The following is a 72,089-nucleotide window of genomic DNA, read 5'->3' on the forward strand; positions in this document are numbered from 1 at the left end:
TTTCCTGCAAATGACTAAAACCCAGTTAAAACCCAGTTAAAATTTGAATTTCTGCTCTTTCTCTGAAACAGTAATCTTGCCAAATGTGATATTGAGCTTTTAGAGTAAAGAAAATTTAGTATTTCAACACCCTGCTATATTGCAAGTTCTCCCACTGTGAAATCATGGAGGGGTCTGAAATTTTCATCGTAAGTGCATGTCTACTGTGAGAGAGATAATCTAAAAAGAAAAATCCAGAAATCACAATGTATGATTTTTTTTTAAACAATTTGTATGGTACAGCTGCAAATAAGTATTTGAACACCTGTCTATCAGCTCTTACCCTCAAAGACCCTTTAGTCCGCCTTTAAAAGTCCACCTCCACTCCATGTATTATCCTGAATCAGATGCACCTATGTGAGGTCGTTGGCTGCATAAAGACACCTGTCCACCCCATACAATCACTAAGACTAAAACTTGGAACGTGCCCAAGACCAAAGAGCTGTCCAAAGACACCAGAGACAAATTCTACAATTCCACATGGCTGGAAAGGGCTACTGAGAAATTGCCAAGCAGCTTGGTGAAAAAAGGTCTACTGTTGTAGCAATCATTGCGAGATGCAAGATATCATTTCGTGGGGTCTTAATGATCCTTAGAAAGGTGAGGAATCAGCCCAGGACTACACGACAGGACTTGGTCAATGACCTGAAAAGAGCTGGGACCACCGTTTCCAAGGTGACTGTTGGTAATACACTAAGACATCATGGCTTGAAACCAGGCATGGCAAGGAAGGTTCCCCTGCTTAAACCAGCACATGTCAAGGGCCATCTTGAGTTTGCCAATGACCACTTGGATGATACAGAGCAGTCATGGGAGAAGGTTTTGTGGTCAGATGAGACCAACATGGAACTTTTTGGTCATAATTCCACTAACTGTGTTTGGAAGAAGACAAATGATGAGTTCCATCCCAAGAACACCATCCCTACTGTGAAGCATGGCGGTGGTAGTATCATGCTTTCGGGGTGTTTTTCTGCACATGGAACAGAACGACTGCACTGTATTAAGGAGAGGATGACCCCATCCAGGTATTGTGAGATTTTGGGGAACAACCTCTTTCCCTCAGTCAGAGCATTGAAGATGGATCGTGTGGCTTGGTCTTTCAACATGACAATGACCTGAAGCACACAGCCAGGAAAACCAAGGAGTGGCTTCATAAGAAGCATATCAAGGTTCTGGTGTGGCCTAGCCAGTCTCCAGACCTAAACCTGATAGAAAATCTTTGGAGGGAGCTGACACTCCGTGTTCCTCAGCGACAGCCCAGAAACGTGTCTGATCAAGAGAAGATGTGTGTGGAGGAGTGGGCCAAATTCCCTCCTGCATTGTGTGCAAACCTGGTGAACAACTAGAGGAAATGTTTGACCTCTGCAATTGCAAACAAGGCGACTGTACCAAATATTAACATTGGTTTTCTGAAGTTCAGGGTGCTCAGGCAGGAGCTGCGTATTCTGTGAGTGATCTGATGGGCGCAATGTAGATCATCCGCATGTCCTGTGGCCGCCACACCCAAGACGTACCCATCAGCTGTCGCAGGAGGTTGGAGCGCTGGTTCATGACTTGGCTCAACTGCTGGACATGTTCGTTGAGCACGTGCTGGCGATCATATCGAGCCCCCAGAAAGGTGGGAGTGGGATGCGTCTTGAGTCTGGAACCCCCAACGGTGATGTTTGGGCAACATGAGAATTTGGCAATTTAACCATCGTGAAGAACAACTTCTGACTTTGATGTGTTGAGAGTGAGATGGCTTTCTGCGGACCATTGGTGAACTTTGAAGCCCCTGACTCCAGTCTTACCCCCACTTCTTCCTTATTACAGCTGCTACAGATCAGCGCCAAGTCATCAGCATAGGCAGAGACAAGGGTCGAGGACTAGAAGGAATCTAACAGATCGTTGATGTAAATTGTAAAAAGGAGTGGAGACAAAACTGAGCCTTGAGGGAGTCCTTTTTTGAAGGTTCGGCAGCGCCCTCTAGTAGCATTAACCCTCACCCGCGCCGTACGATTGGTCAACCACTCCTTGATCCACTCGACAAATCAAAGAGGCACACCAATCTCCAGCATCTTCTGGAGGAGTCTGCCACGCAACACATGAACATATTCCTTGCTGAAACTGAAGAAAGCAGTAATGGAGCGCAGACGTTGTTTGGACTGGAACCTATCCATGATGAATTGGGACAGCTGTAGGCATTGATCAGCGGTGCAGCAGCCCTTGCGGAAACCTGCCTGCCAAGGACTGAGAATCAAGTGATCCTCAAGTCACTGGGACAAGCGGTTGATGATGAGTCTCTCCAGCATTTTCTAATGGTGGAAGTCAGGGTGATTAGGCAATAGCTCCCGATGCTGTCGTTGGACTATAATGCACTGTTTAGTCGCAAAATGCTCACCCAACGAGATGACACATTCTTCCTACGTCAGCGTTGGCCCAAGAACATGAGAATAAGGTTGTTGTCGGATGAAAATCGCAGTTAGCAACGCAAGCTTCAACTATTCCAATTACAGCTAGTCTTATCAGCGGGACCGTGGGACTGGTGCGGTGAACAAGGGCAGTGGCCTAAAATAAAGCTCTAACAAAGTCGCAAAAATGCGATGTCCAGACAACACTTGTGTGCTAATGAGAGCTGTATTCTTCATAGAAAAAATGTGACACAACCCACCAATATCACTGCTAGACATCCTATACAGCTAGCATAAGCTACAAGACTGAGTTTACCACCATCACTTGAGAAAATGGGCAAGTCTCTCCCCAAATACAGTATAATCACATGGGAAATACAATCACTGAAGAAGAAATCCTTACTTTTATCCACCTTGGCAACAATATCCCATCTTGCAACACATTATAAAAGTGAACACAAGATGATACGGATGGCTGGTTGGAAAAAAATGTGCAAGGCTCCCTGCAATTACAACAACTCCACTCTACTTAAAAGTTGGTTGTATTTTTAATTGTTTTTGTTTCTGTGCTGGTCCGTTGAAAAAAAAGTCTTTCGACTACGTCAAACTGGAGCTTGACATAAATAAGTTTGGAGACCACAGTATATACAATAAATAAATATTGATGACTTTTAATAAATTTTCATCACATTAATGTTGACGACAAATCTTTCTCAACCCTATTTAATCAAACACATCACTCTTGCCAAGTCAGAAACGATCAAACAGATCCATTAGTAGAACCAAAAACGACTAGGCCAAGCAACATCCTTTCAGTGATACAGCCAACAAAGCTCAAGATCCCCTGAGTACGTAGCTAGAAAAAGCAACAGTTAATCTGTACAGGACAACTTTTCTTCTGTGAAAACAGGAACGCCGGGTTGTCAAGATTCCTTTAGACTACTTACTACTTACTACAAGACTACTTTTTGATCTAATCTAATCTGAAGTTCAATATTTTTCCCCTCTTAGCAGAATGTTTGCAGAACATTTGCTCCAACTAGCAAGGGAACTTTCTTCCTTTGAAAAGGTGAAGAAATCTCACAAGTTCCAACGAAGCCACATTTACTGTGTGCTCCCTCTCAGCTCAATGCACATTCACGATGGGCGGTATTAATAGAAATGAGTGCTTGATTCATTCACCGAGACATACAGACAGTAAAGTATCTTACTTCACCGGATTTCTATTTTCATTCTTATTTTTATATGTATCAATATAACATCACAATTCTTCAAATTAACCCGATAATTATCCTTCTGATAATTATCGTGGCTCTCTCATACCATAGTACAATAAGTGTTTTATATATATATATATATATATATATATATATATATATATATATATATATACACACGCACACACACAAACTGCAGGGTGCACATACTAGACTCTTTGAAAGTACTGCAGTCTGATCATTCAATAATCCATTAAAGTATTTCAGACATTACTAAAGATGTCCTGTCAAGGTACACAGGCATATAATATAAACGACATACTATAAATCCTGTATACAGTCTATGGGACAGAACAAAAAGCTAAGCTTTAGTGCGTTCATCCGAGCTGTCTGCTACCAAGCCGCAATGAGCTGAGAGAGAGACTGAGAAAGAAAAGCCATAAAACAAAAATATGGGGAGTGGTCCCAACAAAGAAAGAGAAGGGAGTGGGAGGATAAATAGAGAAACAGAGAGCGGTGGAAAAAGGAAGAAGAAAAGAGAGCAGTAGAGAGCAGGAGCTCAAGCGAGTTCTGCATGTGTGTAAGTTCCCACCCCTGTCAGGACCCTGTCAGCCTGTGATTTATGGCACCGAGACTGGGAGCAGTCTTCGCTGCCAGCTCAGTATTGTTACAACTGACAGCTAATGAGGCCAGACTGGCTTTCAAGCACAGCACTTAACAGAGGCCTCCATCTTCCCCACTCACCAGTATTCTCTACACTCTATTTCGCTATTCCATTTATTCCTTCTTCCAGGGTGGCGGCACGCAGCGTGCAGAGCTGCAACAATGCTTCCGGGGGTCTGAGCAGAAACTTGTCAGGCAGACTTAGATATATGAGCGGCACTGTGTAATTACCATATTTTCTCTTTCTTTCCCTCTCTTTTCTGTTGGCTATTAGGCTCAATACAACAATAAATGAGGGAGAGATCGTGACGCAAATGAAGCTTTGTGACGGACAAATCTTCTCTTCTCTTTGACCTCTCACCTTTGCAAGGTTTGCCTGAATAGTCCAGCATTGGTCCGGATTGCACGAGCCCCTTGCAGACCCTGCAAAATAATCACAAACAGTCTCTGCCAGAGCTGGCCTCCCTTCCACCATCCTCCCTCAGCCCCAAGTTTCATGTCAGTCGTGATTAATGGCACCCGGGCCCCAGCACGGCTTACGCTGCCAGTTCCAGCGATGTTCCCTTGATACTTAATGAACTCTGACAAACTTCTTTTCCCTTGCTCTGTTGTTCGCCTTCCCTTGCAACCTGTTTAAAATGCAAAGCACGGCGCTGCCACGGGCGCACCTTGGGGTTAGTTCTGCTCCTCTGTGAATTTCTCGGGAGAATGGCTAAAAATAAGGTGCCACAGGGACATGAAGTCAAGACCCTTAATTAGGATTGTAGATGATAAATACACAAAATCCACTTTTATCTCATATTGATTAGAGAAAGAAAACATTGCATTTTCTTTTAAATAAGTCATTATTTCCCACTTGTTGTTGATCAAACCCGGGCTTTTGTGCAAACACTGGGTGCAAGTGGAAGTTTATAATTAAAACGCAGTCAAAAAGCACTTTGCAGTGAATTCTTCCTCTTGAGGCTCGTGCAAATGTGGCCACATGACATAATGTTGTTCGGTCTTTGTTGCCACCTGCTGTTATTCTTAGGTAAAGCATTTGCAGCGAATTTTTGCGGTTGCTCGTTTCTTTTAGTCATCGATGGTGTCGGGGTGCATGCGCCTGTCTTTGGTTCGGCAGCAGGAAGCGTGGGTTCAATTCCCATTCAGTCACGGTGTGAATGTGAGTGCGAATTCGGGGTGGAGTCGGAATAGGCTCCAAAGCAAGTCGACCCTGAACCGTATAAGCGCTACTGAGAACAGATGGACGGGCTGTTTCTTTACTATATAAATGTCAGTGTATATTTGCAAATATTGCTGCTGACTGTAAATTTCCTCGCGTGATAAACAAGGCCCATCTCGCTATTGAACTGGCATTGTCACTGTTTGTCCGCTAGAGGCCAGTAGTGCTCCTATTCGCCAGATTGAGTCTTTGTGAGGAAGAAATATCCGCAGGTGTTTGCGAGCTTTTGAAGTGTTTAGCATCGATTTGTACCAAGTTGAAGGTAAGACCCTCGTAAGCAGGACCAGGCGTGTTGAAATAAACTTACCGCAACAATGTGGGAATGGTTACCAACTCAATGTCGACCTATTCGAAAGACGTTGCTTGGTATTGTTCGCTGTCTGTAGGAATAGCAAAGCTCAATGACCATTTGCCCACATTAAGTGTCGCAATGGTGACGAAAAGACACCGTGGTAACTTGCAGTATATGCCTATCAACCTTTATTTTATTTAATATATATATATATATATATATATATATATATATATATACACACACACACACACACACACTGTTTTAGTTACAAAAAATAAAATAGAAAACAGTAAAACTTAATTCCCTGCAACCCCCGCTGTATAATCCCTGAGACGACCTGAGAGACCATTAATTGTTTTCGAGAGTTCGAGTTGTGTTAGTTAACTAATGGAAAGTCTGTTTAGTAGTTTTAATGTTCAGCGGGAGTAAGTGTTTAACATTATTGGCATCATTCGGCATAAATTTTATTTTAGTCAAGTAAATGTTGGGGTATTTTATACGCAAACTAGTTCAGTGGAGATGGTGTGCACAATTGCCACAGCGTAAGTACATGTTGGTAAACCATAGATGGAACTTGCAATGTATGCCGTTGTTTTTTGTTTTTAACAATTGGTTAATGAGACCAGTCAGCAACAGATTGATCGTTTTATGTCTCCGTGTCCTGATTAAGGGGTAAAGCAACACATCCACAAGCACCAAAGTTAGAACTCTGTCCAGAGGGATTTCCCATATGAAATTTCTGAAATAGATTTCATAGCCAAAGATAAGAGCGCAATCCTCTTTAACGGTGACAAGGTTATTGAGTCCCAGCTAATGTCACGATAAGCCTGAGCTGAGTGGAGATAAACAAACAGTGCATGAAGCCAACATACGTGTACGTGTTATTGTGTGTTGCTGAGTGAATGCAGGTCAGAAAGACCACTTTGGGGGGAGAGTTTCTGGTTATTTCACTTTTTTTCATTTGGACAACACAGTTGAATTGGCCACTCATTGTCACATGGTGTCTAATTTGCTTTCTAGGATGGCACAGTGGGGTGCCATATTCTCAATAACTGTGGCTCTTGCTGGAGCAGCGCTTTTGGCTTCGATGCACAAGATCGATGAAGGTCACATTGGAGTTTACTACAGGTGAGTGTTCACTCCAGCCCGCTTTCCTGTTCTCTGTGTGTGCAAAGCAGTTAACCTACTTAGCTGGAGAAGAGCCATCTGGTTTAAATCTTTTTGTAAAAACATCTTAATCAAAATAAGCCCTTTGAAAATTTGTAGTACTGATTAGAAATGTTGTAATCAATATGATATGGGTGTGAGACTGTTCAAGATGGGCTTTTGATGAAATTGGTTTCACATTTAGTTTTAATTTAGTTTGCCAAGCACCCATCATAGGGTAGGGCGTAGGACACTGCTAGTATGAAGAAGGCACACTGTAAATGTGCCCATTTTTGGTGCTGATTCCAATGCAACTAAAGAAACTTAGCTAAAACCGAACTCATTAGTCATTTCACGGCGTACCGTTAACTCAATGCAAAAACCATCATCCTCAAGAGAGAGAGAGAGAGAGAGACAAACAAACAAACGGGAAGTGTTTTTGCTGGCAGGTGGCTTTTCTTGCTTGTTTGAATGTGAATTAAGGAGTCCACAATGTTTATTTTTCACTTTTACACCAGAATGCCATGGTGTTTCTTATAATAATCTGAACAAGGTGACGGAGGAAAGGAGCAGAAGCTAAAAGAAAGGTCTGGGTCCATATCATCTTGTCACAGCTAGGTCTGTGGGAGTTTACTCATTTGTAACCATGAGCCCATGAAGAAGTGTACTTAATACTGAGCAGGGAGCAATTTGACAGCCTCTGTGTAATGGTATATTTTATTTTAAGATAATGTAAAAAATGGTTGGGACATTGCTAAATGTAAAGTAAAAGAGAATCCAATAATTTGCAAATCATGTTCAACCTATTTTATCACTCTATCAATTTTCTGAGCTGCCTATCCTCACAAGGGTCACGGGAGTGCTGGTGCCTATCCCAGCTGTCATCAAGCAGGAGGCAGGGTAGACCCTGAACTGGTTGCCAGGCAATCCCAGGACACATGGAGACAAACAGTCACACTCAGAATCCCACCTAATGGCAATTTAGAGTGCCCAATTAATGCACGTTTTTTGGATGTGGGAGGAAACTGGGCCCACAATCCCAATTTATATTTAATTGAACGTACATTAAAGACATCTAATGTTCAAATTAATCATCTTTATTTTTAGCAAATAATCAACCATCCATCTTCTATCACTTACCTGAGCTCTGGTCACTGGGACAGTAGCTTTAGCAGGGACGCCCGGAGTTCTCTTTTCCCAGCCACGTCATCAAGCTCAGCCGAGAGACATAGTCTCTCCAGCGTGTCCTGGGTCATCCCTGAGGTCTCTTTCTGGTAGGACGTGATGCAACACCTCAATGGGGAGGCATCAGGGAGACTTCCAAATAAGATGCCCAAGCCATCTCCTTTCGCTCCTCTCAATGCGGAGGAGCAGGTATTCTACTCTGAGCCCCTCCTTGATGACAGAGCTATCTCTAAGGGAGAGCCCTGTGGAGGAAACTCATTTCTGCCGCTTTTATCCAATATCTTGTTCTTTCAGTCATGACCCACAGCTCGTGATGATAGGTGAGTGTAGGAACACAGATCGACCAGTAAATTAAGAGCTTCACCTTAGCTCCTGCTTTACCACAACGGACCAGGACAAGGTCCACCAAGTATCCCACATGTGTACCTATGATAGAAATTACAGCCCTCATCTTTTTAAGTGTGACAACTCACACAATCTTTGCTTTTCCCAATACTCTACAGACTTATTTAAATCCATACAAAACTTTTACAGTACTTTTTTTTTTCCAATATTTCATTTTCATAATTACATTTGACTTCAAGGTGACTGCTGAGCTGGAGGGTGATGTGCAAGCGCCCTCAGTTCACCAACTGCTACAGGAAGTGTAAGTTAAGTTCTAAATTATAAGTAAGAACTGTAGTTCAGCTATCAAATGCATTTGACCTCGTTAAGAAAATGAAAACATTTTAGTAGGTCTCCACCAGAGGTCACCAACCTTTTTGAAATCAGAATCAGTTTTTTCGGCCAATTATGTAAACAACTCACAGGAATTTGTCTAAGGTAGTTGGAGCTGCCAGAATATGACATGCATGCTCAATATGAAAAAAACAGTCAATTGAACATTGTTTTTTTTAAACTCGTTTGTGCTAAGAATGCAGGAACTTCTAGCATTTAGAGCAGTTGGAATGCCAACTAGCGCCATAGTCCAGTGCAATGACCATTGTGTAAAGAGTGTCAAGCTTGGTCAGTTTTGGTGAATAGTTGTGATATTCTATCGTATATAATACTGATACGTACTAATTGGCCCAGCAGGATTTGTCAAGAACAACTCGAGGCACAAAATTGGCAGCATGTTGCAGTGGGATTCAGTTAGCTGCTCAAGAATTTGATTGCAAGATGGAAGAAGCTGTTGGAATGCCTGCTAGTTTTGGTTTGCATTGATCGGTATCACAGTCACATTTGGCGGGCACGATCACGCATGTCCGTAGAATTTGTTACAAGTAGAAAAAAATTCTTCTTTTTAGATTCTCTCTCACAGTGGACATGTACCTACAGTGAAGAAAATAACTATTTGAACACCCTGCTATATTGCAAGTTCTCCCACTTAGAAATCATGGAGGGGTCTGAAATTTTCATTGTAGGTGCATGTCCACTGTGAGAGAGAGAATCTAAAAAGAAAAATCCAGAAAGCACATTGTATGATTTTTTAAAAAAAATGGAAAATTTCCGATTCATTTGCACAATACAGCTGCAAATAAGTATTTGAACACCTGTGTATCAGCTAGAATTGTGACTCTCAAAGACCTGTTAGTCCGCCTTTAAAAGTCCACCTCTACTCCATGTATTATCCTGAATCAGATGCACCTGTGCAAGGTCTTTAGCTGCATAAAGACACCGGTCCACCCCATACAATCAGTAAGACTCAAAATTGTACCATGGCCAAGACCAAAGAGCTGTCCAAAGACACCAGAGACAAAATTGTACAACTCCACACAACTAGAAAGGGGTACAGAGAACTTTGCCAAGCATCTTTGTGAAAAAAGGTCCACAGTTGGAGCAATCATTAGAAAATGGAAGAAGCTAAACATGACGCTCAATCTCAATTGAAGTGGAGACCCATGCAAGATCTCGTGGGGTCTCAATGATCCTTAGAAAGGTGAGGAATCAGGGCATGACTGGTGGACCACACCTGTAACTTCATACATTATCTGTGGGCATGACTGACCACACCTGTACATTTTTCAAATGTGAGTGACTGGTATCACCTACCTGATTGAGGTAGCTGGAAGTGCTGCTTGCCAGGATGTGGAGCTACCAGCTCTTGTCCTTGTTCGGTTGGTGTGCAAGTCCTCAAGGTTGGGGAGGATGGTGCAGACAATCTGCTCAGTAGTTTTGATTGTCGGTTGCAAACAAAGTTTCTCCTTTTTCGGAGCAGCCCCAAACCAGACTGTGGTGGATATACACTGGACTGATTCAATGGCCACTGTCTAGAACTATCTCAGCAGGTCTTGTGGCAGGCCTTTTTTGTCTCCCACTTCAGGTCCTGTGGGACTCAAATTCCCAGGAACTTGAAAGTTTTGACGGTTGACACAAGACAGTTGTACAGTTTGAGGGGAGCTGTGGTGAAGGATGCTTCCTGAAGTCCACAATAATCTCTACAGTCTTTAGTGTGTTCAGCTCTAGGTTGTGTTAGCCACATCAAAGCTTCAGCCTCTCCACTTCCTGTCGATACACAGGCTTGTCGCTGTTTTGATGAGCCCGATGGCTCTTGTCATCTGTGAACTTCAAGAGTTTTGAGAGCCGGGTACCTTGCAGTGCATGTAGTGCAAGAAGAGCAGCATAGATAGGACACAACCTTGGGGTACCCCAATGCTGATTGTGTGTGTGGATGAGGTCTTGTCCCCCATCCTCACCGACTGTGTCCTGCCCGTCAGGAAATTGTAGATCCATTGGCAGGTGACAAGCAAGACACTGAGCTGGAAGAGATTGGAGGCGAGGCGTTCGGTGATGGTGTTGAATGCAGAGCTAGAGTCCATGAACAGAATCCTTAGATAGGTTCCCACTCTGTCGAGTTGTTTAAGGATGAAATGCAAACCCATGTTGACTGCATCATCCCCAGACCTTTTGGGCCAGTAGACAAACGGCAGTGGGTCCATCTGGGCACCTGGAATGCTCTTGAGGTGGTCTAGCACGAGCCGTTCAAGGGTCTTAATGACCTCAGGTGTCAAGGCAACAGGCCTGTACTCATTTAGACCTGAGATTGCAGGTTTCCTGGGGACCAGGATGATGATGGAGAGTTTGAAGCAGGTTGGTCCTTTGCACAGTTATAGAGACCTGGTGAAGATCTTTGTAAAGACTGGAACAAGTTCAGGTAATCGGCAAGCCCACGATTATCATCTACGAGTGGGTGATCGTCGCTTGTAATTTGTAATGTGTGCCAGACTGATTTGGCGTCGTTAGTGCCAAATGGTTTTTCCATCTTTTCTGCATAATCCCGCTTGGCTATGTTAATTTCTTTAATAAGCGGGTTTCTAGTGCGATTGTACATGGCGCTATCCCCGCTATGCAATGCAACTTCTTTAATCTCGCAGAGTTGTCAAAGTCTGGCTGTAAACCATGGCTTGTTATTAAACGTCTGAAAAGTTTTTGTTGGTACACACGCCTCCTCACAGACACTGACATAAGATGGAACAGCATCCATGTATTTGTCTAGCCTGCTCTCTGAAATTTTAAAGATGCTGCAGCAATGCTCAAAACATACAAAATGACTTGAATTTTGAACTGAGGTGTAGTAAATTTTCCTCATTCCTTATTGATCATTGAGACATACTTTTACTTGTAAATTTGGTTCAGGCTGAAATCATTCAGCTTTTAAGGGATTGGGTTTTAATGGTTCCACTGTTTTGATCCATCATTACTGAAAAATGCCTTGTTTCGTATAATCTATCACAAAACTCATTGATTGCTCATGTTTGTGAAACAGGGGAGGAGCTCTCTTGACCACCACAAGTGGACCTGGTTTCCATCTTATGCTTCCATTTATCACCTCTTACAAGTCTGTCCAGGTGATTCAAGTTTATTTATATTTCTAAGATAATGTATTGCATCTTTAGGAAAAAATTACAAACTGTTAGCCTCTATTTTCTGTGCAATACTTGTCATTGGCACTACAACGCCAATATGTGATTCTTAGAGGACTATTGCTTGGTTATATGAAAAAAAATCCATCACAATATAGGCTATTTTACATCACAATAACAAAATACGACAATGTAGTTAGCCGTGTCATTATAAACTGTTAATTGTGATATATTTTTCAAAAAAACTTTCACAGCAACCATATTATTTTTTTATGCCCCTGATATAATGACATTAGAGAAAGTAACCCAAGTAAAATAATTCAAGATAAATACAAAGAAACACACTCAGACTCTGTTCACCAAAAAATTCTGGAACAATTAAATATTTGGCACACAGGTATAGAGACTCAATACCTTAAAAGACAATATACTGCCAATCAACTTCCCATTTGGATAAAAAGAACTGCAAAGTAACATTAAGAGCTCAACAAGTGCAGACTCTTTGCCTTGATTTGTACTGTCTGCAACATTTCTTTAAAGAAACACTGCTTTCCCAAGATGTTGAGTGAAGGAAATGTAGATGTGGGGTGTCTCTGTCATCATAGACTGTTTGGTACTCCTTGAGCGCTGGCAGCTAGCTTTCACACATACCCACATACTTGATTTCTGAATATTCCTCCATGGCAAAGTAATATGCAAGCTCATCAGCCTGAGGTTTCGCCTCTGCGTTGTGCGCTCAGGAACTACTATGGATACAGGATACACAGGAGTTAACCAGACCATAAAAAACACGTCAGTCCTTCTGCTATTAAGTAACAGTTCTTTTTCTGTTACAATAATGTAAATGTCGCCCAGTTCTTTTCTATAGTAATTACTTATTTAGCAACTATTTATTGCAAGAGATTATGACTTCCCCCATTGGGTACTGTTTGCTCCAATTCCATTTTAGTGGCAAGAACATTTGTATAGTTCACCAATCAAAGAAAGTCACATGATCTTACATGTCTTTTGTTGGGCTTACCTGCCATAGGTATAAACACAAATTAAGCCCGCTTTGCTGTCATGTTGGGAAGGTCATCATTACCATGACAACAACAGCGTACTACTCGTTTAGTTTACATTTAAACCAGGGGTGCTCAATGTGTGGATCGATCGCAAGGCAGTCTTTGTCGATCGCGGGACGGCTTGCCAAAAAAAAAAAAAGTCAGGCATTGGTCCCTCTAAATTGCGCACCGCTGATGTAGTCTTTTTGCAGATATTCTGCATTGCGCGCAAAAAAAAAGTCCAATGCAAATTCAATGTATAACATCCAGCTATTCAGTTTGTGGCATTTTGCAATGTGATTCAGTGAGTGAGGGATGATTGGCTGTTACATCCAACAGCACAATTCACATATATAATTTAAAAAAGAAGAACCCACTGGTTTCTTTTAGGCAGCACACGGAACTTTCTCCAACAATGACTGCTGCTCCGCCAAACTTTCTTTTTCCTAGTTTACTTTACACCCACCCCCCATTCCCGCACTGAAAGACGTGCACTCATAATTAAAAATGTTATGGTACTTACGCAGCCCATCAATGTGTTTTATAATGACAGCGTCCACCACCGCTGCTTTAGGTAGCAACACAGTCTGGGCAACGTAGTGCAAAGACAAGCTAGACATGCTGCTTATGTTTACTTTCGATATTAATGGAAAAAATATTAATGGAAAAAAAAGAAATGCTGTTGTTTTAAGATGCAATGACTGTCGGAGTATGTGAATAATCAAAGAAAACGTGGTTAAACTGGATGAGATTTTCTCTTTTCGAGTGGGAAAGGTCTGGTCTGAAGCCAAAGTAGAAACTGCAGGATGAGATGGTGTGTAATGTTAAAATTCCACCTTGGCACAGCCTGATCCAGGATGAAAGCACAGACAATACCGTGCACAAAAAGCTAATTCTGTATTTTAAATATACATATGTATTTCTATATAGTATAATATATCACATAACACTAATAACATAACATTGGGAGCAACACAACCCCAAACCCCCACCCGCCCCCCTCACCCCCGGCTCGTTGCATTGCTGGACATTGCTTGAACACTCGAGAGAATGGATTTACCCTTCATAAGTTTGCTAGAGACCCGGTTCGTCGTGAAAAATTGATTGTACGGGTGCAGAGGACCAGAGGTTCGTGGGTTCCAAATGACAGGTAGGTGTGTATACAGCTACTAAAAAAAATAATAGTTTGGGGCGGACCACGTAATCGGTCTCTCATAATGTAACAAAAGATCAGCGTACATATGACAGGCATGCAAAATTTGTCGATGTGCACGTCGTACGGCGTCGGGCTGCTGCGTCACTTCGCCAGCAAAGGCTGCGCGTCGGGCTCGCGGACGGCGGCGCCTCTGAAGAATGCTGCCACAATGCCGCACTCAGCCGCGTGTAACGACAACGCTGTAAAGCGCCCCGCCTCAACGGTGTTGGTCATCGCGTACTCCGGCGGCTATGAACAACCCCCTAAAGCAGCACGGGTCAGCTCCGTGATAAACCACCTCAGTGCAGAAAATGAGCCACACCGGTTGAGGCACTGCATTTGCCGGTCACGGCTTCGGCGAAGGCTGGACATCGGGCTTGCGGACAGCAGTGGCTGTGAAGAACGCAACCGACAATGCCTCACTCAGCTCCGTGCAACGACAATGCAGTAAAGCGCCCCTGCTCGACGGTGTTGTTCATCGCCTACTGCGGCGGCTATTACGTCACCCGGACATTCGCCAATGAAAAGATGCGGTGCACCCTACTATGGGAGACGAACGCGCCCCTTCTGACAAGGAAGCTCTTTTCGAAGAAAACCTCTCACAACAGTGAATTGTCCGGGGTAATATTACCCTATTGTTTTGAACCATATTTAGATGACATGCAGATCACGGGCCAAACCACCTCCCCACCCTATCCACCTCCGCACGGCGGTGAGAAACGCCCACTTCCGTGGCGGACAAGAGCCACCGCGGCAATCTCGGCCTTGTCAACAAGGTTGCGGCTGGCTCGGCCTTTTTGACAAGGCCGGGTAGCGATCCACAAGGCCTGGGGAAGCCATCCTTCAGCGGCTGGTGCATGGAAGCCTTCCGATGCACACATTGACACATTTAGCAACCCTGATTTATGGATTACGCCGCCCCCCACCCCCCCACCCCCCCGTGAAATCCATTTTTCATGAAGAACCGGGTCTTTTGCAAACTTATGAAGGGTAAATCCATTCTCTCGAGTGTTCAAGCAATGTCCAGCAATGCAACGAGCCGGCATTTTGGCTAACACGAAGGAACAATGAGCTACCTTCCCGGAGGTAAAACTAATAGAAACAAACGAGTCCACTTGAGGTCGGTCCTGTCACTTCCTGCTTCTTCTCGAAAACAAATCCCTCGAGAGGATTTTCATGACAGAGAGCTGTATACTCATGTTTTGTGGTGAAAAAACATATGGGTGCATGCTGCCTGCTGTTTTTTCATTAATAACATACTAAAAATCATGCATTTCATGACAGTGGCACTTTAAGGAGGAAGGCAGCACCTGTTGAACATGCATGTATTTAAAAGCCTGAGCAAGATGGGTCATTAAACGCATTGTTCAGAAGAACGGCGTACTTTGATTAAAAGTTTAATTGGAGAGGGAAAACCTTATAAAGAGGTGTAAAAAGGTATAGGCTGTACAGCTAAAATGATCTCTACTGCCTTAAAATGGAGAGCAAAACCAGAGACAACGTGGCAGAAAACGGAAGACAAAAATGGATTGCAGAATAACAAGACTGGCAAAGGCTTAACCAATGATCCGCTCCAGGATTATCAAAGACAGTCTGGAGTTACCTGTAAGTACTGTGACAGTGAAGAGATGTCTTGTTGAAGCTAAACTATTTAAAAGAATCCCTGCAAAGTCCCGCTGTTAAAAAAAAAAAAAAAAAAAAGACGTGTAAAAGAGGCTATACAGGGATTCCTCAGGTTTCAACGTCCTCAACTGACATTTTGACTTTACGGCGCCCCTGTGTCGTATGCTATTTTGTCCCCAGCACCATAGTGTTTCTGCTTAGCTAATGCATATTGCTTTTCTGTGTTTGTGCACCGGCAGTGTATTTGCCTTTTTCGCACACCTTTTTACACATGATGGCCCAAAAGAAGAAATCTGTTTTTTTTTTTTTTCTTTAACCAATGCTGGACCAGCCGAAAGAAAACCAATGACCATGAAAACGAAAACTGGAAAGGGGGGCGTAATGAACACTAGCTGAAGTAAAACAGAATATATGTGCGGGAATGAGAGGGGAGGAGGGGAAAGAGTGACGGTACTTGGAGAAGAGATAGCGAAGGTGGACGACTTCAAATACTTGGGGTCAACAATCAAGAGCAATGGAGAGTGTGGTAAGGAAGTGAAGAAACGGGTCCAAGCAGGTTGGAACAGCTGGCGGAAGGCATCTGGTGTGTTATGTGACAGAAGAGTCTCTGCTAGGATCAAGGGCAGAGTTTATAAAACAGCGAGGCCGGCCATGATGTACGGATTGGAGACGGTGGCACTGAAGAAACAACAGGAAGCAGAACTGGAGGTGGCAGAAATGAAGATGTTGAGGTTCTCGCTCGGAGTGTGCAGGTTGGATAGGATTAGAAATGAGCTAATTAGAGAGACAGCCAAAGTCTGATGTTTTGGAGACAAAGTGAGAGAGACCAGACTACGATGGTTTGGGCATATTCAGAGGTGACTGAGTGAGGATATTGGTAAAGGGTGCTGAGAATGGAGCTGCCAGGCAAAAGAGCGAGACGAAGACTTAAAGAAAAGGTTGATGGATGTTGTGAGGGAAGACATGAAGACAGTGGGTGTTAGAGGAGATGCACAAGATAGGCTTAGATGGAAAAAGATGGCACGCTGTGGTGACCCCTAATGAGACAAGCTGAAAGGAAAAGATGATGATGGAAATGACGCTTAATATCATAAAAAGATCGGAGAAAGGAGTAACACGGCGTATTGTCCTAACTTTGAATGAGCAGAAAGGCAAGGATGCTGAGGAGGAATTTAATGCTAGCAAGTGCTAGCTGCACATGCTTCCTTAGCAATAGCTAAGCACGGCCTCCCCTCATGCTTCGTCATCCACCTCTCACAGTAATGGTAAGTACAGCATCTTTTTTTTTTTTTTTATTTATTTTGTTTTATAATAAGTACCCACACCCACCCATTTTCTGAGCTGCTTATCCTCACGAATGTCGCAAAAGTGCTGGAGCCAATCCGAGCTGTTATTGTAGATTTTGACATTAACAGTGAAATCTAATTTGGGCAGAAATTCGGGTTATGTCGCCAGCGTAGGAATGGATCTTGTTCATAGACCGAGGTCTCCCTGTAATTTGCCGAAGAACACTTCAACTGGCCTAAAGACGAATGGAGGAACATTTTTTGGACTAATGAGAGTAAAATTGTTCTTTTCGGGTCCAGGGAAATAGACTGTTTGTGCGATAAACCTCCAAACTCTGAATTCAGTCCATAGTACACAGTGGAGACATTGAAGAATGGTGGTGAAAACTTCATGAGATGGGCATTCTGTTGGGCTTATTGCATACCAGGGATCGTGGATGGGTTTGCAATTGAGAACTTGTGGAGTGCCATCAAAAATGGTGTTTCTGAAGCAAAACCAAGAAATGTAAATGAATTGTAGAATGCTGTTTAGGGTTAGATCTAGAATAACAACTGAAAGGTGCCCCAAGTTGGCTGACTCCATGCCACACTGATGTGAAGTAGATGGGGGGGGGGTGTTCATATATATATATATATATATATATATATATAATATATATATATATATATAAAAGTGTGTGTGTGTATGTATGTATGTATGTGATTCAAAGGATTTGTAAATCCTACAAACAATCTTTTTGTACAAAATAGTTTGTAGTCAACGCAGACTTTTTTTTTTTTAAACACCCTTTTCAACAAATTGCCCAATTGCACAGCCTTAAGAGTGTGTACTATATTTTATGAATGCTGGGTCTTGTTGGCTTTCGGAGAATTTACTGCACCGACTGGTAACTTTTTTGACATGTATCAATAAAAAATATACTGAAAACGTGAATTAATCTCATTAGTCATACTGGACTGATAGTGGACTCCTATTATTCTGAACACAACTTTTCAGTATAACTTAAACACCGTGCTTGTTTTTTTAGTTGTGCATACACATATATACATGCGCGCAGACAGTGACATCAGAATTTGCACTTTTTTATGTTCATGTTGTGGTTAAAAAAAATTAGAAGTTACTCAGTACTTGAGTAATTATTTCAGTTTATTTTTTACTCGAGTAATTCTTTGGAGGGCTACTTTTTAGCTTTACTTGAGTCACACTATTATTAAGTAACAATACTCTACCTTGTACAATAATTGGCTCCTCTAACCACCCCTGGACTGGGCATCTTCTCTTGCGACGCTTACATTTTTCAACATTTCTTACATTATTCAACATTTTTACCTACAGGTATCACATGACCAGCTAGTATTTGTTGTTTGGACATTTGTAGTTTCGCGTTGACGTATGGTGGTTTGTGGGTCTGGTTGTGGTCGCAGCGGAACTGCGAAGCACCTGTAACATCGGCAACAAGAGCTGATACATATTGTATTACTTCTAAAATGTGCGGACAAATATCAAATTATGGATCTTAATGTAAAATGTATAAAGCGACAGCAATGTTAGGGATTATGTCACAACACATAGTGAGCGAATTACAAATTCAGATATGGCCAAAAAAAATACTATACTTAATCTTTTATTGTGGAGGATGCATTTTTGATTAGCATTTGAAGTTGGTAAAAGTGGAGAATGAAGTGAAACGGTCAGTTGTTTTCCAGAATGAGAGTGCTCAAAGTGCTACTGACACCTAAATATACATTTTTAAATCGGTATTGCTATCAAAACTACACTGAGATGACACGCTGTGGTGACCCTGAAAGGAAAAAGCCGAAAGAATTTTTATGATAATACGAGTTGGAAAAAGTGAACTGGGAGCATTTTATAAAAGTGGAGACAACGCTGGCCGGTGGGTGGGGGGGGAGCTCTGGTGCGACCACGAGCCTGCCCGCTTCACCGCCCAACCCACCTCTGTGTCTGGGGAAATGGCGGCCCGCGCGGATCGACACATTGTGCAATCCTGACCGACTATATATTACTATACATACTTTATATGTAAGTTATTATGACGCAGATCTTTTGTTACGTTCTGAGAGAGGGACTCAGTGACATCATCAGACGTGTATTTCTGGAATGTTCCTTTTAGGACAAGGATGGCTGTCGACGGAGCTTTTTTATTAATACTGCTGCTTTTGGACATGTACACGGAGGCCACACTGCCTTCTGTCTTTTTGACATTTCCGGAATATTTGCTGGAAATAACATTTGCCCATTTGGAACATTGGATTCGACTATGGTGACTATACGTCATTTGGCTAGTTAGTGCGTGTAACATGCTACTAAACTCTCTTTGTACTTCTATTTTATTGTTTTGTGTTGTTTTGTATTGTGTGATTAAATTGGCTTGGACATAATGCAAGTGTTTTTTTATATTTTGCTGGTTTGACCAGGGGGATTTTTACGAAATTCACACGTAACATATGCTATAAACTGAGACACAAATAATTCCCCCAACTATTTTTTTCAATAGCTCTATACACACTTACCTGTCATTTGTGCAAGTGCCATCCATTTTTCACGACGAATCGGGTCTTTTTGAAACGTGTGAAGAGTGAATCCACCCTCCCAAGTGTTCAAGCAAAATCCAGCAACACAATGAGCTGGCATTTTGGCTAACATGCAGAAAAAACTGATAATTTCTTGCCGGTACAAAAGGTAAAGCAGAGTTTACACATGGCCCTTAAAGTCCCTAAAAACCCCTAAATTTCTGAGGGTCCATTTAGGGGCCCCTAAAAGTCCTTGAAATTCACAGAAAACCTGTCAAGCCGTTAAAAAGGCCTTAAATTTAAAAAAATCAAAGGGAGGACCTCTACCGCCAAAATTCTCCCTAAAAAAAAATTAATCTTTTATTTAAAAAAAAAAAAAAAAACAGAGATCCGTCTGGTGTCCAAAACAGCCGGAAATTGCCAAGGGAAGTCACTCTGTGTTCACAACTTTTTTTCTTATAGTCTCCATCTTGTCGTTGATATTCCATTGTTTGTTTTTGTGAGTAGGCATTTCACTTCGTCTTTGTTGCATAGTTCTTTGATCAATCCAATAAGAATACTTGTATCATTGGGAAGTGCAATTTTCAAGATGCTTGGGTTGAAAGTAAAGAGTTTGTGAGCTGGGTTCGTCGAGATCCAAAAGATCGGCCCATGTTCTACTGCCATCTGTGCAAGCAGAGCTACCAGCTAGGAAAGATGGGCGTCAAAGCACTGGAGTCACACCAGAAAAACAGGAGACACGCTGATTTGGCGAAGACTGTATCATCTTGTGTTAGTATGAATCTGTTTCTGTCAAAATATCAAGATAGTGAATCATCTACTTCAGGCAGTAGTAGGGATCAACCAAGCACCAGTACTGGCAGTGCATGCGCACCTACAGTTGTCCAGTCATCGACTTGAACCAGCCAGAAGTCAGGCTCTATGAACGTACTTCAATACACGAAAACGGACTCGTTAAAGGCAGAGATCGTGTGGACTTTAAAAGTGATCTGCAGCCATAATTCTAAAGTGTTTGCAGTCATGTTTCCAGAGAGTGACATTGCTAAAAACTACCACTGTAGGGAAAGGAAGGCTTCGTACCTGGCTACATTTGGCATCGCTGCCCACTTTTGATCTCTACTGAGGCAGAAAGTGAAGACTGAATCAATGTCCTCCTCTTTGATGAGTCTCTAAATCATGAGATGCAAGAGAAGCAGCTGGACATTCATGTGCGATTGTGGATGGATGACCGGGTCCGCTACCTCACCTCTGAATTCCTGGGACATTCAGCAGTAACTGATCTTCAGGACCGTCTGGACCCTATCGTGTCTGACTTCGGTCACCAAAAGCTGCTCCAGCTGTTGACGGATAGCCTCAATTTTAATTGGAAGCTGTACAAATCTATTCAAGAAGAAATAGAAAAGGTGACCACCCGCTGCATGCTGCAAACTGGAAGCTGCGGTCTACACATCCTCCATAATGCATTTCGAATCGGTTGCAAGGCAGCTGGATGGGGGTGGAAATTTTTTAAATATTTATACAATTACGTCATTAAATAATTATTATTCTTATCTTATTATCATTATTTATATTTTTTTCCTTAAAATGTATGCTTTAGCAGTAGAGTTTGCGAGGCTGGGAGTTCATTGCCGTATCTGTAGCGACTCGGCCCCCAGCCTTGTAAACCTTTTTTAATGAACAAAAGTGCAGAATAACTTCAAACAAGCAATAATGAGTGGGGGAAAAAAAAAAATATTTGCACAGAAAGTACGTAACGTACAAAAATTTAACTTGCAACTAGAGGTAGGGTTAATGGAACAAAAGAAAAAAGCAATGCAATACAACTGCTTCAAATGTGTGTGAAGTGGGGGTGACTCGCCCCTTTTTAACAAAGACTAATGTAGAGTGTTTCTGCCGTCTTTTAAGCACCTTCCTGAAGTGGCTCATAACATTAAAATTTTGCAGTGCTTTGCAACATTTTGCTTTGTTAGGATGATGGAGTTCTACAAAATTGTGAGTGCCGTTCCATTTAGCGCAGATAGCTTTTATATCGGCACTTGAGACATCCTTCCTGCCTTCAGCCTCATCAGACAACAGGGAGGAGCCCTTCTTCGCCGACACTATCCCCAGCTAACTGCTGCTCTGTTACGAAAATAAGAAGCAACTTTTCGACTTCCTCCAAGGTCTGTGGCCTCTGCGTGGTCAACACAGTTGCTGCTTTGGCAACATCACTTGCTTTGAGGGCATCCTTGTGTTTCAGAATGGTGCTGATCGTCGATTTCGCCATGCCATACGTCTTCGATTTCACAGAAACACGCACACCAGATTCGTATTCGGCGATCAAATCCTTCTTGAAGTCGACACTTTTACACACCACTTTCCCTTTTTTCAGCACCAGCAGTTCCTTTTGCCTTCATTGGAGCCATGATCGGGGGTTCATATTGCTCAAATGGAAGAAAAAAATTGTCACTACCTCGACACGTCCACAAGCAGAGGAGTGTGTGAGTCAATTGGTTGCGTTGTGCGCGGTAGCGTGCGTTACATCATTTCCGTTTTTTCGGGGGTGCGTTTGAAAGCACAATAACAAAGCATCATAGGTCAGATGGTCAGGCGATTTTCGTTCAAAAACCAAAATAAAAAAGATCTTGAAATTTTCGTTCACGACCTTCAAAAACCGAGGCACAACTGTAATTTGGACAACCTTTATTTAAGCCATGCAAATCTTTTTGATCGAGTCCCCCTAAAAGAATCTGAATTCAGAATCGTTTGGAACAGAGAGCAAAATAGGAACCGGAATCTGTCAAATTCAGACGATGTGTAGCGAAGATGCTCCCTGCAACCAGCTTGATAAACTGCATTCTTCCCTGCAACCCTGCTATTTGACAACCACTGGAAGACAGGCTCTGGAAACTAAATTAATTAGCAGGCTCCCCTTGAAATCTTGGTTTACAGTCATCAAAATGTCCTTTTGTTCGTTTGAATTGATAGCAGCCAAAAGGTGGGATCCTCTATGACAGATCAATGGAATGCAAATGCAGCAGTGAACTATTGGCTTAATATTCAAATATGCATGCAAGGTGTCACCCAATGAGGATGGATAGTACAGTAGCCTGTGAATTTCCATTTTTTTGGTGTTTGACTAAAGACAAAAAACATTTTTTTCGTTTTTTTACGAACACTGAATTATTCCAAATCAATTCCTAGGCTTTATCAATTCCACTTTACAACCGCACGTGCTGATGTAGCCGTAATATAGTCCTAGCAGTATGAAATTGAACCATAAGCGGTTGAATTGCCAAGAACAAAGATTAAACAGTCATTCTCGATGCTTGACCTTTGAGTACAAACTTGGGAGTATTTTGTATCAATATAGGATTTCAATCCATTTAATGGTTTAGGGTTAGGTCAAAATTGGGGACTAGATTCAAGGTGATAAGTGTGGTCTTACTAATACCAATCTTACCATGCTATGACACCTGTCAGAAAAACAAGGAATTTTTCTTACCTTATAGACGACGCTGCAGACTGATGAGGTGAAAAACGTTCCCTGCGGCACTAGGTAAGTTTGAATTGTTTTAAGTGGTTTCGTATGTGACCTTGTGATGTCTTATACTAATTTTTCGTGACACAACATATTCAAGATGCTTCATACTGTAAAGAAAATGCATTTGCATCGTTTTCACTTTCACTCAAAAGTAATAAAAACTTTCAGTGGAGGAGTGATGATCTACTTTGATCGCATTGAGGTTGTGAACTACCTTGTTCCCTCAGCAGGTAAACAATGAAAAGTTTTTGTTCCTTCAGAAAATTGGCATTTTGTATGTTTGATGTCATGTCTCTCTTCTTCTACAGTGTTTGACATTGTGAGGAATTTCACTGCGGATTACGACAAAGCTTTAATATTCAACAAGGTTCACCATGAACTCAACCAGTTCTGCAGTGTTCACTCTCTGCAGGAGGTCTACATTGGTCTGTTTGGTACGTTAAAAAAGGGGACAAGCTAATAACTAATGCTTTAATGTAACACATCCCACCACATGCAGCACGACTCCACCAAAACTTTTGCACAGACACACAAAAAATGAATACATGGGTGGGCGCAGTGCCACACTTTATTCCACATACATTGCTGCTACTACACCTGTTTTTGTTGATGCTGCTGTTCCGTGGTGTTGGTTTAAGTTGTATTCTCTTATGCACAACCACACTCTCCTCTTCAGACCAAATCGACGAAAACCTGAAACTAACATTGCAAGAAGATCTAACAAGCATGGCACCTGGTCTCATCATCCAGGTACAGTGAAAATAGTCACTACGAATACATGCTAACCCCAAAACACAGTCATATATTGTGTGTATCATGTATGTCATGTATTAGTTTATCCGTTTTGTAACAATCTATGCTGAACATCAAAATCTATTGCTGAATTTACTGTAATTTCTCAAAAATAATGCGCAAATTTTTCCCAAAATATTTTCAAAAAGTTAATAGAGCGCATTATATTTAGGTATGGATTAAAAATAACATTGTATAGTTGTATACAGGTACAAAAAAAAGTTATACATGTACATTTCGACATAATATTCAATGTCTTATCTTACACATTTTATATTTATTACGGTAATGTGCACCCCCAACCTGAACTCTATGACCTCCTCGGGGAGCTACAAACGACTGCCTGTGAGTTTGTTTTAACTTAAACCACAACAAAAAATGTCGACTACAACGGCTAGTTGTGCAGCTCCTTTTAAAAGAAATGTGCTGATGACGCCGCCAACCCGGAAGTAGCGCCGCAGTCCGAAACAACGATAGCTTGCCCCAGTGGCTTCAGGTGGGTGTCAAAATAACATGATTTCAAACTCCCTAATACGAGCATGATGGGATGATGACACATTTAAAAAAAAAAAAATGGGAGAGCGCACACAATTGAAATGGTCACTTTTTTTTTTAATGTGCCCATTACCCTCCTTTCTACATGGTTTGAGCTCACGTTGTTTTGATAGCCACCTGACGCCATAGGAAAGCTTTGGTGTCAGGTGGGCGAGAGGGTGCACTCCGGAACCAAAACTCTTGGGATTCAAAAAATGTTTCCCCACAAACGCCATGGATGGCACAGAGGATGGCATGCTGTGGGAGCAAAATAGAATCACTGTTCATGAATTCAGGAGGCACCAGAACTGGACCAAGTCACCAAAGGTAGCTACGATGGATATTTTTCAGATTGGAGATAAACCAGATTTTGCTTTTGAAGTCTTGGCCAAGGATGTGTAATGTAGAGGATATACTGCACTATGCAGAAACGTTTTATGCACAAATGTTTAATGCAAAAAATGTTTACGTCAAACAGTGTTAAATATCTATTTAAGACTGTAATATGTGTTATCAACAGTATTATAATAAAATGTTATGTCATCATTGAGCATTTATTTTAGTTGGTTGAGGGATTCTGTTCTAACAATTGCATGGATCAGGACAAGCATATCCTTTGGCCTGTCCCGCAATTATATTACGGCTACATCAGCACGTGCACAATGATTATTATTGATTGTTGTATAGACAGTTTTTTGAAAAACAATACAAGTACAAACCTAAAAAAATATAAATCCAACTAATTCCCAATATTTTGATCCAAACCAAATTGGTGCTGCGCGTTAAATATTGGTAGAAGGGTTTTCCTGATATATATTTTTTTCTTTTTTAAGTCAACTTTGGGGGTGCGCATTATACTCAAGAAATTACGGTACCTTAATGTAGATTACCAGTTTGAGTAATGGGTTTTTCCAGCCTATCTTTTCAGTTTTCTTAAATACAGTATCACAAATTTTGGGGAAAGTAAAACTGTCATTGAGAGATTTGTTTTCGAGCAGAAGCAGGAAGTGACGTAAAGGACAGCAGTGGACTTGTTTCCATTAGTTTTACCTCCGGGAAGGTAGCTCGTTGTTCCTTCGTGTTGGCCAAAATGCCGGCTCATTGCATTGCTAGATATTGCTTGAACACTCGGGAGAATGGATTTAGCCTTCATAAGTTTGCAAGAGACCCTGTTCGTTGTGAAAAGTGGATTCCACGGGTGCAGAGGACGAGAGCTTCGTTGGTTCCAAATAACAGGTAGGCAGTAATGTGCCCCGGTTCGACGGTGTTCAACAAGTACTGCGGCGGCTTTGAAGATCCCAAATCAGCCACACCGGCTGAGGCGCCGCGTTCGGCGGTCACTGCTTCTGCGAAGGCTGCGCGTCGGGCTTTGGGGACGGAGGCGGCTCTGAAGAATCCAGCCTAGAATACCTCAATGCGTGCGTGCGCCCATAAAGCGCCCCGGCTCGACTGTGTTGCTCAGTACTGCGGCATCTGTGAACACCCCCCTAAAGCAGGACGGCTCGGCTCTTTCATAAGCCACACCGGCCGGCTTATCTGGGATGCCTCATCTCCGCCGCGGAAGTGGATCGGACGGGGATGCGGTTTGGCCGTGATCGGATATCATCTGAATATGGCTCGAAACAATAGTGTAATTTTGCCCCGAGGGCTCGAAACATTAGTGTAATATTGCCCCGGTAACTTCACTCAGTTGTGTGTTGTTCTCCTTTTCGAAAAGACTTTCTTCCGTGTCAGAAGGGGCGCACCGCGTGTTTTCATTGGCGAATGTCCAGGTGACGTCACGGACGGAGGACACAGCCAATATGGCGACCACTTGGATATCGTAGAATGACACTTCTCCAACTTTGCGCATGGATGGCGCGCTCTCCGCTCACATTTATTTTTGGTATTGAAGTGAATAATGTTATGTATTTTTCATTACAATATCTACTTTAGAATGTTTATAGGGATGACACTTGGGCTTTAACAAACTTGTGTAGTCCAAGAATCTGAACAACACACTCGGCTGCATCGTTATGTGGTTATCTTCTCTCCGCTTACTCTTCATGTTGAATTCATCCATCACTGAGGGTTGCAATATTAATGTGAAAATCTTTGAGATATCATGAGTGATAAAAAGGATCAAAGAGGTTATGAACAAAAGTTAAGACAGCTGAAGTTTATCCTCCCTCTTGGCAGGTTTAGTAACTTCAACTTTTCCTGGAAAGTATTGTGTGCCTGTGTTAGAGGTAGCCGGTATAACCTCAAAATTATACCACAGGAAAGCAATTTTTTTTTTATATGGTGCATTTTATACACTAGGTAACTCAATGTCCTTTACATGATTAAAAGGATTTGAACACAGAAATGAAAAATTAAAACGGGGTAAAAATGACATTAAAAAAATGAAAAAAAAAGTACAATTTTAAAACTGCCTTCAGTGCAAGAAATATTAAACGTGCAAATACTCTAAAAAGCATGACGTTAGTGAGCATTAGTGTTTAATAGACCAGTAGCAAAACTTTAAAATCTATTCTCAAGATGACTAGAAGCTAGTGTAAGGTTTTAAGAATTGGTGTTATATGCTCTGACCTCTTTGTTCTGGTCAGAACCTGAGCTGCAGCTGTTTCATGCTCTTTTTGGGGAATCCAGTTAGAAACCATTACAATAGTCAAGTTTACTTGAGATAAAGTGATGGATGAGCTTATCCTGGCCGCTTGATACTGTACATGCAAGCCTTCACTAGATATTTCTTTCAGATGGTAAAAGGCAGTTTTTGTGATTGATTAGATATGACTGTTGAAACTCCCGTTGGAATCTATCAGAACACCAAGGTTTCAGACTTGTTTCTTTGCTTTTTAAAAATAGTGAGTCCAGTTATTTACTAACAGCAATTCTCTTCCTTATTGCCAAAAATAGTCTGTTTTGTTGTAGTTTATTTCAAGAAAATTTTGGCTCATCCAGTTAACTGCTTCAGACTATGGCACACCTCAATTGAACTGTAGTCATCTGGAGACACTGCTAAATATAACTGTCATATCTACATAGCTGTGATAGTCAAAATTAAAGTTTTGAAACATTTAAACCTGAACCATTTAAGGACTGTTCTACTTAGTCCTACCCACATTTCCAATCTGTTCAGCAGTATATCATGATCTATTGTATCAAAAGCCACACTGAGTTCCAACAAGACCTTGACACCTTTCCACTTCCAGTCAGTATTCAACCTTATACCATTTAGCACTTTGATAAGAGCAGATTATGTACTGTGTTGCGTTCTGAAACCTGAATGAAATTTGTCAAGTCACTTTAAAGTAAAGAAAATGCTTAGTTGATTAAAAAATAACTTGGTCAAGAATCTTGGCTATGAAAGGGAGATTTAGATGTGTCTTTAGATGGGCTAACACAGAATTCTCCAGTGCTCTGCTTTTTTAGAAAAGGTTTAACAGCAGCTACTTTAAGACCTTTAGAAAACATGCCAAACTGAAGTGAGCAGTTTTCTGTAAGCAATCTGCTTTCCTACAGGAAGGGAGGACATGAGGACAGTGGGTGTTAAATAGGGGGATGCACGAGATGGAAAAAGATGACATGCTCACGTACATTGTGATTTCTGGATTTTTTTTTTTTTTAGATTATCTCTGTCACAGTGGACATCAGTGTGTTTCTCTAGTGTTCTAGGTCGCCTCTCAGGATGGTCATGGTTTGAACAGAAGCGACTGTATTTAAAGGTTTGCCATGATGATATGGGGGGGGGGGGGGATTTGAACAGTTTATTGCTTCCTCAGAAGAACAGCATGTTTATTGTACACAATATTTAAACCACCACTAATGCTAGGGCTGTACAATATTGAATGTGATTTCTTTAACCCTGTGATATGGATTCAAAGTCAAAGAAAAGATAACATTCACCTACTATGAAAACCAGCATTTCTTTTCCCCTCTAGAAAAATTGTTCATTAAAGCCCAAAAGTATACAGTCATTTATATCTAGTCTACCTGTTTTTAAATGTATTGTAGCATTGAGCAATAGTCCAGCCAGACATTTCTCTTCATGCCTCGTCATACTGTACTCTCTCTTTGTGGTCTTTTTCAACTGCTGTTTAGAATTTTGTTTTGGGCTAGCTAGTGAGTCACCCTGCTACAGCCATACTGCTACAGCCAGATGACAGTGCTTTTCACTCCCTTTGAGTATAAATACATCTGTTTGGACTCATAACCTATGTGATCATGTGGGTACATCATGCAAAATACACCGATATCCTGACTCACCCACGTGACCAACAGGCTCTGGCTGGTAGAGATACAAAAAACAACTCAGTGGCCCGAGTCTCTCATAGCATAGCCACTATGCCAGTGTGAGCGGTGCATCGCAATTGATTGGGCGTGAAGTGGGTTGTTGGTTGTGGACCTCCGCCTCCATAAACCACATCCCAGCCAACGGCATCCACAAGGAAGCCTCCATGCTGGGTCTTCCCGGCCCACCGCTCCCCCTTAAAAAGACAATCTGCCGAATTATTGGGTAACGCAATTTTTTTTTTGTGTGTGGGGTCTGACTACTGCTGTTAACAATGTTCCAAAGGTGATCTGTTTTTCTCTGTAAATTTTTTCCCCTGTTTTCGTAAAAAAATGTGAAAAATACTGTATTAAATGTCCTTGTTTAATAAAACATTCCTAATACCGACATACTATGAAATATGAGAGAAATGGGCATGACTGTAATGTTTCTTTAACATTGTTTTACAAAGAATATGGCACAAACCCTCTTAATACCTACTCTGCGAGCTTTCTGTTTGGAAGTATTGATACTGCTGAACTGTTGGGAGCCGCACACGCCTTTTACCAGTCTCAATTGTATTGTATTACACAATTAATTTTTCAGGGTGTAGGGGTGAATCCCAAACTCCTTTCATACAACAACTCATACAAACACATTTCATTGTTTTACACTGTCCCATGTGGTTTATTACTCAGGCCTATTTTACATTTCCTGCAAATAACTAAAACCCAGTTAAAATTTGAATTTCTGCTCTTTCTCTGAAACAGTAATCTTGCCAAATGTGATATTGAGCTTTTAGAGTTAAGAAAATTTAGTATTTCAACACCCTGCTATATTGCAAGTTCTCCCACTGTGAAATCATGGAGGGGTCTGAAATTTTCATCGTAAGTGCATGTCTACTGTGAGAGAGATAATCTAAAAAGAAAAATCCAGAAATCACAATGTATGATTTTTTTTTTTTAAACAATTTGTATGGTACAGCTGCAAATAAGTATTTGAACACCTATCAGCTCTTACCCTCAAAGACCTGTTAGTCCGCCTTTAAAAGTCCACCTCCACTCCATGTATTATCCTGAATCAGATGCACCTATGTGAGGTCATTGGCTGCATAAAGACACCTGTCCACCCCATACAATCACTAAGACTAAAACTTGGAATGTGCCCAAGACCAAAGAGCTGTCCAAAGACACCAGAGACAAAATTCTACAATTCCACATGGCTGGAAAGGGCTACTGAGAAATTGCCAAGCAGCTTGGTGAAAAAAGGTTCACTGTTGTAGCAATCATTGCGAGATGCAAGATATCATTTCGTGGGGTCTTAATGATCCTTAGAAAGGTGAGGAATCAGCCCAGGACTACACGACAGGACTTGGTCAATGACCTGAAAAGAGCTGGGATCACCGTTTCCAAGGTGACTGTTGGTAATACACTAAGATGTCATGGTTTTAAATCATGCATGACACGGAAGGTTCACCTGCTTAAACCAGCACATATCAAGGCCCATTTTAAGTCAGTCAGTGCTGAAGAAATATTAAAGGGAGATATTAAGGCAACATCTCAAGACATCAACCAGGAAGCGAAAACCTGGGTGCAAATTTGTCTTCCGAATTGACATTGATTCTAAGTATACTGCCAAAATGGTTAAAAAGTGGCTTGAGGATTAAAAAAAAAAAGAAAGTCAGTGTTCTTAAGCGGCTATCACAAAGCCTTGATCTGAATCCCATTGAAAGTCGGTGGGCAGATCTGAAAACGTCTGTGTGAGCAAGGCAACTGACAAACCTGACTCACTTTCACCAGTTCTATCAGGAGGAATGGGCCAGGATTCCAGAAGAGTACTGTCAGAGGCTTGCGGTAGGTCACCCGAAACGTTTGACCCAAGTCATGGAGTTCAAAGGAAATACTACTCAATACTAAGGAAACATGGAAACGTTTGACCTCAAAGAAAATAATATATAACTCTCATTACTGTCATTTAACAAAATTAAGTTTTGGTGATCATGTCTGACTTGAAACAGGCTCGGTTTAGTCTTATTTGACTTCAGACAGTAAGACAAAAAAAAACGTTTTTGCACAGTACACGTAAACCTCTGGCTTCAACTCTACGTGTGACGATCACTTTCTTTCCTTCTAACCTTTCTGGGGTTTGTCTTAGTACAGTGTATTATCATGTCACAGCAACACCAGAAGGCATTAGTTACCCGTCACAAACTCTCCAAAGCCCTTCACAATCTCCACAAGATCAGTCATCGGGATTTCTTTTTTTGGAGGGGGTGTCAAACTCATTTCAAGCTCATACAAACACATTTCATTGTTTTACACTGTCCCTAGAGGTTTATTAATCAGGCCTGATATTTGACATTTCCTGTAAATGACTAAAACCCCATTGAAATTTGAATTTGTGCTCTTTCTCCAAAACCAGTAATCTTGCCAAATTTGATATTGAGCTTTTACAGTGAAGAAAATGAGTATTTGAACACCCTGCTATATTGCATGTTCTCCCACTTGGAAATCTGGGAGGGGTCTGAAGTTTTCATCGTCAGTACATGTCCACTGTGAGAGCGATGATAATTTAAAAAAAAATCCAGAAATCACAATGTATGATTTTTTTTTTCTTTTTAATGATTTGTGTGATACAACTGCAAATAAATATTTGAACACCTGTTGATCAGCTAGAATTCTGACCCACAAAGACCTGTTAGTCCATCATTTAAAAGTCCACCTCCACTCCATGTATTATCCTGAATTAGATGCACTTGTGTGAGGTCGTTAACTGCATAAAGACACCTGTCCACCCCATACAATCAGTAAGACTCAAACTTGTAACATGGCTCAGACCAAAGAAGAAAGAATTGTACAACTCCACACAACTGGAAGGGGTTATGGAGAAATTGCCAAACAGCTTGGTGATAAAAGGTCTACTGTTGGAGCAATCATTAGAAAATGGAAGGAGCTAAAGAATGACGGTCAATCTCAATCGGAGTGGTGCCCCATGCAAGATATCACCTCATGGGGTCTCAATGATCCTTAGAAAGGTGATGAATCAGCCCAAGACTACACGACAGGACTTGGTCAATGACCTGAAAAGAGCTGGGACCACCGTTTCCAAGGTGGGTGTTGGTAATACACTAAGACGTCATGGTTTGAAATCATGCATGGCATGGAAGGTTCCCCTGTTTAAAGCAGCACATGTCAAGGCCTGTCTTAAGTTTGCCAATGACCATTTGGATGATGCAGAGGAGTTATGGGGGAAAGATTTGTGGTCAGATGAGATCAAAATTGAACATTTTGGTCATAATTCCACTAACCATGTTTGGAGGAAGACTAATAATGAGGTCCATCCCAAAAACACCATCCCTACTGTGAAGCATGGGGGTGGTAGCATCATGCTTTGGGGGTGTTTTTCTGCACATGGGACAGGACGACTGCACTGTATTAAGGAGAGGATGACCGCGGTCATGTATTGTGAGATTTGGGGGAAACACCTCTTTCCCTCATTCAGAGCATTGAAGATGGGTCATGGCTGGGTCTTTCAACATCACAATGACCCAAAGCACACAGCCAGGAAAACCAAGGAGTGTGCAAACCTGGTGAACAAATAAAGGAAACATTTGACCTCTGTAATTATACTTATTTGCAGCTGTATCACACAAATAAATTGTTAAAAAATCATACATTGTGATTTCTGGATTATTTTTTTTTTACATTATCTCTGTCACAGAGGACATGCACCTAAAATCAAAATTTCAGGACCCACCCACCCCCACCCCCGAGATTTCTAAGTGGGAGAATTTGCAATACAGCAGGGTGTTCAAATACTTTTCTTCACAGTACGATGAAAATTTCTGACCCCTGCATGATTTCTAAGGGGGAGAACTTGCAATATAGCGGGGTGTTCAAATACTCATTTTCTTCACTGTACATCTGGGCTCCTCTGCATCTGCATTTCTTTATTATACCTCTGTGGTGAACACTTATTGGGCAACATTTTACTTTAAGTCTTTAAGACCTGTCTGGTGTTGTATTTCTGCTTTACAGGCAGTACGTGTCACAAAGCCCAACATCCCAGAGACCATCCGCAGAAACTACGAGCTTATGTGAGTTTTTCATTTCTTTTGTGAACATAGAATGTTCCCTGGGGCCAGACATTTTGTGTGTTTTTTTTCCTGAATATTCAGGTAGCAAACACTACCAAATCTTTTGAACCACGGCTTATCTACATCTTTTAAGATCTTACTTTGACTTGAGTCAACATAATGTCCTTTGTCACAGTACCTCTAAAACTGTTCACCCAAACCCTCGAACAGCCTTCCACTCTGAGTCCAGCATCAGTGCCAATTTAGTGACTTGGTATGGTATATTTAGTTGGTATTCAGATTCCTCTCATATTGCCCTTCCATAAAATGAAAGCAACTTTCACTGGGACAGACGTGATGCCTGGATTAGACTACAAGACAAATTTAGGCTTTCATGATTCCACTGTCCAACTACTGCAAAAAAATGTTGTATTCTGATACCATCACATCCCGTCTTTTACAATCACCATGCTTTATCTTAAGTCAAACACAGATACACTAGTCACCATGGCAATGACAACTGATCACGACATGTGTATTATAAGAACAAAATGGGGAAAAACGTGGTGGTGGTGGTCACCAATGTCCAGGAGAAGACTTTCAACGATTCCTCGAGGTATTTTCACATACTTTTAATACTATATGGCTCTCTTGCAGGCAACAAATCGTTGTGTACTCTAGCAAGCTAGTGCAAAAACCTGCTCCTATTCTGTCATAATCATACTCTAAAGTTTTGTTGTTTGTGAAGAAATTTAATGACAAAATAATTTAATTACATTAAGTTAGTGCCCATTGATTCTGATCTAAACTTGATCTGACCTGACCGATTCCAATACATGACCTGACTATAGAATACTTTTGAAGTCAGAGACGCATTGCTCTGACACATTGACACATTGCATATTGTGATCAGATCGGTTGGTTTTTTTGGGTTTTTTTTTTTTTATCATTTAAAACCCAATTATTATCTCAGCAAAGCCCACAGTTTGTGATCAAAAGGTTTGTTCTATTCAAATTCCTGAATGTGACAAGAAATTGTTTAGTTTGTAAGAAAAGGCTTTTGGATTCCCAGCCTTGCCCGGACATATGGAAAATATGGCAGTCATCACGTGAGGTATGACCTGCCGAATTTCCTAGAGCTCATTTAATGTTTCTGTAGGCTTTTTCACACTTACTGACCCGTTTTAATCAAATGTGATAATCATTCTGGAGGAATGTCTTGTTCTCAGTTATGTCAATTACATATTTCCAACTGTGTTCCATGGTGTATTTAATGCATTGGAAATTTTTTCTTAACATTCTCTCAACTGATATCTTTTAATAAGGTAATTCAGCTCTGGAATCTCAAAGAACAGTTTTTGCTGCAAGATTCAAATGAAAAAAATGTTGAGCAGTAATTGGAGTCCACATTTAATGTGGAATAAGTTCTGAAATTATCCATTTCTCATTTCAGAAAAAACATGGCGTTTTGACAGTGAAAGGATCTATAGCATCCAGATAGCCTTTATTTCATTAAGTTCTATATATACTTTTTGTTCAAGAAAAAAAAACTGGGAGTCATTTTGATTCACCCCAGTTCGTATGTTTTGTAGCAGTCTGTAAATAACTAATTTGCATTGGGAATGCCACTTTTTGTCATCACCAAAATCGATACATTTCCATGACTTTGTCGGTAATGGAAGTGATCGCATTTACATCATGCAGCTGTGTGTCTTTTTCAACCGAGGATTACAGCAATTTGAATTTAACAAAACAAGCCTACTTAAATGTCAAACTTTATCTTAAAAAAAAAAAAAAAATCGACTTTCAAAGTAGGTGATAATTACAACACAGCACATACTCGTTTAATCAGGAAGTGTGCTCATCTTCCCTCCCTGCTGTCACTAGTCTCATGCAGGTTTGTATCTAAATGTGGGTGGGACAAAATTGGCTGAAAATCAAATAAGACCGAAATTACTGACTACTGAGTCGGATTTTTATAGATGAGAATTTTCCGCGTCTTCGCGGAATTCCGAGTTTTTTCAGCTGAAAATGTCATTGTTGTGAAACGTCTAGATTTGTTGAGAAAATTTGTGGGAGGAGGGTACGCCTTGACGCGGGACAAGGCTGTGATCAAGACCGACCGCCAGCATCTATCGCCAATGCTCATTGTGAAATTAGTCACGGCTGTGATAGCGGAAAACAGAATTGCTACGGCATAGATATAACGTATAGACATACGTACGCATATGTTATCAAGCGGTCTGCACGTTTTCCAGTATGGCGAAAGTCTTGGAGCGAAAAGATGAAGATCGTGCCAGGAAAATTGCTAAAAACCGTGGGGTAAAAAACTGTTTCAGTTGGGCATGGCTTGAAAAGAGTGTAACCGTACCGATTGGAACGAAAACAATAACATGTTAAACCGAACACATACAAAAAGTGGACGTTCCCGGCAAAGTGCTGTGCACTTATCCAGTAACATCCAAACCAGGAAAGACAAAGGTACGTTGGATGTAAATTTAACAAATATTATATAATTGACAACGATACAATTTGGCCTATCTGGAGCACTGCCAATGTAGATCGCGCATTTTATTGCTCACTTTTATATTTCGTAGCTCAGTGGTTAGAGCATTGGTTTGGTAAACCAGGGGTTGTGGGTTCGTATCCCACTGGGGTCTCCACTCCCTGAGAAGGGTTGCGTCAGGAAGGGCATCCGGCATAAAAATTGTGCCAGACAAATATGTGCGTTCATCTGAGATGACACGCTGTGGCGACCCTGAAAGGAACAAGCCAAAAGAAACTTACTTTATATATATATATAAAACAAATTACTTGTGTACTTATTTCTGAAGTATAACTTGTAAGTACAGTAGCCTATTTGATATAAAGTTCACTCAGTCTACATTATGTCTTAAGTTTGGCAAAATTTTTTTGGTTTGGACTAATATTTTAAGTTTTCACAATATCATAATTGCCCTGTATTTACACTGTTTGAAGTAACCAGAGGTCACGATTTAACAGTGTCTTTTATACAAAAAATTTGTGCCCAAAGGGGGGTAAATTTTTGGACGAATCCACTGATGTGAGTGACACAGCCCAGGTGTGCATTTTCATTTGTATGGTGTTTTGTGATCATCGACGTGAACTCAGTTACAAAAAATGTTTGATTCACTATGTTGTGTTGTGCAATATTGCCTCTTGCCGTTATGCAAGGCACACAAACTGAGCCCCTCCCGGATGACCGAGCCTCTCACCCTATCTGTAAGGGAGAGCCTGGACATCCTGCAGAGGAAAACTTATTTCGGCCGCTTGTATCCGGGTTCCTATTCTTTCCGTCACGACCCACAGCTCATGCCCGTAGGTGAGGGCAGGAACGTAGATCAGTTGGTAAAATGAGAGCTTCGCCTTTCGATTTAGCTCCTTCTTTACCACAATGGACAGATACAAAGTCTGCATCACTGCAGACGCTCCACCGATCCCTTTGTCGATCTCCCGCTCCATTCTTCCCTCACACATGAATAAGACCACGAGATACTTGAACTTCTCCACTCTCATCCCCGACCTGGAAAGGGCACGCCACCCTTTTCCGACTGAGGACCATAACCTTGGATTTGGAGGTGCTGATTCTCATCCCATCCGCTTCACACTCGGCTGCAAATCGCTCCAGTAAGAGCTGGAGATCACGGCTTGATGAAGCCAAGAGAACCACATCATCTTCAAAGAGCAGAGATGAGGTGCTGAGGCCACCAAACCGGACACCCTCTACGCCTCGGCTGCGCCTAGAAATTCTGTTCATAAAAGTTATGAACAAAATCGGTGACAAAAAGCAGCATTGGCGGAGTCCAACTCTCACCGGAAACGAGTCCGACTTATTGCCGGCAATGCACACCAAACTCTGACAGCAGTCGTTCGGGGACTGAACAGCTCGTATCAGGGGGTTTGGTACCCCATACTCCTGAAGAACCCCCACAGAACTCCCTGAGGCACACGGTCGAATGCCTCCTCCAAGTCCACAAAACACATATAGACTGGTTGGGCGAACTCCCATGCACTCTTCAGGATCCTGCCAAGGGTGTCGACCTGGTCTATTGTTCCACGGTTAGGACGAAAACCACATTGCTCCTTCTGAATCCGAGACTCGAGCTCCCAACGGACCCTCCGCTCCAGTACACCTGAATAGACCTTACCAGGGAGGCTGAGGAGTGTGATCCCTTTATAGTTGGAACACACCCTCTGGTCACCCTTCTTAAAAAGGGGGACCACCACCACAGTCTGCCAATCCTGAGACACTGTCCCCGATGTCCACGCAATGTTGCAGAGGCGTGTCAACCAGGATAGCCCCGCAACATCCAGAGCCTTTAGAAACTCCGAATCTCATCCACCCCCGGGGTCCTGCCACTAAGGAGCCTTTTAACCACCTCGGTAACAGCAACCCCAGAGATAGAAAAGCCCGCCTCAGAGCAATCCAGATTCAGCTTCCTCGTTGGAAGGCGTGTTGGTGGAATTGAGGTCTTCGAAGTATTCTCCCCACCGACTCACAACATCCTGAGTTGAAGTCCGCAACACCCTGTCCCCCTATACACAGTGTTGACGGCGCACTCCTTCCCCCTCCTGAGACGCCGGACGATGGACTAAAATTTTCTGTCATCCTACAGTCGTTCTCCATGGCCTCACCGAACTCCTCCCATACCCGAGTTTTTGCCTCAGCGACCACCGAAGGTACATTCCGCTTGGCCAGCCGGCACCTATCAGCTGCCTTGCGAGTCCCACAGGCCAGAAATGCTCGATAGGACTCCTTCTTCAGCTTGAGAGCATCCCTCACTTTTGGTGTCCACCAGCGTATTCGTGGGTTGCCGGCACAACTGGCACCAACCACCTTACGGCCACAGCTCCAGTCGGCCACCTCATTAAATGGAGGCGCGGACTCATTGTCCCCCGCCTTCTCTGGGACGTGAGCAAAGTTCTTTCAGAGGTGGGAGTTGAAATTACTTCTGACAGGGGAGTGTATATGTAATATACATTGTATATATATTTTATACACACACAAACACAGACATGCTTACTTGTGTGCTTCTGCGTCCTCCTTCACTGTTCATGGTGCATGCACTGCGGGCGCCTGCGGGCACGATGCAGGAGTGTGCATCTGAGTTGTTGTAGGCAGCCAGACCAGACTATAGTTCTGTAGCTCCTGAATGAGAGTAGACTTTTAACTCTGGAAATGTTTTTCTAGCTTTGTCACCCAGAAACCTACAACCGCTTTGAATGGACACGTTCTGTGCAGTCTTGATGTGTCAATTGCAACACATAGCTGTTGCGGCAGAAAAGAGCCGGTCAAATTGCAAAATAAAAGACATCGAGACGCAAAAGGCAATACAACACAAATTATATGAATAGGTCATTCTTTCTCTGCGGCCCGGTAGCAAATGCCTCACGGCCCAGTACCAGTGGTTAGAGACCACTGGTCTTTCCTACCCCGGTGCCATGTTTTTTTTAAATTTTATTGGTGCTAAGATGTTTACAGTACTACGTCAAAAGATACGACAAGGCTATAAAACTAGGAGTTGAATTAAAATATACCGTACAAGATGGCAATACCTTTTGCCTAGTCTAGGGGTGTCCAAACTTTTTGCAAAGAGGGCCAGATTTGGTAAGGTGAAAATGTGTGGGGGCCGACTATTTAGCCTGACATTCTTTGAACCATTAACATTAAATACAAATTAACTTTTTGGGATTTTTTTTTTATTTAATTACAAATGGCATACTTTTACTTTTACATTTTTTTTACATTTAGTTTTTTACCAAAATCACAAACCACAAAAAATTAAGAAAACTATAAAGGATATCTAAGTTCATGTGAAACATTACATATTATTCACTATTATATGCTCACTGTAGGAAAAGTGCTGAAAACAAAACAATGATCACTGCATATTCAAACTGTGATTTTGACCATCACAAAAAAATTAATTAACTGAAATTTAAAAATTTATTCAACTCAGAGGACTTAACAAAGGTCTTGCCTGCACTAATGTGAAGGGTGATACTGGGATCTTGACTGCAGTATGTAGTCCATGTCTGGCTCAAGAGCAGTGGTTTTGATGCGCAAGACGTCACGCAGGTGAGAGTCACTCAGTCTCGTCCTCATGCGGCTCTTGTTAATGTTCATAACGGAGAATGTCTTCTCGCACATGTATGTGGAGCCAAACAAGCTCAGCATTTTCTTTGCAAATGTCCGAATTGCTTGGAACCTGCCTTCATCCAGCTGGCGGTAGAAGTTGACAAGAGGGAGCTGTTGGTGCCGACTGCGATGCTCGGCGTCACACTGCAGCTCAATGAGCTCCAGTTGCAGGTGGTCTGGAGCGTCATCAGGGTCCACGGAGAAAGGAGAGGAAAAAAGCGTGATCTCCTTTTCAATAGCTGCAAAGTCCCGAAAGCGCTGCTGAAACTCCTCAATCAGAGATGAGATGTCTGCTGCATACTTTGTCATTTGCGCACTGATATTGATCTGTGGGAAACTGGTCACAATTTCCTGCAGCGACGGGAAATGTGCGGTATTGGGCTGCGCCTGTGACAGGTGTCTTTGGAAAAGTAGCAGCTTGGTCCGAAAGGCTTTGATGTGTGAATACAGTTGGCTTACCACTGCATTTTGCCCTTGAAGGCTTGTGTTCAGCGCATTCAGATGTCGCGTTATGTCAACTAAAAATCCCAAATCAGCCAGCCAAACAGGATCATTTAATTGTGGCATGGGTTGTCCCTTTTTAGTCAAGAATTGTCCAATTTCCTCCCTGAGAGAGAAGAAGCGCTGCACCGCAGACCCCCGACTGAGCCACCTTACGTCGGTGTGATACAAAACATCTCCGTATTCAGCCTGGATGTCGAGAAGAAACTGTTGAAACTGGCGGTGGCACAGCGCTTTGGAGTGAATATAATTAATAGTCTTTATCACCGGTTTCATAACATTATCATATTTCATATATTTGGCACAGAGAACTTCTTGATGAATAATACAGTGGAGTTTAATAGCGCTGCCTCCTTCTTCGCTGACTTTGTTACAGACAAGGCTTGATAATCCACTCCGCTCGCCAGCCATGGCAGGTGCGCCGTCCGTAATAATCCCGGTGACTTTATTCCACTGTAGTTTCATGTCATCTACGGTGGAACAAACAGAAACAAATAAATCCGTTCCTCTTGTTTGGCCCTTCAGACTCTGGAGGTCCAGAAGCTCTTCACTCACGTTCATGTCATTGTCCACTCCTCTTAAAAAGATCAGTAACTGAGCGGTGTCGGACGCATCCGTGCTTTCATCGCACGCTAACGAGAAAAAGTCAAACTCAGTTCCTTTTGCCTCTAACTGTCTCTTAATATCTAATGAAACGTCTTCAATTCTCCGTACCACAGTATTACGAGCCAGGCAAATATTGGCAAACTCTTGCTTCTTCGCGGGACAAATTTTCTCAACCATTTTCATTACACAGTCTTTAATAAATTCACCCTCAGTGAAAGGTTTGCAGTGCTTTGCAATCAGCGTTGCCACTTCGTAGCTTGCCTTTGTGGCATTTTCATTTGACTCACGGACTCTTGTGAAAAAGCTTTGCTGTGCCGTTAAAACAGCTTCCAGTTGCTTCACTTTTTCACCGCGTTTGTTCCCAGTTAGCTTGTCGTAGCTAGCATGTTTCGTCTGGTAGTGCCTCTTGATGTTGAATTCCTTGAAAACAGCCACAGTCTCTTGGCAAATTAGGCAGACACAGTTGTTTCGTATTTCAGTGAAAAAATACTCAAATTTCCACTTGACCTGGAAGCGGCGGCCCTCACGGTCAACTTTCCTTTTTTTGTTTACAGACGCCATGTTAGAAATGGGCTGGGCTGAAACGATCACGCAAGGTCAAGGGTCACGGCGGCCAGAGTGCGGCCACAGGGCTACTGCCATCTTCTGGTGAAATGAAAAATATGAAAAATAGCTTTTTGTACACATGTATTTTATACTGTGGTCAACAGTGCTGGCGGGCCGCATATTATTGATTTCATGATAGAAGCCGCGGGCCGGTAAAAATTTGTCCACGGGCCGCAATTGGCCCGGGGGCCGGACTTTGGACATGTCTGGCCTAGTCAATCAAGGATGCCATTGCAATGAATAAGGACAAGGCCGATAAGTATAAAGTGCTTAGCAGCCAATATTGATCAGATCGGTGTAGTTTACTTTATTGTTGATGTTAAAGGTCCACTGACACGTAAAATGTAATTTTAGTATGTTTTTAATTTTAAAAAAAAAGTAAAATAGTCAGCCGGAATGGACCAATCTGTTTTTTCACCACATGTCAGGATGTGACCCTTCCCCCTACCCTGACCTATGGGCACGAGCTGTGGGTTGTGACCGAAAGAACAACATCCTGGATACAAGCGACCAAAATGAGTTTCCTCCGCAGGGTGTCCGGGCTCTCCCTGAGAGACAGGGTGAGAAGCTCAGTCATCTGGGAAGGACTCTGTGTCAAGGCACTGGTCCTCCGCATTGAGAAGACCAAGACGAGGTGCTGGGGCATCTGATTCGGATGCCTCCCAGACGCCTCCCTGGTGAGGTGTTCTGGGAATATCCCACCGGAAAGAGACCCCGGGGATGACCCGAGACACGCTGCAGGGACTGTCTCCCGGCTGGTCTGGGAACGCCTCGGGATCCCTCCGGAAGAGCTGGAAGAAGTGGCCGGGGAAAGGGAAGTTTGGGTATCCCTGCTGAAGGTACTTCTCCCGTGACACGACCCGGAGAAGCGGTAGAAAATGGATGGATGGATGTCAGGTTGTTGTCGTATATGGATTTTTGCTTCTACTGCCATGAAAATCCTCTCGAGGCATTTGTGTTGGAGAAAAACCAGGAACTGACATTTTTTGCAGACGCCCACACTGGTGGGTTCGTGTGTTTATACCTGTTTTAATTGGAGGAAAGTAGGTGTTTTTTATGACAGCTGGCTTTGTTAGTGTTAGAATGCTGGCTCATTGTGTTGCTGGATTTTGCTCAAACACTTTGGAGGAACACCCAGTTCGTCGTCAAAAATGGATTGCACAGGTGCGAAATGACAGGTAGAGATAGAGCTTTTAAAAAAAAAATAGTTCAGGGGGACCAATTTGACTCACAGTTTATAGCTTATGTTACGTATGAATTTAGAATAAATCCCCTTGGTCAAACTGGCAAAATAAAACATCACTTGTATTGCGTTTAAGACAATTTAATCACACAGAATACAAGACAACACAAAACAGCAAAATAGAAGTACAAAGACAGTTTAGTAGAGTGTGACACGACCTAACTAGCTTACTAGACGTAAAGTCACCAAACTTGGAAAAACTTCGCTGAAAGCAGCAATAATAAAAAGCTCCATCCGCGTCCGACGATGTAATCCTTCTCAGAACGTAACAAAAGATCCACGTCATAATAACTTCATAAAGTATGTAAGTCAGGGGAGCTAAATGTGTCGATGTGCGCGGCCCAGTGTTCTCGCTCGTCGGCAGCCCCCGGCGTTAGCCCCAACGCGGAGGTGGATTGGGCGGGGAGGAGAAAAGAGCTTCCCCCACCCACCGGTGTCTGGGCACCTCTGAAGTAGTTACTTCTCCCAGCATGGGTCCTCCTGAGTTTGCTACATACACAAGACTTGTAAAAGTGTTGGGAAATCAAACAATTATAGGCCCGTCATTTTGAATATTTAATCAGGTACCTCGTCCGTCTGTTGGGGAGTCTGTTGTAAGTTAGAAGTGATCCGCATGTCATCTAAATATGGCTCAAAACGATAGGGTAATATTGCCCCAGTCACTTCACTCAATTGTGCGATATTCTCATCTTTGAAAAGAGCTTCCATGTCAGAAGGGGCGTCAGAAAAAGCCGAAAATCTCTCATAGCAAGTGGCACAGCTTCTTCTCATTGGCGACTGTCCCAGTGTGACATCTGCAAATGATGTTGCAGGCAATATGGCTGCCACCGGGATGTCGAGTGAGACTTCCGCAACTTTGCGCATTGACACGCTCGCCGCTCATTTTTTTTTTTTTTTGGTATAGATATTGAGGTGAATAATATTATATGTAGTTTTCATAACATCCATTTTAAAATGTATATATGGCTGTCAGTGGACCTTTAATGGATGGCCCAGCTACCATTAAACTACCATTGCATTCCCAGATTGATCCTTTCGTGCATTTATCCTAATCAGATGGTCACTTTGTTCGGTTTCTTTATTCATGTTCATTGTTGCAACTCTTTTGAATCAGCAATAAGATAAGCATTCATTTTTTTTTCAACACACCCAACCATCTGGTCCTGAATTAAATTTGAACAGTTTTCACATGACTGCACCTTAATATTGACAGCAATCAAATGTATGCACCCATCCTCCTGAAAGAAATTTAATTTTGTGTACTTGACAAACATAATCCCAGAAACCAAGGTTTAGATTTAGATTTCACATGGTATAAGCATTGGGTGGCACGGTAAAGCAGCTGTAAAGCGTTGGCCTCACAGTTCTGAGGACCGGGATTAAAATCCCGGGCTCGCCCTGTGTGGAGTTTGCATTTTCTCCCTGTGCCTGCATGGGTTTTGTCCGGGGACTCCAGTTTCCTCCCACATCCCCAAAACATGCATTCATTGAGGTCTCTAAATTGCCCCTCGGTGTGATTGTGAGTGCAACTGTCGTTCTCCATGTGCCCTGCGATTGGCTCACAACCAGTTCAAGCTGTGCCCCACCTCCTGTCCAATGACAGCTGGGATAGGCTCCAGCTCTCCCGTGACAAAATGGATGGATGCATGGTATAAACATTGGTGTTAGAAGTTGCTTTCAGATATTGCTCTGCTCTCCACAAACCACGGTGGTTCACTTTTATGTGAATACAGTACCAAGTTTATAAGGTTTGTAATCAAACACCATACCCCCAAAAATAAATAAATATACAAATACAAAATCTCTTAACTTGAAGGTAATGAAATTTTATTGCTGCAGCTGCTCAGTGTGTTTCATCTTACCTGGCCTTAAAAAGCCATAATAAAATCACCACTAAATACAAGAACAAAGCCAGCTAACTGTCATAAAACGGGAATTTCTTTTTTGTTAGATAATGATGGCTCGGACTTTCCAGACATTTAGAAGTTATGCAGCAATGAGCTCATAGGCCCGTTACTTTCTTGGTTACAGGCATAACTGGACAAATCAATGTGTATATTTTCTAGACAATTGGTGTGGAATTATTTCAAAACAATTACTTTTAAATATGGACAGCCACTTTTTGTGGCGAATTAAGTTGTGCACTAACCATGGGTGTGGGGAACATTGTGAACCGTTGAAATGCGCTGTCATAGTCAATCCAGTTTGTTATAAAGACAGATTTTGGGTGAAATTTCAGGATGAACCTTAAATATACCTTTATAGGTAAATCTACTGAACAATAATTTGACTTTCTCAACTTTTTAGTGTGTATGTCCAACAGTTTAGTGTTTCAGTAGTTTTTGCACAATTTACTGGTCTCTAACAAGGAGCTTAACACACTTTTGATACAAAATGTGTTCAGAAGCAAAGGCTCAGTGTCAGAGACCGTCATCAGAAGATTGAAGCAAAGATATTGCAAGAGTCACAGACATTCTACACACATACATTCTTGGAAATGTTTAGTGATTTAAACGCCTGGAAACAGTTTATGGTCCGACCTACTTGGGCTCTACATTTACCAAGAGGATTATAAATAGTGTGGAGGGTGCGGGGGCTGCTGGTTTCGTGGCATTTAGGTGTACCCTGCGTTGTGCCACAGCGCGGGCGATAGTGGCACAAAAAAAAAAAAAAGAAAAAGGGTGAATTCAGCTGCTCAGTCATTGGGGGCAAGTAGGGGGAAACTTCTGAAATGGTAAAACGCACATGAAACACATTATGGTCTTTAAGATAAGCAGACTTGGTGACATGCGGGGACCCTTCATCTGATTGTCCATTCGTGGCGGAAAAAAAAAAAGAGGAGAAAACTCTAAAAACTTCCACGATGTGAAAGTGTGTCTGTGTGCACGAGTGTGCATGCTTTGGAAATACAGGCGCTCACCTCCGTGAAGCTGTGAGCCGTGAGCAGTCAGAGAAAATTGAGTCCCATTAATGGAATTAGTTTCAAAGCTCAATGTCACCACAATGATGTAGGAATATTTTAGATTGAAACCTTTTGAATGCAGCCATTCTCCTTACGCTACTAAGCTGATAAGTCAAATTTGTATGAAGTCGCAACAAAAACGTGTCCTCTTAAAACCTCAACGTGATGAAATTAATTTTTAACGTCTCACATAATTTCATAATTTGAGAACAAAAAACATGGAACATTTTCAGTTTTACATGAGCTTGTAATTAGGGAACCATTTGCCCAAAAGCACATGATGCATGTGTTCACATTCTATAAAGGATATGTAATATGTACTCTGATTTGACAATGTCATGTTAAATCCTCTCTCATTTAATAGTGTTTTGAGATTTTTGACAATTACGAATTTTCAGGGCCGCTGCTATTTTCGCGAGTCACATGACCTACGTGCGTGGATGTGACGTGTTAGGTGCCGCAACAAAGGCTCAATTACATGGGACACCATTTATGCCCAGCACTGATTTCTTGAATTTATCCTCATCTGATGAAGAAATAGCAGTATCGGTTGATAGGGAAGATGGAGGAATACTTCCATGCATAGCCGTGAGCGCCACCCGTGGGCCGCGTGACTAGTTAGCATGCCAGACTCTCATTCGTTATCAGGATTAACCAGGACTCGCAGCGGCGGCTGCGGGATGTCGCACTGCGCAATTGAGCTCTCCACCGGCAGCCGATCCCAAGCCCACGTGGCGCAGAGGACGTGCGCGTATGGGTTTCAAGCGGGAGGTGTCAGAAAAGTTATCACAGGGATAACTGGCTTCTGGCGGCTAAGCGTTCATAGGGACGTCGCTTTTTGATCCTTCGATGTTGGGTCTTCCTCCACAATGCGGAGGAAAAAGGCGTGAGTGACACGTGTTATGCGGGAGACAGACACCCCCAAGCCGGCTTGCTGGCTCCAGTACAGCACTGCTCACTGCTGTGTATGGAAGTATTCCTCCGTCTTCTTGATCAACCGAGCTGCGGAGCCACTCATGGCTGTGTATGGAAGTATTCCTCCATCTTCCCGATCAACCGATACCACTATTTCTTCATCAGACAAGGATAAATCCGAGAAATCAGCGCTGGGCATAAATGGTGTCCCATGTAATCCAGCCTTTATTGCAGCACGGTACACGTCAAATCCGAGCACGTAGGTTATGTGACTTGCGAAAATGGTAGCGGCCCTGAAAATTCGTAATTGTCTAAAAATCTTCTCAGTACACTATTAAATGAGAGAGGATTTAACATCACATTGTCAAAATAGAGTACATATTACATGACCTATTGGATACATTGTTAATGGCAACCAGTGGATTTCCCCTTTAAGAAATCTTAAACACGAGTATGGATCCTGCAGTAAAGAAGATAAAAATGTATCAATTTCATACGAAATGGGAGGTGGACAACTTTTTCACGATGTCATTTTCGAAGTGCGGTTGCCTCATCTGCCAGTGGAGTGAAATGAGGAGCGGCATTTTCAAACAGTTTATGGAAAGTATGACACCGACATTCCGCTGAAAAGCAAGCTGAGAATGAGAAAACTGAATGAACTGAAATCCCAACTGGCTAATGTGTGGAAGGACAGCAGTGATTGAGTGTTTCTCACTGCAATTGAACGAATCCACTGACGTGAGTGACACATCCCAGGTGTGCATTTTCATTTGTATGGTGTTTAGTGGTCATCGTGAACTCTGTTAGTTACAAAAAATGTTTAAAGTTAATTATGTTGTATAATATTGGCTCATGCGATAATGCAACGCACACAGACATACATTTACACATAAAGAATCCTCAATATACTTTTTTTTTTTTTTTTTTGTAGTGGGTAGATCGTTGTAACTTGGTCATTCTATTTCATCATTGGCCATTCTAAAAAAAAAAAAAAAAAAAAAAAAAAAAAAAAAAAGTCACACTCCCCCTCCCCGTCGATTGTGAGAGGCTGGATGCTTGAGAAGTAGATCTTGGGGTAAATAAGTCTGGGCAACCCTGCTATAAAGTTTAGCATTATGTACTTATTATTATTGTAATCGCTGTAGCTCTTGAACATGTTGACAAAGGCTGCAGACTTTTGAAAAGTACCGGGCGGCACATTCACCCACATTAAGAATTGAGGCTACCAGCAAGCCTCACTGTGTTTTGTCACGGCTTCAGTTCTCCAATGTAATCAAAGCTGTTTATGGAAATATTCTCAACCAGAAGAAAAAAGATCCCTAACAAAGACCCATAGACCCAAACACAAACCTGCACCAAGGTGCTTCAGCAGAAAAAGACACTACACCAGAGTCGCGGAAGGGGGGAAGGGTAATGGCAAGTTGGTATTAATTTCTTGGCCAACCTCATACATTGATCATTAAAATCAAATTTATTTCTTTAAACAATATTTTGCTTTTGGTATGAAACATTTGTCCTGGCTAAAGCACAGGAAAATGGATGGAATGGCATTTGAATATTTATTTAATATTTTGGGCTTCAAACAAGTTTTGTATAATATTTAACATAGTAGTGTCCCTTTATTTATTTTTTTACTTTAAGAGTGTTTAAACAAGAGAAATGCCTGTCTGAGAAGTTTATAAAGTGTGTGGATAGGGGTTTAACGGCCTTTAAACATGAGAAATGAAAAAGAACATACTGTAATTGGAAAAAAGCTAAATGGGAACGAACACTAAAAAAATACAGCGATGTTTAAGCATTATGTTCAAGTTTTTATTGATAGCCATTAGCGGGGGGGGGGGGGGCATATTTTAACCGCATCGGGGAAAACGGCAGTGGACGTCACGGTGCTTGAAAAAAGTAGAGGATTGTCGTCTATAAAAAGAAAAAGAATTCTACTACATGGATTTCACTTAACGTGGGTATGTTTTGGAACTTAACCCCCGCGTTAAATGAGGGAACACTATAATACATATTTAATGCGTGGGTGTATGTGGAATGAAAGCTACAACAGACTAGCAATGGCACTTGCACTTGTACAATTTGTAGCCTCTAGTATTCAAGTTTGTATATTCCCCTCAGGGAGAGTGAGAAGACAAAGCTGTTGATCTCCCAGCAGACCCAGAAGGTTGTTGAGAAAGAGGCAGAGACAGAAAGGATCAAAGCAGTGATTGGTAATGGATTATTTTTAAACACTAATCATGTAAAAATTGCAAAGCTCAGAGAAAACTTCTAAATTTACATTGCCTTTCAGAGGCTGAGAAAGTGGCCCAAGTGGCAGAAATCAAGTTTGGACAAAAAATCATGGAGAAGGAAACTGAGAAAAAGATCTCAGAAATTGAAGGTTTGTATCCAAGGCTCAGATTTTTATGAATTATACATTCTTTTTTTCTGCAACAGAAGATGTTTGGCAAGTCCTAACAGGATGTGCACAGTTGCAATACGAGTGACTGTGTACGTAACACTATGTGGATAACCCTTTGCGACTGCTCATCCGGACTCACAAATACTGGTGGTGCTTTCAACAGAGCCACATTCTTTCTCTGCTTTGCCAAGTGTGTAATTGTTTGGGACATGTAATCTCTTTCACACGCTATCTGATCTGATCTTGTGAAATCCTCAATGTCACTTACTTGCAAGACAATTCAAGCAATGCACATAAATTGTGATGTTCCTAGATGGGGCTTTCCTAGCACGGCAGAAGGCCAAAGCAGATGCTGAGTTCTACACGGCACTGAAAGCAGCAGAAGCCAACAAGGTAAGAGATAAATGTTCAGGTGAGTTAGCCCAGTTAAATAAGGGAGTCTCCCTTGCACTTCTTCCATGGATGCCAAAAAGTGTTGGCTCACTGAGCTGGTGTTTGGTTCAAAGGCACAAACACTATTCAGGAACCATCCCCCACCCATGAAGGTAGATGGAGGCTACCCTCTCGTCTTCATGGGTGATCCCTCACCACCGAGGGGAGGTCCATCAGTATGCCAATACCTGCTTATACTCAGTCACTGCTGACAACTCTAGAATGGAAAGACATTCACAACCTCTCCCTACAGGACAAGTTCTATAGCACAAGCAGTGCATCTGCATGCACACCAACTCCTAACTGACGAGACATGACATTCTATCTCCCTGGAATCTTAGGCCACCACTAGCTCACAATGCGACCAACCCCCTTGAACGCTCTTTTGTGTGCTGAGCCCATCAGAGCAGGGTTCCAGCTGCCTTTGGTCAGTGCCAGGGCAGACCCCATGGGTGACTAGCCCGGCCGTCAAGTGCTGGTCTTCAAACCCCACCCTCGGGCCATTAAGGGGACCCGCTGACCTGCGTCGAAATGCAAGTTCGTTTTATCTCGTCATAAGCTCTGAGTCGTACTTTGACTGGCCCCTCACCTACAGTAGGACTTGTTTTCCACGGCCAGGATGAAAACCACATTGTTCCACCTGAATCTGAGATTCATTGTCCTAATGGACACTCCTCTCCAGAACCCCTGAATATTACCTTACTTGAAAGTCTGATATGAGGATTGTAATCACCCTGAAGATGGAACATACGTTCCAGGTCCCCCTTTTTAAAAAGTGGGAATCCCACCCTGCTATGTAATTCCAGAGCTACTTTCCCTGATGTCCACGTGATGTTACAGAGGAATCAAGTAGGGCAGCGCCACAGCACCAGCAGCCCTTTTTAATCACCTTGGTGACCTCGACCTAAGAGATAGAAGAACCCACCTCAGAGTTCCCAGACTGCCTTCTCATGGGAAGCCATGTAACTGTTTGGGTTTGGAAGTTTTCAGCCCGCCACCTCACATCGTGAATTGAGGTCAGTTGTGCTCCACCCCACTATACAGAGTGTAGATGCATTGCATTCGCCTGAAGGATTATTGACCTGAATTTCCTCTGAGCTGTCCGGAGGTCATTTTCCATGACCTCATCAAACTTCCTCCATCCCACAAGGCAAATAGAACTCATTTAGCTTGACTGCATCGCTCAACCAACTTGTTCGGGGATTCCCACCATGACATGCCGCGACAACCTTATAACCACAACTCTGGTTGGACAGCTCAACAATGAAGACATGGAACATGGCCCGCTCAGACTCAATGTTTCCCACACCCCGTGGAGATGGGCCAAGTTCTGTTGGTGGACTTTTGGACCTCATAGTGTGATTGGGTGTTCCAGGTTGGACCATTATCTTCCCTCACCCTCGGAGCCAACTCATGTTGGATGTTCCTAACATACACACTCAGCTTCCATCAGCTTCTTGGACCACTGGGACACACAAACTTCTCCTCCATGATAAAATAATGGACTCCATCTGTTGAATTCAATTCCATGCCAAAAGACTGTGTGGTAGTGTTTTTAAAATTTCATTTGGCAACTTTGATAAACTGGGGAGTACAACACAAATCCATATGAAGTGTCTTTCTGAAGGACGCGTTAATCCATCAAAAGTGTCTTTCTGAAGGACGTGTTAATCAAGCCGTAGTTTTATTCTGAGAGAAAATTTACTGCACTTTTGTATTGTTTAGACATTCACATTTTTTCTTTGCTTCAAGATCTGAAATACACTGCATCCTTTTGACCAATTGTCATTTTCTTCACGTAAATGTTCTGACAGTCTTATTTTTAATGCACAAATAAATAGTCAGTAGTTTATAGAATATGACGTGTTTTTTTCTCATTCAAGTAAAGCCAGAGATACATAAATACAGTATTGGTTGCTTTATAATTTTCCAGAGCTGTCCACCAGCTTTAGTAACTGTGATAATGTTTAAAGACGAATGACAATCCTCAGCCTGTTGCTTTTCATAGATGTTGATTGTGATGTTAATTAACAAACCAGAGTACATTTGTAACTTTGCAGATCTGAATAATGTATAGGGTCCCATCAAACTAAAGAGACTACACCAAGGGCCAACACAAACCTGAGTTTTCACAATCAAAAATTTCCTTTGTTTTCTTTCGTTCAGCTGAAGTTAACACCTGAATACTTGCAGCTGATGAAGTACAAAGCCATCGCCGCCAACAGCAAAATCTACTTTGGGAACGACATACCCCAGATGTTCATGGACTCAGCTGGCACCTCACTAAAGTCCTCTGCAGCTGTGGATCTGGTAGCAGAGCAGATTTTGGACAGGGATTAAGCAAGGAAGCTACAGTATATTGGGACAATATAGAACCACCCATGGGTGGTGCACTTGAGCATGTTGGGCAGCTTCACCTTCATCTTAGAAGACTCTTTGCAGACCAGCGCCCTTATTTTCACAAGTATCTCAGAATTACTGCTTTAAAAATCTGTGTTTGGGTACGTATGGAAAACCTCAGAATAGGCCCTTTCCAGGGCAGCCTCAAATGTTACATAGCAACATTGCTGGTATAAAAGTACGAGGTGGAAGGAAAAAAAGTTTATACACATCGTCCACCCAGTTTATTTGGCAACCACTTGTGTGGCAACAAGCAATTATTAATCTTTTACAATTTTTTTCCCCAGTTACTATAACCCCGTCCCAACAATTCTTACTCATCCGTGGACTTTGAGTGTTGTTATAAAATAGCCAATTAGTTGTTGATTGGATGGATCCAATCAAGTTCTGTCAACCAAATATGTAGTAAATCCAAACTTTCAAGTGCAATTTTTTTAAATTTAAAAACAAAATACTAGGTCCAACTTTGATTATTCCCCATATCCAGTTGATCATTTAATACAATTTCAGTACGCAGTGTTGTATGTTACATACTGGACCTTGGTCGCATTCTAGCGGCTTATAGCGTTTTTTGACCACTTCCCATTTTTTTCATGAAGTCGACAAGAACCAATGCAGGTGGGTTGACAGTGAGTGAGCTCAATCTCTATAGGAGTGGCTGGTGGGTGTTGAAATCCACTCTTGTCAGCCTCTACTTCCAAGTACTGCACAAGTCAAGATGAAAATTGTCCTCACTCCGTCATCATTTTTGCATCGTTTCTTTTCTGTTTCTGTTTTACACTGCAGTGGATGCATGTAGAGTAGCAGTGTGTTCACCCGTTTTTCCCCACATTGGGTGTGATAACCACTATCTTTTACACATTGTGTATGAATGGGACAAATCTAGTCTTTAACCACAGTGATATAGGCCACTCGGGAAATTTGCCTGAGCCCTTATTTGTTGATGTGTTATTCTATGCAGGCATGAGGGTTCTGTCATTAGCAGACGTAAGCTGGTTTTGTTCCAGTCCAAGCAAAACAGTTTAAAAAAAAAAAAAGAAAAAAAAGTATAGCTTGGAAATGTAAGGCTTTAACTATAAAACTTGAGGTCTATTGATGGAAGAGTGAGTGTTTTATTGTGACTGCTAGTTTTTTACATTGCAAAATTTGATCAGGTGAAAGTGAGTGCACTTTTGTGTTCTGTTATGAAAAGCTACCTATAATGCTACAGTTGAGCAAATTTCAAATTGTACTTTTATCAGAGATGCTGTCAAATTACACATAGTTTTGTTCAGAAGTATTTGGAAAATGAGTTGTGGATTTTTTTTTTTTAAATCACCACAGTTGATCAGAACATGATTCAATTCATTTTTGTAATTAACACTATAGTTCGGTGCTCAGTAGTGTGCAACCTGAGTGCAACCATATTCTCGCAAAATGTTGACTGTCCTAATGTACTTGGACAAAGGAATATCAAATGTATCTTTTTTTGTGAAGGAATTAAAAATCCTTTGGAATCTATGACTACCTGAAGTCTGTAGCCCAAGAACATCACCAAATCTGAGTTTCCTCTCCAGAGATGATTTACCTGGCTTTCATTTCTTGTCACCTCCTTTCTTTTTTTCGTTTAATTTTTATGGTCATGGCTTCTGTCTTTTGCTTTACCATTTTTGTTCCGTTAGTAAAAATCATGCTCCGTTAAGTTGAGATCATGCAGAATCTGACTTATTGAAAAATATTCCGTTTATATGTTTTTTTTTTTTCCCAAAGATGTTTCTGGTAATTTTCCACATGAACTTTTGAATGCTACATGCAAGCAGAATAGGGGACAGGTGTCAAACAGGATCCTGTCTGACACGGTACGGAGCTCGTTAAAGTAAATCGTCATTTTCCATAATTCTTGCTAAAATGTGTGCCAAAATTTTGTAAGTTTGTATTACAAGTATATATGTTGTTGCTAAACCCCATTTTGCAGTAACTTGAATGGTAGTGGAATAAACATTTATCCTTGACTTCTGATTTCAAAACCAACTATCAATCAATTTGTAATGTATAGGAAATATGATGAGGGGATTAAAATTGTTTGGCAGTCAAAATGGACTTCTGAGCCATAGGGTAACTACAATATGGCTTGTGACAAAAATAAATTTGACACCCCTCGTAGAAGGACCCACCCCACACTATTCCCGTTACTTCTCTCAGTGGTTGGATCAATAAATACTCCAAAGCATTATTCAATTAACAGCCATTTAAACTGGCAAAACACTGTACAACCATGTTCGACAAATGTTAATTTGAATCGAGCTCTCCTGTTCCTTCTCTGTACTTTCTTGCTATCATTTAATGTAGGATTTTTTTCATCTGTTCAAAGTTCAATGGCAAAATTATATACTGTGTGTGTGTGTGTGGTGTGTGTGTGTGTGTGTCTGTGTGTGTGTATATATATATATATATATATATATATATATATATATATATATATATTTTTTTTTTTTTTTTTTTTTTTAAGAAGAAGAAGGAACTTGTGATGGATTTAAAATCATTTATGATCTATAACTACCTGAAGTCTGGAGCCCAAGAATATCACCAAATCTGAGTTTTTAAATGTTTTCTTCCATGGTTGACTCTTTCTTCCCTGTTGTTGTACACACTATTAGTTACATTCATCAACGCATGTTTTTTTTGGGGGGGAAGATAGGCTTTTGTCAGAGTATTTTTGTACCACTACTGAAGTTGATTCGTTTACCTCCCTTTAAGCCATCTTAATGATGAGTGCTCTAGTTTTTAAGAATGTATCATATGGTTTCTGTGAACATATTTTCTCCCCCCACCCCCCTGTATAACGTATACTGTTCTTACAACTTAATGATGGCTCCAAAACCTGATGTCATATGCAGACTTATCTGCTCCATTTGTCTTAAAGTTAGAAGGAAATGGGTTGTATTTAACCTCTTATGTGTCAGTTGTACAAGTATTTTTGAGCCCCTGAAAATGAATGTACTCTGCATAAAATGGCTATATACAAGAACTTTGATGAAAGAGACTTATAGTGACAGGTCATCCGCATTAGACGATTGTTCATTACATTGAAGCAAAGCACTTCTTTTTCATGGGCACTTAAGCCTATATTACCGTCTAGTACATAATTGTTTTGTACTGTTTGTTTTTTTTTTTCCAAGGCATAATATGCCCAGTACCATATAAAGTTATTTTAAATATAAAACGATGAAATGTTTAAAAGGTTTCTCAATCCAAACTTAATGCTGGTACACTTTCTGTAGACATCAAAGTACTCAACATAGGCGGGTCGCTGTCATAGGTGCTTGGTAGTTCCAACTCAGCTGCCAAAGGCAAACAACTTGACCCAAAAAAAAGTTACTCTATCAAAAAAAGCACGTTCCAGACTTGGCTGATTTCTCTTTGCATTTACACCGCAGCCTGGTTTGTGAGATCTTTTTGCGCCACAGAGTACTGCTCGATATGTAATGATAATGGGAGAACTCCTGACATCATAGCAACCATGTGGATATGTCACATTCCATATGGCCGCCATGTAGGCATGTCTGTTAGTTGGATTTAGTCAGTGGGTGTCTATGACCTGGAGACTCCCTCTCCCAGTCCCTGGCAGCAAATGACAGCAGCCAATGGACACATTCTTTGTTTCCCATGCTCTGTTTTATCCTATATCCATGATAGTGGATTGTTTTATCACATTTCCAATATAATTCCTTAAATACCAAATTAAACTCTTCAGAGGTTTTAAGAAAAGTCTAAATGTCATTTTCTTCATTCATCATACTCTATCACTGTAAAATCATCGTCTCCATTATCGAAATACTCCTGAACCTTGTTGTAGCTTAGGGGTACCAGAATATATAAATGTATGAAATGTGTTATATTGCAGAAAGCTAAATTTGGTCGAGTGTATCTGGTATCACAGCGAGTGGAGTTAAGACCTGCGAGTGTAACCCAGTACAACTGCCATTTGTCTGTTCTCCTGAATTGTACTGTTTGTTGTTCCTGTACGTTCTCTGGGGATCCTCTTTATCTGAAATGTGGATGGTTTGTAGCAAAATAAACACTGGATTTATTGGACTGAACAAACTTTCAGTGAATTTACATCGATTATCATCTTTGGAAAGCAAAGTTGTCATCTGTCAGCATCCAGTTGTGGCAGCGGGCAAGGTAGAAATAATTTTAGTTGACAAAATCTCCTAGTACAGTATGTCATGAACCATAATGTGCCATAACTACAAGTAGTATAGGCTAATAGTGATTTTAAAAAAAGGAACTTTGTTGAGTAAAGGGTTTCCTTTAGGAAAAGTTGACGACATAAGGTCAATAGTGCCCCAAAAGTTGTCAGTGCAAAAAAAATCTCAAAGGATTAAATTGAATCATGTGAGTCAATTCCAATACTTGACCAGGCTTTGATAGTCCTACCTATGACAAATATTTACTTTCCTGTTATGTGCAACGACAAAGATACTGACTCTAACAGTTACACATTCTTAAGTTGTAAGGTATTTAGAACTGAGCCATGAGTCACTATATGTGCATAGTGAAGAACAATATACAAGTGGAGTGGGACACGTACAGCTTTTAAATAAGAGTGCACTTAACAGAAGATCGGGTGTCTATTCTCTGCTCATGCTCTTAAGCAGAGTAGTGTTACCTTCTTTAAAATAAATCCTACTTATCACCCCAGAAGTGCTTTTAGGCGCGTCTGTGAAAGATTTCTGAGCCCCGTGTGGCAGTTTTCGTGCCCCTCCTCCAACTGCTTTGGCTGTAAAATGTTGGGGGCGAAACGTCCCTCTCCTGCCAGTGGAAACTGAAGTTGGGAAATGAAACCACAATGCAGTCATTCTGACAAAAGGTGTGGTGTAAGCTGACTATTAATGAAAAGCATTTCCCTTGACGTGAAAGTGAAAGTGACTCGCAGAGTACTTAATGCGAGATCACAAAGGATTTTGATTTGGATTTTAGATACAAACCGCTAGCCCGAGATGAGCGCGCCTTTCACGCCTCGCGGGACGCCATGTGGGCCACTGCTCCAAAACCTGTGGGACTACGTGAGGAATGAACACGACGGTGTTCTCCTGTCCCCTTACCTGCCCGCGATCTGCGCTCTTCTGACCCACGTCGCGTTTTGCGCACCTTTCTTGGTGCTGGACCTCTTCGGAGCCAGTGAATGGCTGCGCGCGTGGAGGATCTCCGCGGAGGAGCCGCCGCCACCTCTGCGCGCCTGGTTGGGGTGTCTGTGGAAGATCGCGGTCCAATACCTGACCGTCGTCCTCCCCGTCACCGCGCTCCTCCAGAAACCGAGGGGTCACGTTCGGCTCCCCGAGTCGTCTCCAACAATCTGGCAGCTTTTTGTGGACGTCTTTGCCTGTTTGCTGCTTTTTGACACGCTCTTTTTCTTTTGGCACCTCTGTCTGCACAGGTGAGCACACACACAAAAAAAACTACAGTACATACTATGTCTCTCTCTGATGGCCATGGTGTTTTATTACATTGTAACCTGCTACTGATGAGTATGTTCATTAGTAAACCTACAGCCAATGTTTAACCAAAGGTTCCAAAAAAAGATCTGACATTTGCACACACAGACCACAAGTGATGCTCAAGCACCTGTCCTTTTGTGCTGGATAGGAAAAAAAAAAGTATCCTTTTCGCTGCAGACGATTTTTTTAAAAAATGTTTTCATTATTTAAAAATGTTTTGCGGTCTTTGCATTTTAGTCATTGGGAGAGTTATGCATTTCTCATATATCAATGACGCTTTATAATTTTTGCGTCCTTCTGGCAAGTAGCTTTGGACAATCAGACCTCTCTGATGCTGTGAAAGCTCTTTGCGGACCGTATGGTGTGCTGCAAAATTTGGTTAGAAAATCCCGGGAAACCCAACTATAGATAAAATAAGATTTGGTTAATCTAAGGCAGTTGTGGGGTGACTTCCTTTTAACAGCCGTTTCAACGTAATGTTGAGCTCACCGCGTCCCAATTTATGTCCACAACGGCATTAACTTAGTAGTTTATTTTTACTTTCCATCTCTAAAATCTTTTTTTTTTCAATTGCGTTTTACAGGTTAATAGTCGGAGGATATTTTTTTCAGTTTCTTGTTTTTTTTTTTTTTGCAAATAGATAGCTCATATACGACATATATGCTGATCTATATATATTTGTATGTATACTTAATTGTATCAATATTTCTGGCGATAACTGGCCTATTTTGGCTAGTCCACCTCCCCCTTGAAAATGTCTGTGGAAATCCTTGGTTGTGATCCATTTTTTTAACAGCGGCGTGTCTGAAACTCACTCGTATACAAGTTTACCAAGTGACAGCTCATAATTTGAAAACTCGTCAGTCAAGGTAGCATAGACCATGAGTTCTTGTATTTTTCATTGTAATTTTTATGTCATTTGTATTTGGCCATCTGTCCATTTTCTGAGCCACTTATCCTCTGAAGGGGAGCGGGAGTGCTGGAGCCTATACCAGCTATCATCGGGCAGGAAGCTGAGCACACCCTAAACTGGTTGCCAGCCAGTCGCACGGCACATAGAAACAAGTAACCCTTTGCACTAACAATGACAAAAGAACACGCAGACTCCACACAGTATGGTCGGGATTTGAGCCCCATTTTCCAATATGTGACTGTACCTGGGAGTTTTGAACCTTGGAGGCACAGAAAGGGTGACTTGGGTCCCCCTTCCCATGGTCTCACATCCTGTGCGTGGCACCCTAAGAGTCAGGTTCAGTGTCCGCTGGGTAGTGGCCAAAGGCGGGGACCTTGGTAATCCAATCCCCGGCTACAGAACGTGGCCCCAGGGACGTGGAATGTCACCCCCTCAGCAGTTCAGAGTACTCACCCTTTTTGAAGTCTTGGGTGGGGCTGCTGGAGAAGACTCCTGCCGGGGACTCCATTGTTCTGCTGTGGGACTTCACTGGTCACAATGAGACCCGGAGGGGCGTGATTGGGGAAAATGGCCCCCTGATCCGAACCTAAACTGTGTTCTGTTATGAGACGACTTGTGTTCATCATAGATTGTCCTTTAATGAAAACCATGTTCAAGCACAAGGATGTCAACATGTGGACTTGGGAGCAGGGCACCCTAGAGAAGTTGCTCCCTTTCCCTTGCTGCACTAGTGTTCAGAGGGTTTAGCCAACGTGAGCGTGAAAATAATGTAATTGCAACTCCTTCCTCCAATGACAAATACTACTCGATTGGACAAGTCCATCAGCACTCAATTGTCGCATCTTTGTACGCCACTAAGTTTGTTTGACACTTTGGCTTCCAAAAATAAAAATGTCTTTCTTCTCTCTTGAGAGCGATGACAGAAACTGCAACCTGCCACTGAACATGCACTTCTGTCTGGTCACTGTGTCGTGTCGGGGCAGGTTGATGTCCAAGATGAAGAGTACTTTATGGATATTCCTTTTTCACTAAGCCCCATGTTAAGAAAAGCTTAGTACCAATTCCTTAGTCTTGGTGGTCTGTCGTGACAAAGTGGTCCACCTTCCTTTACGTGGCAACCTCCCACCAGACCCAGACTGCATTTCCACTCCCGTCCGTCATTATACAGTACAGCAAAACGGGACTCTGTTGTCTCTTGGGTCTGAGGTGCACATGGTGAAAAAAATTGGAAAGTCCCCTGTGGTGCTGATGATGCTTCCACCTAAGCTATGTTGTCCTGTGATGGTGTCCTGTGATTCAGTGACCAGGGTTATGGTCCTCGTTTCAAAAATACTACACAAATGAAAAGCAAATTGCTTCTTGTCCAATATTTTTAGTGCTTACCCCCCAGTGGTTTCATGACTGCAAAGTCTTACCCGACAAACGAAGCCGTAGGTGATCAAGATTCTACAACGCAACTGATAGAATGTAAATATACTTTGGGTTCGCATGCAATGTCTGAGGGAAATGCTAATTCTCATCATTGTTTACTTTTTCCATTTGTATGTCTTTGAGATGAACTGAACCACTCGACTTCATATAATCAGAAGAAATTTCAATGTCTGCATTCTTTTGAGCAGAAAGCCAGCTGCTACAGCCCCCAAAACCTTTTGGCTGTATTTTTTTTTTCAAGTCTTTTCAATCCTCACAAGTTAGGCATCATCTAATTTTACCAGTTATTAGTCTTAAACAGAAGCATGCTGGATGTTAGGTGTGAATGGGAATTCTCTATATGTGCCTGTGATTGGCTGGTGACCAGTCTGGTGTTTAACCTAACCTCGAGCCCGGAGTCAATCTGCTGTTCACCCGTGACCCTAATGAGAAGCTTGAGCGCTTCCTCCATGATACTTTCTATATTAGCTGTCCTCTGCACTCCCGCATCTTAGCATACTGATGGGTTGTTAGTTTTATGGATACTGCACAAAACAATACAAACCCTAAATTGGTTGCCAGTCAATCGCAGGTCACAAATGAATAACCGTTCGCACTCACATTCACCCCAAGGGGCTATTTAGAGTCTTTAATTAACCCAGCACACCTGTTTTTGGGATGTGGGAGGAAACCCGAGTGCTCAGAGAAAACCCACGCAGGCATGCGGAGGGTCGTGATTTGAACCCCGGTCCTCAGAACTGTGAGGCAGATTTGCTAACTAGTTCTTCACTGTGCCACCCCATTAAACTAGTCACAGGGATCTTATACTTAGATCCATCCAATATCCAAGCCGCTTTTCCTCCCAACATTTTATGGAATATTTACTTTGGGTTTTGATGAGAAATACTTATTACAATCGTTCCTTACTTGTCTGTGACACCCCCCCCCCATCCAAATGATATTAATTTAAAGCATGACTGTGATTGTCATTTGTAGAGTTGCAGAACTCACTTAACTGTGCTGTTGGAAGGAATGTTGCAGTATTGTTGGAAGTCCAATTTATTGATGATAGTTTTCTGACAGATGATTGCTTGTTTGCATTTGTTCAGGTTCCCTTGGCTCTACCGCAACATCCACCAACAACACCACCAGCACCAGGCGCCCTTCGCCCTTCAGGCCCAAGACGCCAGCACATCCGAGCTGCTGTCTTTGCTGCTGCTAGCACGTTTCAGTGCCTGGTTCGTGAACTGTCACCCCCTGACTGAGATCCTTTTCCACATTCTCAACACCTGGCTAGCAGTGGAAGACCACTCTGGCTACAACCTCCCCTGGGCTCTCCACAGACTCCTACCTTTTTTAGGAGGGGCCCCCCACCACCACACGCACCATAGTCGGCACAATGTCAACTTTGCCCCCTATTTCACCCATTGGGACCACCTCTTCGGCACATACAGCTGGGAATGAGGGTATACAGTATGGATGTTTGATCTGTGCAGCTGACATTTCGGTTTCAGGGCATGATGTTTCAAAATGTCCATCTATCCCGTTCTTCAGATCTCTACTCCTCATCCTGTACAGCATTAATGTCAAACTTTTTTTTTTTTTGTCACAGGCCACATTGTAGCTACAGTTTCCCTTCGAGGGCTGCTATGACCATGAAATTCTATCGTATTTACACATGAAATGTATGAACTGGTTTTGGAATCAGAAATCAAGGGTAATGGGTTTTTCAACTATCGTTGATGTTTGGGCACACAAAAATGCTTGCAATATCTATTGTCATTTATGATACAACTTTGAAATGTTAGTATAGATTTGACAAAAAATCATGGAAGTTGATACACTTGTTTTGCCTTCATGGGCCACATAAACTCATGCAGCGGGGCGGAACCGGCCCCCAGGCATTTAATTTGACCCCGGTGCCGTACAGGATAGCAGGTGTGAGATGGTAAACTCGGGACTTGTTGCCAGGCAGACCAAATGGATACAAGCAACTCTCCTCTCACATTCACACCCGGATCATTTATTTTGTTCAATTCACCAAATTTGTATGTTTGTGTAATGTGGAAGGAAACTTCAACCATAACTTTTGACCCCAATGCTGCTAAGTTTTAATTTATTGTTGTAAAAAACTTGAATATTCTTTGTAATATCTTGTATATATTTTGCACATGTCCAATGGCAATTTCATCTAAAAGAGCAATAAATCGTTATACAGTGTTGGCTTCATTTGAACTTTAAAGTTATGCAAAGTTTTTACTTTCTCGAGCTCTGCTTGGACCAATGCTGCATTTGACTTTTCCGGGACTGTTCCTTTTTTTATGAATTACTCATTGAAATATATATATGATTTGACTCGGGCGGCAGGGTGATGTGACTTGTTTGAGCGTTAGCCTTACAATTCTGAAGACCGGGGTTGAAATCCCGGCCCCGCCTGTGTGGAGTTTGCATGTTCTCCCCGTGCCTGCGTGGGTTTTCTCCGGGCACTCCGGTTTCCTCACGCATCCCAAAAACATGCATTCATTCGAGACACTAAATTGCCCGTAGGTGTGATTGTGAGTGGGGCTGTTTGTCTCGATGTGCCCTGCGATTGGCTGGTAACCAGTTCAGGGTGTACCCTGCCTCCTGTCCAAAGTTAGCTGTGATAGCCTGCAGCTCTCTCACAACCCTTTTGAGGGTAAGAGGCTTTGATTCTGGATGGATGATTTGAATGTCATTAATCCTGACCGCAATCCTAACCTTTACTGGCAGTCCTGATTATTGTTTGAAAAGCTGTATGTTGAAATACATGCAGAGTGATATAGTCTCCACATGTCAGTGCAGAACCAGTGTTGTACGTAGACTCACTCATAAATCTTTGTGTTGGTCTTCGTGGTTGCTGCTGGTAAGTTCACAAGTAGAAACTGTGATCTAAAGCAACATTCCAATGTTATTTTCCATGTCGGAGGTATGAAGTTTCAGACTTTACCTTTGTCTGGAATGCATTTGTAAAAGCCAGTGAAATACCAAGAAAACTACCAGGACTTCATTTACAGAATAAGCTTATGTCTTGAAGTATACTAGCATTGAGAGCTGATGAAGTTTGAACAGAAGTTTACAGAAGTTTGTATTGTATTACATAACAATAATAAACACAACATGAGCAGTGTCCGGCTGGTCCACTAATATTATAAACAACTACAGAATCTTAAAGCGGAGACAATATTCTTCGTTTTTCAATCCAATGATTTCGAGAGCCCCACGATATACTGTATTTTCTATTGATGTGGTGTTGTTTTGTCTTGCACATATTGTCAACAATGTGAAGCTGTTGATTTTAGGTATCTATTGTGCAATGTTAACTTCCAAATTGAGTATAATGTAGATTTTATTAAATCAACTCTGATTATTTCAAGTCAGTGTTGCCCTTTTCTTTCTGTTTTCAGTTTCTCTTGTACTTGGCAGAGCCATGGAAGCGTGAGAGCATAACATATACAGCACTTATCTGGCTCGAGCTCACGTTTCTATTTTTCTGCCTCAGTACAAGACCTCTGTGCTGCCGTGGTCCTCTCTCCGCTTTGAGATGGACACGGTGGGACCAGATTAAGAAACCATATACATGTGTGCTGGTGATGAGAAACCCCCTGGCATTCCGTTTTTTGTTTGTTTCGTTTTCCAACGACAGAAGCACTTTCACCCTCATTCTCAAAAGACAAAACGGCAGTCGGCTTTCAATAGGTTGGGAACTATGCCAAGGGATCCAAAAATTGAGTCAAATTTCCCAAGTTGCACAACAGTGTCAACATCTGCTTTCCATTTCTGCCTCCTTCACTTGACCCTGCGGCATTTCACGACTCCAAGTCACCGTAAATTGTTCAAAGATGTCTGAACGTGTCGTACGAATCCACGAGCACACAACGTGGAAGTCAGTGTTTTCTTTGGGAAAGGAGGGCAGAGCAAGTGAAGAGTGCCTGGGTGGTGGTGTTAGGGGGAGATGAGATGATAAAAACGTGACCCAAAGCGGAAATGATCATTACAGGGCCGACGTCAGAGTCGGGGCGAGTCGTGCAGCTGCCTGCCCGCATGTTCACAGCGAGATATGCGTCTCGTCGTGGGCCGCCCACTCAATGATGTCACTCGGCGTAGCATTATGGGATGTGGGCACCGTCCGTACACTGTGAACTCCTCCCTTTGTTTCCAACTGTACACACCTAGATGGATCACGTAGGCCCGATCATCCGCAAGAGCCTGCAGTCAGGCTGGAATTGTTTCAAATGATTGAGATACTGTCATGTCAAAACAAGAAAGAGAAAAGCCACAGAGCACTCTCCAGGATTTCTTATCACTGAGTAAACACTTGATTTACGCTTCCCATTTCATTTTATGTCCTGAAAGTTGGCTCCTCGCTGACAAAGGCCAGATTCTATTTCATCCCCATTCTGTAAATATTCAATTAGTGAGCTTTATATAGTTCCGACGCCCTTGTTAAAAGTCCTAGGCCATATTTACTTGGATCCTACTGCACTGTCATTCTACAAAGAGGTTAAGCACATCTTCAGCTTTTTTTGCTTTCTGGAACTCTTGACATAAGTACACTGTTGTGGTCAGAACAGTGGATGACATCAGCGCAATTTGGCTGATGTTGTCATCAGTTGTGTCCGTTAAAAAGCACGTTACATAACAGGTCACCCCCTCTATTAAATGTTAGTTAGGCATCATCAAACTGAGTTATTTGATTTGATTATAGTCATGTTTTTTGTTCTTTTTTTTTTTTGGGGGGGGGTGCAGTGGTAACTTCTTTAACTTCCAAATTGTAAACCCAATTCCAATCAAGTTGGGACATTGTGTTAAATAAAAACATAATAGAGTGATTTCATCAGTCTTATGCTTGTTTTCTGAGGACATATTTGATTTTCAGCCAGATTTTGGCTCACCCACATTGGGTCAAAGCATGTTTGGGCCTGCTAGATGTCAGTCCTCACTTCCTCCTTTATTTTTGCGCAATATTACTGAATGTAAAAGATGCTTTTTTTAAATGCTATAAAAATGCTAGAAGTGTCATAATACATTCTCTATTTCCTCGTTCTGCGGAAGCAACTTGTCTGGCAAATTGCTGGCTACACTGAAAATCTGGACATTTATTTTACGTAGTAGTAACAAGTGAAAAAGAGAGAAATTAGATACATTTGTGTTGCTTGTTTCTTGTAAAAAAATGTACGCAGATTCATTTCTGCCTAGATTCGGGTTTTAGTCAATTGAGCCTCGTTGATTTTACAAAGCACCCTTGGGTTTTTTGGGAGGCGCTTTTTTGATTTAAGTTATTATTATTGGTAATAATGTTAATATTATTTCCTTAGCGTGGGTGTGTTGTGATGACACAATATGAGCTAAAAAGCTGTCATAACGCAACACAAAATACAGCTCATGTTTTGTTTCAACTGATTGTTTTGCATAGGTTAAGAATGGTAAGAATCTAACTGATACTGTATTTTATTTCTAAGGAAGAATTTCCTGTTCTTGCTTGCACAAGTTAAGATCGTAGAGTGTGTTCCTTTGTATGTTTTCTGTGATCTCATATAGAAGGTTTGTGATGAGAACCAGCTGCAGACGGCACTCAATCCACACATTCCCAGTCCTGGGATCATGTGGAACATATGCTGCCAATATGAAGTTATGTCTGCTTAACCCATTCATGGGCAGGGTGGCAATTTTTTGCTTTATTGGGATTAAAGTCTCCTAACTGGCCACAATCAAGGAAATAACACATCTTTTTCATTTATGGTTAAGTTATATGATAACTTTACTAATTTATAATTTCGTGCCGCTCCCGTGAGAGGGTACTTGGGTTTTCTTAGTAGAGCGTCCCAAAAACCAGAATCAGAATCAGATTAAAACGCTTAAATATTTCGATATACTGAAGGATATAATGCGTGAAAATCATGACTGCTGTTTGATCCCATGCAACCAAAAATGGGACGCTGCCCACAAAGTTACCCATGGACAGCTTACTCTTTCTCTCTGAAGTCAGTAATCCAGTATTGATCCGAACACCCGCGTAGCTCTGTTGAACACGATTTGACTTCTCTGTCCACTCAGCACACTGTGAACATCAATCATCTTAAAATTGGTTTGGTTGGTTATGGGGATTTCGAAATCAGTTCATTGTGTTTTACGTGACATAAGATGTTTTAGAGTCTGGTTTTATATGCTGCAGCTGGAAGCGTTCCTTATTGTTCCACCTCATTCCATCACGATGGACCTTTCCGAAGGCGATCCTAAGGTCCGCCCCCTTAGCCATGTCCCACAAGCTTCAAAAATGGTGATTGAACAGAAAATGTTTGAAGTCGATTCTCTATCGTGTACTCTAGATTGGGATATGTTTTTTTCAAATTTGTCAGACTTGTCCAAGAGAGTTCTACAGAGAGGTCTCAACTATTTCACGCAAGGCAAGCGTGCGACGTCATGCAAGACATTCTCTTGCATGACATCGCGCATTTACGTATCACTAACCCGACTGTTTGGCATAAAACATTACACACTTTATTTAGCAGGTCAGTGATACACTAACAAAGTGAAAGTTGTTGTCCTGCAGTGTATAAAGCACTGATAATAATGAAATGAAACTCAGAGAAAATACTTCTCCCTCCCTTACCTTCAAACATACAGGCTTGTCTTTGTTGATATCGTCCACATTTAGTTGTACGTGCACTCTTCCGCGAGCCTTAATCCATAGGAGACACTTCGACAACTGTGTTTTGGGCTTTGGAAAATGAATCAACCGGGCCCCTTGGAACCTAGCAGGATATCTTTCGTCAGAATGGCATGTTACCCAAGCGCATCTGAGGACCATTTTCTTCGTAACATTAACTTTTCCAAGCGCACGCTACCGACAACCAGCATTGCTTGTGGGACAATACGGCGAGAGGGGCGTGTCAAGCCAGGGGTTATGACAATGTGACTATCTGATTGGCCATTATTGTACGAGCAATTGACAGGTCGGAAAGGTCCATTACTCGAGATGGTCAATAGCACTCTTCAAAATAGAAAGTTCAACATCAGCGGACACTTGGAAATAGATTGCCTGGAAAATACAGTTGAAGTGCAAAAGCAGAATGGTCAGAGGTTGAAATTAAACCCAAAATCTGATTCAACTTGAATGTTTTGACTTTTCGTGTTTCATTTGGTGATGCCACTAAAGAAGAATCCACCTGTCATGGTGACCATGAGACCTGACATGCAAATTCTCCCATCGCAGGAATGTGGTACACATGTTTCAATAAGTGATGATTGATCATTGCTAACTCCTCCGTAGTCATTGATAGGTCATCAATAATCATGAAAAGAACAGAATGTACATTGGAAAATAATGGCTAAATGTGAGGTCATTCACCTCCAAGGCGCACCAAATTATTATTCTGCTGCATGTTCATTTAGAATTCGAGCTGTGTGTACGCTGGCTTGGTTTTATATCTCTCATCCTCAAACAGTCATGCTTAAAGTTCTATTTTAAAAAGGTCATTGATTAGATTGGTCAGATTTTAAGGATTCACCGTAAAGGCAATCCTTTTTGAGGGAGCAAATGGCGGTGGCCGATTGAAATCTACAATTTTTTATAATGCTAAACATACAAACAGCTTCATAAAAACCATGTGACTTGCGAGATTTATGCGTTTCATACATACAATAAACACTTCTACAAATTCATACATGTACTTTCATACCTCAGAAAAAAAGGGTTTGTATTGCTGTCTGCTATTTTTATTTTTGATACCAACTGGTTGCATCATCCTGGCACTTCAGCCCACAGGACCGTCTGGTGTCTTGCCACAGTGGGACTTTCCCCAGTGGCAGAAACAGTTACGACAGCATTAGTGACAAAGAAGAAATGTTTGTAAAAGAAAACCCCCACCCCCACCAAAAATAGGGCCTCTGAAGACACTAAGACACATTCTTGATAGTTGTCATTGACAAATCATATTAAACAATAGGAAAAAAATATCCAACATATACTGGTAGAGTGTATATAATATAAAATGTAGTTGCCATGTGCCCCCTTCGATTGGCTGGCAACCAGTTGAGGGTGTAACCTGCCTCCTGCCCATTGACAACTGGGATAGGCTCCGGCACTCCCGCGACCCTTGTGAGGATAAGCATCTAAGAAAATGGATGGATGGATAGATAGCTGGCATCTTTGGACAATGTTATAAATCAAGAAATTTAATTTCTCACACCTAATGGTAGAGACATTTTGCCATTAAAGTTTGAGAAATATTCCTTGAGATTTTTTTTTTCTGAGAAAGAATTGGGACTTTTTGATTGATAATTGCTGGCAAGAATTCAAATACTAGCAGGATATCAATCAGATTAATTGATTTCCGGGCAGCAAGTGTAAAGCATTGGCCTCACAGTTCTGGGGTCTACGGTTCAATCCCGGCCCGCCATGTTCTCCCTCATGCCTGTGTGGGTTTTCTCCGGGAACTCTGGTTTCCTCTCACATCCCAAAAACGTGCAACATTAATTGGACACTCTAAATTGCCTCTCGGTGTGATTGTGAATAAAAACACAAATAAAATTGAATTAAAAAAACATACAATAATTTGAAAATTATATTCAACCTATGTTTGATTCAATAGGATTGAATTTGACAATTGTCAAAGAAAAACGTTTCCATCATTGCTGGAGTAGTAGCAGCCCTTACTGCTCTGTGACTGTTACCGTAATGTCTCTATTTGTCAATTGACTCTCTTTCTATTGTTGTCATGTATCCGGAGACAAATTTCTTCTTTGTTTCTGACACACTTGGCAAATAAAGATGATTACGACTCTGATTCTGAATACACTACATTTATTCAACATTTAATGTTCAAAATGATAAACTTGACTGTTTTTAGCAAATAATCCTTAACTTGGACTTTTATGGCTGCAACATGTTCCCAAAAAATTGGACAGGTGGCAAAAAAGACTGTGAAAGTTGAGAAATGTTGATCAAACACCTGTTTAGAACACCCCACAGGTGAACAGGCTAATTGGGAACAGGTGAGAAAATAGCCCAACAGTTCTCAGCGTACAGTTGCAAGCAATTCAGGGATTCCATCCTCTGCGGCCCGTAATATCATCTCAAGATTCAGAGAATCCGGAGAAATCACTGCTTATAGGCCAAAACCCAATGTTGAATGCCCGTGACCTTCAATCCCTCAGGCAGCACTACTTCGAAATCTGACCTCATGTGTGTGAAGGATATCACCATATTAGATAGATAGATAGATAGATAGATAGATAGATAGATAGATAGATAGATAGATAGATAGATAGATAGATAGATATAGATAGATAGATAGATAGATATAGATAGATAGATAGATAGATATAGATAGATAGATAGATAGATATAGATAGATAGATAGATAGATAGATAGATAGATAGAGATAGATAGATAGATAGATAGAGTGCCCTGTGAAAGAAACAAAACTAATGCCAGTAAATACAGTTCGGCGCTACGTCCGCAAGTGCAACTTGAAACTCTCTTATGCAGAGCAAAAGCCATTCATCAACAAGACCCAGAAACGGGGCCAGCTTCTCTGGGCCCAAGCTCATCTAAAATGGACTGATGCAAAGTGGAAAAGTGTTCTTTGGTCCGATGAGTTCACATTTCAAATTATTTTGGGAAATTGTGGACGTTGTTTCCTCCAGGCCAAAGAGGAAAAGAACCATGCAGATGTAAAGTTCTAAAGCCAGCATCTGTTATGGTATGGAGCTGTGTTAGTGTGGCATGGGTAACTTACACATCTATGAAGGCGCCATTAATGCTGAAAGGTCCATAGGTTTTGGAGAAATATGTGCTGCCATCCAAGCAACGTCTTTTCATGGACCGCACTGCCTTTAACAGCAAAACATATTCTGCACATGTTACATCAATGTGGCTTTGTAGTAAAAGAGTGGGGGTACTAGACTGCCCTGCCTGCAGTCTAGACCTGTCTCCCATTGAAAATGTGTACTGCATTATGCAGTGTAAAATATGACAACGGAGACCCCGGACTGTTGAACAGCTGTACATCAAGCAATAATGGGAAAGAATTCCACCTACAAAGCTTCAACACTAAGTGTCTTCAGTTCCCAAACATTTATTGAACGTTATCAAAAGAAAAGGTGATGTAACATTGTTCAACAAAACCCTTCTCCAACATTTTTTGAGAACGTGTTGCACCCATGATATTCTAAGTCAATGATTATTCGCCAAAAACAATACATTTTATCAGTTTGAACATTAAATACCTGGTCTTTGTAGCGTATTCACTTAAATATAGGTAGAATATGATTTGGAAATCATTGTAGTCTGTTTTTATCTATCACAACGTCCCAACGTCATTGGAATTGGGGTTGTAGGAGAATTATCCAAATGGCTCCATCAGTCGGCTATACCACAACCATTTACAGTCACAACCTGCTGTATGACAATTTGGTCTTGAATAATTAATACTGGTGTTTGGAATGTTGGAAGAAGCCGGGGTACCCATATAAAATCCAGATAAGTTCAGGAAGAATATGAGCATTTCCCACAGGAAGTGGAGTGCAAAGATTCAAATGCTGAAATCTGACATTAACATGTTCTACTTCTTCATTGTACGGAGAAATATAAACACTAAGAATGGACAGACTTGACAAACCTCCCTACTGTTGTCTGCAGTCTGTGATTAAAGTGCCACCCATTGCTTCCTACCACAAAATGATGACAGCTTTTGTGTTTCAGATCACGAATCGGATCACATCCTTTATTTACAACTTTCTTGTGCGTTGGTACATGAAAAAAGTGAGACAATATTGCAATTTGTTGACAGTATCCTACAATGTCGACGGCAACGTCGTCTTCATTCAAATCAATAATTTTTCAGCCTCAGCAACAGGTTTTCCATCATAGTGTCAGTGTGAGCAGCCCACTATCCATTTTCCTCATCAACAGGCCCTCTAATCACTTTCCCATGCTTCTTTGTTTGGAAGCCATGCGTGAACTCTGACCGAAGCGCAGATACCATTGGATTTACAAAGCAATGGAGAGGAAGCAGACCAAATGATCCTCAACAATTAAGAGGGCTTCCAGTCCAGCTGCTTCTTAATTTTAAATATTCCAATGACGCAAAATCAAATGAAATGGAGAACATAATGCTGAACTTAAAGTTAAAGAGGCTCTAATTAATTGTATTGTAGCATAATCCTAAATTATTTGCAAATGTAGTGCATGTCTTGGGAATATGTCTGAACATGTATGATTTGGTCAAATTAAAAAACAAAAAGAAAGAGTGTTTATGTCATTGGCCCTTTTCTCCGTTCTTGTGCCCCTTTCAGGTGAAAGATACCCATCCAACAAATAGAAAGTCTCAATTGCCCCAAATTCATCCATGGTATGAATTCTGTTTGGCTTAACTGTTGATATTTGGGTCATAAGAAAATAATAATAAATTAGAACAATAAATAGTAGTGTATTTATTAAAGCAGCACAGTAATCAAAAGCCTTGTTACAAAAGAAAAAAATATTTTTCTCTTGAGCTTTCTCTAGAGAACTTCTTTTTTGTTCCTAACTTTGGTCCGAGCATGATACCCCCCCCCCCCCCTTCCCAATTTCACGTTAAAAGTGGTCGATGACCCAAATGAGGAACAGGAGGTGTCAGGTCAGCCAGTTGAGACGATCAACATTACAAGTTGCGCAGGAATGCGCTCAACCTCAAACATTGTCTGGAACGACGTCCATGTTTGATTCGTGGAATACGTTTCTCAGCCTCAAACACCTTGCTATCGCTATGGCTTGTGTGTGTGTGTGTGTGTGGGTGCGAGAGGGGGGCTGGGAGGAGGGCAGTGGAAAAGTGTCATGCGAAGTGGGAAACTGGGTTGGGATAGATAACCCCGCCAGTGGGACCCCTGCGTGGTGCCTACGTATCAGGAGCCTGCAGGAGGTTAGCCTGGAGAGTTCAAGTCTTGTCAGATTGCCTCGAGTAGGTCATTTCGGCGTGGCAGGGTGCATGAAGTGCTGATTAGTGTTTGCATCAAGTGGGGAGGCCGGAGATAAGTAGAGAGGAAAACAGATGTCAGGGGGATGGAGCAGGAGGGGGAAACTCAGGCCCACGAGTTCCCACCAAAACTGCATGCACTGCAGAATGTGCTTAAGTAGATCCTTTAAGAATGGGCAAAAAGACACAAATGAACGTCACTCTTGCAGCATGACCTGATCTCCGCTGTCTGGCAGCTACCATTCACGACATCGTCTTTTCTGTCTTGACGGACAAAGTCTACCGCCCAGGACTTTATAAATAATAGTTAGATGCACTTTCAGTCCCATTGAGTCCCATCTCTTTCAAAGAGTCAAATTCTTGTTGTCTCAGCTTGGTTCAGCTTTTTGCTCATTTTATGACTCTCTTTCCAAATGCATCTATCTACAGCCGCATTCTGCCACCACCATGCCTTCGTACCTGTGCTTGTACGTGACCACGCCCGTGTCGTCCAGGTACAGGAGTGAGATGGGATCCAGCTTGGTGGGCACACAACACGCCCGGGCTGTTTTCTGAGGGCTGTTGATGTTCACCAGTGTTTGGATGATGGCGTGTTTGGTGGGCGTCACGTGCTTTGTTAGGGGGAACGAACAAATCCCCGAGCACTCAAAGGCTTCATAACTGGTGGGTGCCAGGATCCAACTGTCCCATCCAATATCTTTGAATTCTACATGCAGAGGTTGTCTCCTGCAGTGGTTGCCCTTGGCATTCCGGCGGATGCGTGGGGTCGTGTCGTAGATCAGATTGGAGCGCATTTGTATCAGGTCACCTTCATCTGGCTCATATTCATCTCGCTCCAACTCGTCCCACAGGTCATTCTCCAGGTCATTTTGCAGGGTTCCGTCAGAGGTTTCATGGTCAATCATTTCATTTAGGTCACGCTTGTCATCTCGATGGTCGCTGCTTTCATCGTCAGAGAAAACAATCAGCAGGGGTTTGTGTTTTTCCTTGATGTTCGTATCAATCTTCATGTCTCCTCCAATAATCCAATTTTTGTTTTCGTCTGTTACACGTTGAGCGTCATCCCCACCAGCCATGCTGTCAATGTGCACCTCCAAACGATGTGTGGTGCCGTGCTCCGATTTACTCCACCTCTGGGCAGTAGCAGAAAGGTTGAATGCTTCCCAGCCATCGTCAGTGCCATAAACTTGTCTCGAAGCCAACTCCACCAGCTCCATCTGCTCC

The 72,089-nt window shown here is 41.9% G+C and overlaps 3 protein-coding genes across 6 annotated transcripts in view; 2 read left to right on the forward strand and 1 right to left on the reverse strand.

Annotated features, from left to right (window-relative positions):
* The first annotated feature begins 5,671 nt into the window (after positions 1 to 5,671).
* erlin2 (ER lipid raft associated 2) lies at positions 5,672 to 52,589 on the forward strand. Of its 4 annotated transcripts, XM_061817987.1 has the most exons (13): positions 5,765 to 5,793; positions 6,847 to 6,954; positions 8,742 to 8,803; positions 11,903 to 11,984; positions 23,170 to 23,216; positions 23,370 to 23,431; positions 23,510 to 23,635; positions 23,878 to 23,951; positions 32,817 to 32,875; positions 47,969 to 48,060; positions 48,141 to 48,230; positions 48,565 to 48,644; positions 50,850 to 52,589. In XM_061817987.1, the coding sequence occupies exons 4-13, from the start codon at positions 11,949 to 11,951 to the stop codon at positions 51,021 to 51,023; spliced, it is 840 nt and encodes a 279-aa protein (XP_061673971.1). In that variant the 5' UTR covers positions 5,765 to 5,793; positions 6,847 to 6,954; positions 8,742 to 8,803; positions 11,903 to 11,948; the 3' UTR covers positions 51,024 to 52,589. The 4 variants fall into 4 exon arrangements, with proteins under 4 accessions (XP_061673969.1, XP_061673971.1, XP_061673970.1 ...); XM_061817985.1 differs by lacking the exon at positions 8,742 to 8,803 and having other exon boundaries at positions 5,672 to 5,793; XM_061817986.1 differs by lacking the exons at positions 5,765 to 5,793; positions 8,742 to 8,803 and adding an exon at positions 5,848 to 5,983.
* Positions 52,590 to 55,883: 3,294 nt separating this feature from the next.
* On the forward strand, positions 55,884 to 62,229 carry ch25hl3 (cholesterol 25-hydroxylase like 3). The gene is made up of 2 exons (XM_061817511.1): positions 55,884 to 56,502; positions 59,996 to 62,229. The coding sequence occupies exons 1-2, from the start codon at positions 56,066 to 56,068 to the stop codon at positions 60,348 to 60,350; spliced, it is 792 nt and encodes a 263-aa protein (XP_061673495.1). The 5' UTR covers positions 55,884 to 56,065; the 3' UTR covers positions 60,351 to 62,229.
* Positions 62,230 to 71,284: 9,055 nt separating this feature from the next.
* Positions 71,285 to 72,089, reverse strand: part of bmp10 (bone morphogenetic protein 10) — a 2,564-nt gene continuing 1,759 nt past the window's right edge. Inside the window, exon 2 of the mRNA XM_061817913.1 lies at positions 71,285 to 72,089. This exon is cut by the window's right edge and continues 247 nt beyond it. Within this exon, the coding sequence (XP_061673897.1) occupies positions 71,285 to 72,089 (805 nt within the window).

This window comes from Syngnathoides biaculeatus, chromosome 4 (assembly GCF_019802595.1).
Source record: "Syngnathoides biaculeatus isolate LvHL_M chromosome 4, ASM1980259v1, whole genome shotgun sequence".
Lineage (NCBI taxonomy): Eukaryota > Metazoa > Chordata > Actinopteri > Syngnathiformes > Syngnathidae > Syngnathoides > Syngnathoides biaculeatus.

Excerpts from the sequence above, each read along its gene's own strand:
- erlin2 (XM_061817984.1), top strand. The coding sequence starts at position 6,346 with ATGGTGTGCACAATTGCCACAGC. Across the intron at positions 6,369-6,846 it reads GTGTGCACAATTGCCACAGC|GATGGCACAGTGGGGTGCCA; the intron begins GTAAGTACATGT and ends TTTGCTTTCTAG. Across the intron at positions 23,952-32,816 it reads CACCTGGTCTCATCATCCAG|GCAGTACGTGTCACAAAGCC; the intron begins GTACAGTGAAAA and ends TCTGCTTTACAG.
- ch25hl3 (XM_061817511.1), top strand. The coding sequence starts at position 56,066 with ATGAGCGCGCCTTTCACGCCTCGCGGGACGCCATGTGGGCCACTGCTC. Across the intron at positions 56,503-59,995 it reads TGGCACCTCTGTCTGCACAG|GTTCCCTTGGCTCTACCGCA; the intron begins GTGAGCACACAC and ends GCATTTGTTCAG.